Source organism: Phocoena phocoena, chromosome 19 (assembly GCF_963924675.1).
Source record: "Phocoena phocoena chromosome 19, mPhoPho1.1, whole genome shotgun sequence".
Lineage (NCBI taxonomy): Eukaryota > Metazoa > Chordata > Mammalia > Artiodactyla > Phocoenidae > Phocoena > Phocoena phocoena.
This window is the reverse complement of record NC_089237.1, coordinates 31,638,682-31,710,770: the sequence shown is the minus strand read 5'-3', so window position 1 is coordinate 31,710,770 and position 72,089 is coordinate 31,638,682. Positions and strand designations below refer to the sequence as shown.

Below are 72,089 nucleotides of genomic sequence, written 5' to 3'. Positions count from 1 at the left end.
CAGATGTATAGCCTTCAGCTCCCGAGTCTCAGTTTCCTCGTCAGCAAATGGGAATGACAATCCTTACCTCACTGGACTGTTGTGAGGTTCAAACAAAATAATGTTAAGATGCATTACCATTATTTATTATTATAGGAAAGGTACAGATTTGCAGCAGTGGACAGGGTGGGTATCCTGGGGAGGCAGTGGATTGCAAAGTCGTTTTTTCAGCATTTTGATAATAATCGAATGGCCTTCTCCATGCCAGATCCCCCCATCTCTGGTTAAAACGTCAGTCACATCAGACACTAGCCACATGAGCTGCTGGTGTCTCAGCAGCTGTACAGTGATACCTTGTGTTTACATGGTGTGTCAGAGCTTGCAGAGTGTTCTCTGATCTATCATCTCATTGGATTGGATCCTTACAATATCCCTGGGAGGAAAGGGGAGCAGCATTCATATACCCATTTCACAGGCAAGGAAGTTGAGGGTCAGCATGATGAAAATTTGGCGAAGATCACAGGACCAAGGTCTAGTAGAACTGGGACCAAATGTCAGCCTTCTGAGAAAGGGAGATTTCGCTGCCCTGTACTGTGATACCCAGGAAGGACACCTCACTGTGGTGAAACAATTTAGGGAAGCTTCATGAAGCAGAAACCTATGCGTGTGCAAAGCTTACTAAGAACAGGTGAGTACACTCATGGTCCCTTTCCTGCACTTGGAATGTCTTGATCTCGAGTGGGTAGCTGGAGACCCTCTGGTGAGTTTTGTTTGTCAGCTCACTGTTTTTAAAGGTTCTCTACCAATCACCATTCAAACACACCTAAACACAGCCTATGTCATCTCTCCTCCTCTGTGCTGTTGTCACTCATGCAAGACTCCAGGTCCTGGGAAGGAGCATCTAATCGGCTGAGCCTAGGAAGGGCACCTGTGCCTGGGCTGCCAGGGGCAGGAAAAAACGAGGGGTTCCGCAATGGGAAATGGATCCACCATCGCACACCACCCTGTATGATCAAACACTATGCAAAGGGAGGCTGAAGTGGGGAGAGGGGGCCGAAGTCCAGCCCACCTCTACTCCCCAAGCCATGTGTCCTGGCCAGGGCTTGTTAAGCAGAGCTTGGATTGTATTCCAGTCTCCAGTTGCCCTATCACCTGAGCACCTTGTGCCGTCTACAACCCACACTAGCGTACATGGCAGCTCTGCTTCTCAGGAAAACACAGAAGACTTGGCCACAACAGGCTCCATTCCCCCATGACAGCGACTGGCGGGAGCCAGGTCATAGAAGCTGCCCTCCCTGGATGGCACGCACTCTCCATATCCCCACAGCCCCTAGCTGGCCTGCTTCACTTGTTTGTGTCACCTGCGTGGCCTCCAAGGTATTTGAGTCTATGACCCCCGTCTTAAACAATACATTTTTTACATCGGTTTATCTAGGTAATTAGTTTCACAGTCTATTTCTGAATGGCATTTTTTTCTCTCCCACCCAACCCCCTTTCCCAGCACTCCTGGTTAATCTATTTATTTTTACTCTACTTCCTCCTAAAAATACATACAATACAAGGTTTTTTTTTAAAAAAAAGTCAGACTCCTGGTAATCTCTGGAATGTGGGAGAAGCACTTTTACCACAAAGTTATATTAAGAAGTTTAATTATCATAAAATTACTGTGTAACAAATATATCAAACATTAAGTATGTACACTGTATATATACACTGAGAATTCCTGGGCAGCCTCAGTCTATAAACCCATTTGCCTCACCTACAATCTCAACAGACTCTTTTTTCCTTTTCTTTGACCAGCATGGGAGACCCATGCTTCTGGACAGCCTCCCACCTTCCCAGGGCCCACCACTCATGCTGAGTTCTCAAGGTAGCTGGGAGAACTTTCTCAGCTCATTCCAAGGATGCTATCATTTCTTTTTTCTGCCGACAAAGCCCTACTCTCAATTTGTTAGGCACTTATTTGTTCACTTCCCATATTTCAGGAAGCCATGGGGCTCCAGGTTGATATTGTGGGTTGTCTCAGTCAGCTACTGCTGTATAACAAACACACATATCACAGTGGCATACAACAGGAAGTATTTCTCACCCTATGCCTGAGGGTCAGTGGGGGGTGGCTTTGCTTCAGGCTACAGGTCTTCGGGTCACCCACGGCAGCTCTGCATAACTGTTATCCTCCTGGGTCCGTGTCACGTTTTTCTCGTGGCCACTGCAGAAGCAAGGCAGCAAGCTCAACAGCACAAGCACCTTTCAAGCCCCTGCTCATGTCATATCCAGTAATCCTCATTTGCCAAAACAAATAAAATGATGAAGCCCGAAGCAAAGGCAGAAAAGTATACTTGCCCCACGGAGATGGACAGAAAGGGGAGAGAGCAAATATTTACAGACAATGCCCTCCTTGTGCCCTTTTGGTCACAAATATTCATTCCTTTCCCACATGCAAAATACACTCACTCCATCCCGAAGACACTCAAAAATCTTATCCAATTCTGACACTGAGCTGGAAATCAAGAAACTCATGATCTACATCAGATCTCACTGAGGCTCTTCTTGATCCACAGACCCGAAAATCAAAAAGACAAGTTGTTTTTCCCATATACACCTAACATACAACGGCAAAACAGGGTCAGAATCACTGCAAAAACATTCCCATTTGAACAGGGAGTAACCTGGGAGCAAGGAATGTCCCCTGATTTGACCCCTGTCCTATGCCCTCAGACTAGCGCCCCAGACCTCTCTTCCCCGAGGCCCCTGGCTCTGCCCTTGGGAGGTCCTCCCTGTCCATCAGCCTGGGCCACTGATGAAGTGTTCGTTGGGGAAGATTTCCTTCTTAGTGGTGAGCAGCTCTCCAGATGGCATCCTGCCTGAAGAAAGGTAGGGACCGAGAAATGTACTCACATCTCCAGCTGCCTCATTTTCTTTCAGATCAGTCTGGTAGCAGTTTTGACAATAAGCTTTCTCAAAAACTTTTACGTTTTCTGTGAATTTTATTCTAGTCAACTCTAAGCACCGAAAGCTATATCCATAATTCTTTTGGACTCTCTCTCTCTCTCTCTCTCTCTCTCTCTCTCTCTCTCTCTCTCTCTCTCTCTCTATCTCTCTCTCTCTCTCTCTCTCTCTCTCTCTCTCTCTCTCTCTATATATATATATATATATATATATATATATATATATATCTTCACACACACACTTTTAATTTTTCCAGGAGTCATTTTGTCTAGCTGAAAGGCTGCACCCAACACTCCACTCACGCAGAAAAGCTGCAGCTTAGTGGAGGAGCAGGTGGAGAGCAAGTTTCGCTTGTGTGCAAGTTCACACACGTGCTTAAGGGAGGTGTAGAAATCTCTTTATAATATCTGTTATCTCTGTAGCATCCCTTCTACTTCTAGAAGGTACTGACTGGACCACGTCAACTCTTGTGGTTCATGCCTGATACCATGTAAATGGGCTTCCCTGTCATATATCTTCCATTCATTTCAATGCCCCCCTTTTTCCCAGGCCACCCTACATAAAGTTGTAACCCTTCCACTCCTGTCTTATTTGTCTCCCCATGATATATTTCATGTATTTTTTGCTACTGTTTATTGTCTGTCCACCTTCAACAGAATGTAAGTTCCATAAGGACAGAGATCATTTTCAGAGTTATTCACTGTGTTTCCAGTGCCTGGAAAAATCTCTAGAATGGAATACGTTCTTAATAAATGGAATGATAAGTGGATTGATGGATGGATGGAAGAAGGAATAAATGAATGAATGTATAAGCAAGTCCTGAATCTTCCACTTGAAAGGGACCTCATACTTTGGGCCACACCCAGGCTCCAGCCCTGCTGAAAGACAAAACATTGCCTTATCTTTCTGGTTCTGACTTGTCTTCTCTCCTTTATGATTCTTCCCAATGCTGCAGGAATTCTTCAAATTCCCTCAGTGAACAACTTATTAAGAAGCCTCCCAGATACACACCCCCAAGTTGTCTGAACGTCTCCTGGATTCCCGTGGACTTGAAGGCAAATTTTCAACAAATAGTAGAGAATGGTTAAAACTGAGGCAGATGAACCAAAATCAGAGTCAGAGTCAAAAAGCTTAAACTAAGGAATTGAGCAAAATGTTTCACTGAGCTTCCTGGTGGCCAAGGCATAAAGGAAAAGATGATGAGGTGCACCATTGAAAGACGTATGCTAGTTTGTTAGTCAAGACCACCTTTTTTCCTGGGCACCATCAAGTATGGTAAGCAGGGTAAAATTCAGATAGAGAAAACTTCCCACAGTGAAGGCAACTTCCTGCAGACCTGCGAACTCAACAATGACCTTGAAATTAAAAAGGAGACGCTCATGTGAACTTCAAGAAAGGGCATCACAGCCTAAGGGCAGCATCCTGTTTCTTGGAAGAGAGAGGAAGTCAGAGTAGGGAAAAAAGAAGGAGTTTAAAGCACCTTCCAAGAGAGAGAAACTCAAGATTTATCCAACTGTATTTTATTTTGTTTTTCAAGCTGCAAAAAGCTTAGGAGAACCACAAATTAATTAGCTCCCATAACTGGAGAGCAGGTAGAAGATGTACCATTTCACTAGCTCCCTGACTTGCTAACTCGCTGGCTCACTATCTGTACTGTGGTGACCTTGGGGGTGTTATTTGGTCTGAGAGCTGAGGGCTGATGTGGACGTTTATTTTTTGAGGATGTTGGAGAGCCCAGATCCCTGGGGCTCCCACTTGAGGCTTAGGGGAGAGCATGCCCGAGAGGCTGTAGTGTCCCCTCTGATTTGGAGAGTCAGGGTGTGTGACGAAGAGGGAGAGTTATTATGTTAATAATAGAAAGTATTAAAGAGACAAGCTACTTTTTGTTGAAATTCCCTTTTACCATATGGAGTGGGATTCTGTTCCCGGGACAACCAGTGACCAAACTCATTGCTTACTCATGGCTTTGTAAAACAGTGTTGACCCCTCCGGTCCCACAGTTTCCATGATTACGCTTCATTCTAGAAGCCAGGCTTCCCAGCTCCAGGGCCTGCTTTGTCGGGAGAAGACAGGGAGATGCAGACAACGTATTTATAGAATAGCCCTCCTTAGGAATTCCAGGAGAGTGAGCTGACCTTTCAATTCAGAGGACCTTGACCTCCACACTACCCTCCTCAGTTTGGCTGTGTTGGGCTTGAGGCAGAGGAGGGGGCTCAGAGAATCATGGACAGAAGAGTTTACTGGATCCCAAAACACCTTGGAACGGATGCCACCAATACAAGAGGCTGTTTTGTCTCCTCTGCCTGGGTCCTGCCTGGTTCACGGCTGAGTGCCGAAGCCAAAATTTGGTCAAACTCTTTCCCGGATTCCCACCTGGGGCTCCCCTGTCCTGGGTTTCTGGCATCTTCTCTACTTACTAAATGTGCTTCGTGATCTCAGATAGAGTGGGAGAGAGAGAACCCACTGCTAAACAGAGAAGCAACTGAAAACCCCAAATGCTAACATGTCCAGTCGGGTACACGGTCAGGCACCATCCCACTCATTCATTAATATCTCCATTCACAAATATCTATCGCCGGTCGGCTACCTGCAGTGGCAATGCAAAGCTGCAGGTCTAGAAGCTTCATGTAAAACTGGGAAGGAGAACCGTTGGTGGTCAGAGTGGTTAGAGAAAGGGAAAGGGCCTTCAGTCTGCGAGGGTGCCATGGAGCATAGCCTGAGGGCAGCTGGGGTATCCGAAAGAGGGGCGTGAAGAATGAGATGGAGCCAGTAGGTTAGTAAAGCAATTAAAGAACGAAATTAAGAACACTCTCAGCACTGGCCCCCGAGGAGGGTTAAGGATTAGCATATAGCAGAGCGAGCCTCATCTAAACCTCACCTCAGAGACCATCCCCAGGACGCTGCGGAACTCGGGCAGCCTCCCTGCTGCGAGGCAGGCATCCTTGGCGAGCAAGGAAATCATCAAAGGCTCCAGCAGCAGGAGCGTTCCAGCCATTAGACAGTGGAAGACAGATTTCCTCTAAAATGTGCCTTTAAAGACAGCTCATTTACCTTCACGGGCCCCAGGAAAGCCCAAAAGAGGTGCCATCCGGGAAACCCAGACTCTTTCAGATCAACACGGTCTAATGCAGCATAAGAACCGTACGTCAGACCAAGAAACGACTTCCTGACTGTAAGGGCCTATTGAACCATGAAAGAGGACTCCTAGAGAGACTGTGAAATCGCCTTCTCTCAAAGTCTTTAGATTCTTGTTTCTTTGGGGCAGTGGATTGCGGGCCAACCCCAGGGGCAGGCAGAGAGATGTGATGAATTCTCAAGTCCCTTCGTCTCATCCCAGGGAGCACTTTCCAATCTAAGAACTGAGGTTTCTCCTGCCTTTCTGGGTGGACAGTTGAGTCCAGAAAGCAGATCGGGACAGCAACTGTTGTATTCTGCCTAAATTGCTCTTAAGGAGTTGGGGGTGACAGGTTTAGGATGGAGCCTTTACATTTTACTTTTTTATCTTATTTTTCAGAGGTAGGTCAACTGGGTAGCAGGCTCCAGATTTTCAAATCCTGAATAAGAAATACTCTTAGCCTGAAAGCCATTTTACTATTTTAAATATGTGGGGTTTCTCCAGCACAGCTGTAGGATGTAAAATAAAATCCATCTCTCTCCAGTCCCTGGGCAACTCTAAAGTATCAAATGGTACACCAGGACGGTGGTGGGTGGGGAGTGGAGGGTGGGAAGCGGGGGGAAGGGATAGGAAGTGGGGGGCGGGGAGTGGCGGGGGGGCGAAAAGTGGGGCAGGGAGTACATTTGCTCTATCTTGTGGAAGAGTTTCAAAAACAGTAGATGTGAACCCTCAGAGCCCATGGAGAGCTACAGATTTTTTATCAGCATCTGAGAGCTTTGGAAATGCCCCCAAAATTTGAATACAAGCTCCCCAAGTGACATGGTCAGACTCAGACAGCTCTCCTGGCAACTGGACACTGACATTCTCCGGTTGAAGAAAGAGAAGGAGGGGCGGGGTTAGGAGGTCATCCTTCCATCTGGGCCGTTTTGGATTTGTGATGTTTCTCCAGGATAATCCGTACTGGATTTGCAAGCACTACAATTGCCACGCCAGGGCAGATGCCACAACCAATCTGGTTAAATGAATTCTTGTATGTAATGACTATGTACTGGGCACGTTACTCCATGAGATCTGGGGTTAGTGCTGCTTCTGATGATGGCACCAAGTGGCCCCGATCTTACCTGACCTTCTCTCCCTGCTGTATCCTGATCCTTGGTGCTTTAGAGAGCACAGAACTATTCACTCATTCATTCGTTCAACTGATTGTTCAACGCACTCAGTAAATATTCACTGTGCTCCTCTCAAGAACTAAAAATGTAGCCATGAATGAGACAACCCACCACCCTGCTCCCATGGGCCTCACATCCTAGTGATGGGAGACTCACAAGCAAAGAAAAAACCATAGCTAGCTAGATAGAGAGACAGACAGTCAGATAGAGAGATACATAGTTACATACATAGATAGGTAGATATAGAAAGAGAGAGAACTTTTATGTTTATTTTAAATAGATTAAAATGTATATATGTGTGTGTATGTGCATATAGATAGATAGATAGATGATAGATAGATGATAGATAGATACAATTTCAAATGGTGACAAGTGCTATGCAGCCAACCAGGCAATGGAGTGACTGGCATGGGGCCCCAACATTAGCTCAGGTGGGTGGGAAAGTCCTCTCTGTGACACTTAACCTGAGACTTTTGTGCCAAGGAGTCAGCCAGCCCCATGAAGATCAGAGAAGGATGCTCCAGGCAGAGGGCCTGGCAGGTACCAAAGCTGTGGGGGTAGGAAGGAGCTTGATGTGTTCAAGGAGCAGGAAGAAGGGCAGCATGGCTGGGGCATGGGGAGGGGCAGAGCTAGAAAGAACCACGTAGATCCAGAATTAGCACCGGGAAGAAACACGGAGCTCACGCGTCCAATTCCCAGCTTTACAGCTGGAAAATCCAAGGCTCACAGAGCAAACCTGACTTACTCAAGGTGACACAGCGATTAAGAATAGATCGGAGGGCTTCCCTGGTGGCGCAGTGGTTGAGAGTCCGCCTGCCGATGCAGGGGACGTGGGTTTGTGCCCCAGTCCGGGAAGATCCCACATGCCACGGATCAGTCGGGTCCACGAACCATGGCCGCTGAGCCTGCGCGTCCGGAGCCTGTGCTCCGCAAAGGGAGAGGCCACAGCAGTGAGAGGCCCGCATACCGCAAAAAGAAAAAAAAAAAAAAAAAAGAATAGAGCGGAGACTGGTCCCTGCGCCTGTGACAGTCTTCTCTGTGTTCGTTCCGTGTGTCACGTGTCACAGCTCACATGTGGGCAGCACAGGCCTACAGGACACTTCGTTGGGGAGAGGCAAGTTGGGGAAAAAGCAAGAGCTATTGGAGGTGGTAAAAGAGAGCCCAGACGTCTGTGTTAGCCAGCACTGGCCTCAGGTTCAGACTGTCCCTTACAAGATTTGTGACCTTGGGAATGTCATTTAACCTTCCTGAGCCTCAATCTCTTCATCTATGAAGTGGATATACTGTGGGGATAGTGTGAGATGGTACATCTGGAGGGCCTAGCATAGCATCTGGTGTATAGAAGGGGCCCCATTGCACATTCATTGTTCTATGCTTATCATATAGCTCGGGCCTGTTGTGCTGGAGAGAACACCCAGGCACAAACCTCGCAAACACTTCATGCTTGTTCACACACTCACCAAACATTTACTGAGCACCTACTCTGTGACAGGCACTGCGCCAATCACTGGGAACACCGCAGGGGACAAAGCCACGTGTGGTTGGACTCAGCACACCAGATGGGCCACTATGGCCATAACCACACTGAGAAGTCCACGGTTGTGACTGCAGAAATCACAGGGCAGGTCACAGTGTTTTGAGACACCATCAGGAAGATGGAGGTCTGGTTGGTGAGGTCAGCGCAGGCCTCGCAGAGAAAGTCAAGCTTGGGAAGCAATGTGAACCATGAGCTGGGGGTAACCAGGCAATTGCCAAGAGCAAAGACGTGTTCCAGCAGAAGGAACAGCAGGTGCCAATGTCCTGGGACGGCAGAGCATGGTGGGTGTGAGTGACTAAAATGAAGCTGAAGTGGCCACAGCGGGGAGGGGCCCATCAGTACAGGAGGATGGAGATGGAGGTAGGGGCCGGACCACAGAGGGCCAAGTGCAAAGATAAGGGGTCTGGGTTTTATCCTGAAAATAATAGGACATTTAAGCAGGGATGCTTGGAACATAAACATGTCATTCTCTCAAATATATTAATTTATTCAACAAACATTTACCAGGTAACTTGTATGTATATAACACTGTTCCAGGCACCATGAGAATAGGAAAGATGCCCTGGGCACTAAGGCTCTAATAGAACAGTGGAGCAAATGGGTATGTTAGCAACGGTTTATTGTAGATGAGCCCTGGACTGTGTATCATAGACAGGGGTTCAAGTCCCAGCTCTGCTGTTTACTGAATAACCCAGAGTCCCTTGAAGACAGTGACTAGGTTTGATTATCTTTGGGTCCCCAGCATCTGGCACACAGGAGGATGGGTAAACTTAGAATAATCACATCACTGTGGATAATATCAATAAGGCTTTACGTTTGTTTAGTGCTTTATTGTCTTTAAAGCAATTTCACATACTGGATCTTATTTTATTCTCACACCATCCTCGTGAGGTAGATTCAGGACCAACTACATAATTTGTGAGGCCAAGTGCAAATGAAAATATGGGCCTCTTTGTTCAAAAATTAATAAGAGGGCTTCCCTGGTGGTGCAGTGGTTGGGAGTCCTCCTGCCGATGCAGGGGACACGGGTTCGTGCCCCGGTCCGGGAGGATCCCACATGCCATGTAGCGGCTGGGCCCGTAAGCCATGGCCGCTGGGCCTGCGCGTCCGGAGCCTGTGCTCTGCCACGGGAGAGGCTACAGCGGTGAGAGGCACGCGTACCACAAAGAAAAAAAAAAAAATTAATAAGAATGTCATGACAGTGGTAGCAGAGCGTTAAACCAAGGTCAGTATCACTATAAGGATGGGGTCCTGTGTTACCGCACAAGCTGCATGTCCATGAAGCCAGTTCTGGGTAAATTCTATTTTATTCATTTTAACAGGTGAGGAAACTGAGGTACAAGGGAAAGTGACTCTGTCAATGTCACTCAGCTGGTACCCAAAAGAGTAAGCCTCAAAAGAAACCCAGGCCTTCTGCTTCCAGGTCCAGGATGCTTCCTGGTAAAACAGGGCTGACTCACTTCTGCTCTGGGTTGCAGCTCTGCTCTGGGCTGTGCTCCTGGCAGGGTAGTTGTAAGCATTGTTTGAAAAGTGATGTAGACAACAAAGTGGATTGCAATTGTTCATGATGTTGCATGAAACCCTTCAACAGGTCCCGTTGCTCTCAGGAGAAAGGCCAAAGGTGGAGTCCCTTTGCAGTCTGATCCCTGATGAAAATTCTCCAGCCGCACCACCCACCCCTGCTGCCTCATTCAAAATGTGCTTCCCAACCACACACACCTTCCTGCAATTTCCCAACTGGACCTTGCTCCCTCTGACTTCCAGGCCTTTGCTTGTACTACTCCCTGTGCCCCAGATGCTGTGCTATGAAGGGTGAGTTCAAGGTGGCCAACTAATGGAGGGAGCAGGGCAGGATAAGAAAAGGCATCTAAGGCAGATGACTAGTCTGTCTGCATCCTTGGAAAAACTATCCATCCATCCATCCAACAAATATTCACTGAGCCCTGTGTGCTATACACCAGGTATTAAGTAAGGCACTGGGCATCCAGAGATGAATAAGCCATACCTCCCACCCTCAAGAAGCTCACAGTCCAATGGAAAGACAAACAAGTGTTACCCATAGTGCAAAACCAATTTCATAACCTATGTGAATCCAGACTCCTTCCCATAATTTATGCAAATTCTTTCTTTCTTCTTCCTGATCCTGTCTCCATTCTTGTTCATAAGTGTCATCCCAGTATGGCCTTGAGACAGCTGGGACAAAGCCCTAAACCCCTTTACTACTTTTCCATAAGAAATACAATTCCAGTGATGATCTTATGGATTTGATGACATTATTATATAGGGACCTGAAGAGTTATGGTACAGGATTATGTCTCACACTCTACAGCCTTCCACCATCTTGCTGGTTTGCCATCCCTAATCCTTCACTTCCCCAAAGCCCAGCGATTAGCATGGACCCCTCCCCGCAGCACAGCCCCCTGGGAGTATCATCTAGTCCTCGCTCCCTACCCTGACACACCCCCCAAGGACAGCTGGCTCCCCAGAACCTGGTGAAGATAATGTGCTCAAAGTCACAGAATGGGACCACGACAATACAGAAAGTGGTGAGCGCTACAATGGGGCAAGTTCAGGGTGACCGTACAAGGCGTTACAGAAGACGGCTGGGTCCTGGGAAAGACTCCTGGATGAAGAGGCAGATCGGAAGAGAGAGAATATTCCAAACAGAACCAAAGACAAGGACAAGGAGGCCAAAGAGGGCCTGGCGATTTAGGGTCAACAAAAGCGGTTCAGCAGGGCGAGAGGATCAGGTGTGAGGGGCAAGGTGACACTGGAGAGGCAGGCAGGCCATGAGGCGTCGGAGGGCAGAGCTGAGGACCATGGACTTGAAGCTCTAGCTGCAGAGCCGCTGCTGAGAGCTCTAAAGCTGAGAAGTGATAAAATGATAAGAGAATTCAGAAAAATTATAGGGGCTGAGATATATGGGGTCACTCCATCCCAACCTGGAGGCTATGGGAGCCTCAAGCGCAGGGCCAACGTCATTACAAGGCAGCAATCTGCCCACCCACCCCACCGGGGAGTAGGTATGAGACCAGACAGAGCCACTCCTGGGGACAAGGTCTTGTGATAAAGACAGGCAGCAGAACCCCAGGGTGGCTGTCCTTGTGTCCCTGGCGGGGGTGGGGCGAAGGTAGTGGCCTCACACCCACTCTGTTCTGCAACAAGTCCTCTTGGGGATCTGTTATCAGAGCAAAAACAAAGTCTGCGAGATTCATGGACTGTCAGGACCTGACAGAAGGATTCAAACTAATTTTCAAATGTCTTCAGGTCAGCAAAACCTCAAATGCACTTTTTCCAGAGCTCTTTCCTACCTCTACACGCCCACCACCACCCCATCACTGCTTCATTCTAGAAGCCGCACGGATTTCAAGGGAAATGGAATCAGCGTGGTCCTGCTTCTTTCACACTTGAATCCTCAAACAGGCTATTTTGTAAGAGACCGAGCGCTTCCAAGACAACTTTGCAGACTCCCTGAGCATCTTGTTTTGAATCAGGAGACTGGATTTTGCCAGAACTTCATGTTCAAGTTCAATATTAATGTCAGAACCCATGAAATGTGAGTGGGTTCTAAATTCGGAGAAACATATTCTTCAATCTCTCCCCAAATCATTCCTTCAGCTACTGGCTTCGGAGGCAAGTTCTGTATTCTGTGTGGCTGTCCAATGCTGTGAGTCTTGTTTCTGTGCAGGACATCTGCCCTGACTTGAACTTTGACTCCCTACCAGTGTCCTTCCTGAATTATTTACACTGAGAACATAGCACCTAAAAAGATTTATTTAAAAAAAAAAAAAAGAAAAAAGAAAGAGCCGAGTGTCATTTTTAGAAAGGCGAGACACCCAACACATCCTACTCTGAGTAGATTTCTTTGACGGCTTATGATGTTGCCTGAATGGTAAATATACCCTCAGACTCCGAGTAAATAGTCCATGGCATGTAACTCGGGATAAAAGAGGAAATTTTACACAACGTGGCCACAGACGCCTTGTCATTTCCCGGAAAATTAGAGGGTCTTCCAGTGACCCTGTAAATTTATCACACAAGTATTCTTCCACGACTTCAGGAACAGATGGGGTCTGTTTTGATAATGTTTTCCAATCCCCATAGATAACACGGAGCGGGGCAGGGAGGGGAAGGGGGAGGGAAGGGGAGGGGGAGGGGGAGGGGGAGGGCGGGACGGCCTGCCATTGCCCCCAGAACGGGAAACCAGCGCTCAGGCAGGCAGCCGGGCGTTCTGTGCCTCTGGTCACTTGAAAGACACTTTGTTAGCACCGAGCATTTCGTTTTTGAAGGGAAGCAGCAAGGGATCTCGGGGAACACTCATTCCTGTACCTGGTAGCCCTTCACTAAAGCACTGAGGTGGGAAAGGATTGGCCGAAAGAGAGACTCAGATGCAGAGGAGGAGCTAGGATCAAAGACAGGCTGCAGGGCTTCCCTGGTGGCGCAGTGGTTGAGAATCCACCTGCCGATGCAGGGGACACGGGTTCGTGCCCCACCCGGGAAGATCCCACATGCCGCGGAACGGCTGGGCCCGTGAGCCATGGCCACTGAGCCTGCGCGTCCGGAGCCTGTGCTCCGCAACTGGAGAGGCCACAACAGTGAGAGGCCCGCGTACCGCAAAAAAAAAAAAAAAAAAAAAGACAGGCTGCAAGGGGTCTTGAAAGACACCCGTCTGCCTCCAGAGAGGATCACAGGGGTTCTGAAATCAGAGGGAGATTTCATGACTCCTAACCAACCAATTCCAGAATCTCAGTGGAGATGGAGAAATACAATCAATATCTTCCTGGTAGCAATTGTGCATTCAGTTTAAAAAGCAGATTCCAGCACTAATAATAATAGCTGATATTGACTGAGGGATTCCCAGGTGCCAGGCACCGGGCTGATCACTCCACCAGGTAAATGCATCTAATCCTCGCCACCCTGAATGTGAAAGGAGGAAAATGAGGTGCAAAGAGGTCACAGATCTGCCCGGAGTCTGCGGCTGGTCAGGGCAGGGCTGGGAGGAGTCCCCGGGAGATGCAGGGTGATGCTATGCAAGTCTCTGGTCTCTCCACAACCTGGATTCCTCACCTGTAAAGTGGAGCTGACCTCAGCAATATGACACAAGACTTTTCCTTTCTTTTTTTATCTTTTCTCTCTCTCTTTTTTTTTTTTTTTTTTTTTTTTTCTACCAGGCCCGTATGCTTTTAAACCACAGTTTCTTTCAGGGTTCTCATTTCCAACTTTCATCACTCATTTGTCCATTCAGCACATGTGATTGAGCAATCACTAGTTATGTTACCGTCATCCAGACTTCCAATCGGGACCTTTGTAATTAGCCCACCCACTGCCTTTTCACGGTGGGCTTTCCCATCATCATCGTGCCTTTGACAAGCATCTCTTTATGCCATTGTCTGTTTTAAAAAAACTAACTATATCTGTCTTGTGCTTTACTGTTCACAAAATCCTGTCCCATAGACTTACTTACTTGTATGCGATCTTTATGACAACCTAGCAGAGAAAAGAGAAACAGATATGATATTTATTATTACTGTCATTTTCCTATTTTACACACAGTGAAAGCACAGCCCAAGCATTCCAAGTGAATGCTGGAGCCAGGATTCAAACTCAGATCTCAGTATGCCTACACTGAACCCTTTCTGCATAAACATGGCCCACCATCTGGGGGCTCACCCTCCTTCCCCGCAGTGGGCCACGTTGGTAAAGGACAGCCACACAGAGCACTGCGGAGCTTGGCGGTTACACACATGGACTCTTGAGCCAGATAGCCTGGGTTCTAAATCCTGCCCCTGCCCCGTACTAGTTGATGACCTTGGGCAAATGCCTCCATCTCCTCACGTGTTAAAAAGGATTGTTGTGAAGATCAATATATATTAATTATGATTGATATATATCATATACAATATTAATGTTTATTATGTTACAAATTAATTATAATCTAGAATACTGATCAATTTAGTATATTAATAGAAAGCTCCTAGGACAGTGTCTCACGCTTAAATGCCATCTAATCGTTCATTCTTTTAACATAATTATGGAGGCATCTGAAAGCAAACAGAGACTGGGAAGGAAAGGGCAGAACAGAGCAAAGAGCTCTAGCTGGGGATCCAGGAGGAGGAAAACTAACTGGAACTGACAGTCAGGAGATGTGGTTCTACTCTCCACTCTGCCGCAGTTACAATCTGTGCAACTGGGGACAAATCCGTCACTCTCCACCTCTTCGGTTTCCTCATCTGTCTGATGGGAGGGAGTTAAACCACTTTGGGTAGGGGAGACTTGACAAAGACTCACCGACTCCCTCATCTGACCCAAAGCCTCTGGCGACCAGACTACTGAGCACGCCAGCCACCCCACTTTGATTAAGACCAGTGAGTGAAGACAATCAGTTAGTTTCACTTAGAATCAGTCTGACAAACTCATCTCAGTTTGCCTGGGACTTTCTCGGTTCTCAAACTGAGAGTCCCACATCCCAGACACACAATCCCAGGAAAACCAGGACAACCAATCACACTAATTAGGTCAGCCCCTTAAAAAATTCTGTAATCTCATCCATCATTCTCGAAGCTCTGCCACGCATGTTATCACCTTCAGATATTGTGCCATAACCGGGTTCCAACTGTGAACTTACTCAAATACACTCATTTCAAAAGAAGGTTTTACATCATTACTGCAGCAATCAGGATGGGCCAGGTTAGCTGAGGTGACAAAGCAGAGAGCTGGAAATATGCGGGAATAGCACTACAACTGTGAAAGCAAACCTGCATCGTGGGCCATGAAGAGAAGGGAGAATAAAAATCAATGAAAATAAAGTGAATGACACTAGCTAGTAGAGCTGACTAAAGCTTCTGTCTGGTCCCAGGTACCTACTCACTCTTTGCTAAAAGGAAAGATTAGTAAGAATTTAAAACATCCTGGGATTTTTCTCCTTTCCACAAACAGGATTGAAAATAAAGTAAATTTATCACTCTGTGATTTTATCTTATTTAATGTCATGTCCATCTACCATCTAAAATCATCTCCCACGCCACCAGTGGAGGACATCAAAGACACTGGGAAAGACAGAATCAGAGAGAGCAGAAAGGTGAGAGGGCAAGGGCTGGGTCATGCATTTAAATGTTCAGATCTTCGAGAGGCACCCTTCCCTCCAAAGCAACTTTTACCACTAGCTAATAGCAAGTCAGACAGGCCACAAGCTGAGAGGGGACCCCTCTCCAGCCCTTCTTTTATCAGGAATCCCACCTTGCCTAGGGCAAGTACTGCAAGAGACAGAGAACTCAAGAGAGGTCCTTGTTGCAACAAGATCAGATGGGAAGAATTTCAACAAAGCAAAGCAGCCGCAAAGGACCCATGACTTTTAAATCCCAACAAGGTTTAGGCAAGTCCCCAAAACAGATTAAGAAATGACTGTAAATTCTCATCATGTGGTTGAAAGGGCCTACGTCACTGCTACTTCTTCCAAAGCCATAATAGTACCAAAAATAGTTTGCCACCTGAGATTGGTTACCGAGACAAATGCCAGATGGTGCTGCAGGAGAGCCCAGCCCTGCTCTCTGTAGTCTCCCCTTCTCCACTCCTCCAATTCCATGAGTGCCATTCACTTTCTCCATTCCAGCACTGACATGCTTACTTGGCTGGGCCACCTCATCCACTTTATGGCTTTAAATGCCACCTACAATGGCCAATGACTCCCAATCTTTAACACCAGCCCATCCCATCTGCTGCACTTCAGACTACAGACCCTACCCAATAGCCCCCACTTCAACGTCTCACCAGGGTCTCAGACGCAACGTGTCCAAGCTGAACCTACAGTCTGCTCTGCCCCAAGCCCACTTCTCCTCCACCATCCACTCCTTTGCTCAAAGGCAAAACCTGGGAGTCTTCTGTGATTCCTCTTTCTCCTTTGTCACCCCAAATCCAGTCCTATTAATTTTACCACCTAAATGTTTATAGAATTGATCTTCTCCGTCCCACCCCTCCCACCCCACTGCAGGCCACCCACCCACATCTCTCCCCCAGCCAATTATGGAATCTCCTAATTCGTCTCCCAAGATCACCTTTGCTTCTCTCTAATCCTTGCCAATCCACAACACAGCTATAAGCAACTTTTTAAATGTAAATCTTATCTTCTTTTTAAATCCTTCAACTGTACCCTATTACCCTTGTAATAGAAACCGTGGCCTGAAATCCATTTCACCTGCCTTCACTAATCAAGGTCGTTTTAAGGCTTGCAAAGTCCTCCAAGCATCACATAGCCTAAACAGTAAGATGTTTGCCAGAGTTGTTTTCTAGGAACTTGGAGTCAGCTGCTCTAGTTGGAGCTGAGCTGGTTAAGACTGGATAGGACCACCGACCCTTCACCTGGGCATGCACGAGTATCTACATTGAGTGACCTTTTGACATCAGATGCCTGAAAACTCCACCCTCGGAACATGCAGATAGGGAAAATCACCTTTCCCCATGCTCCCCATGTCTTAGAGCACCCTGATTCTTTATTCATTAACCCAGAAATGCCGTGGGCCTCTTGCCTTCAGGGAGGTGGATTTGAGATTTGCTCTATCATCTCCTCGCTTGGCTGCCTGGCAAATAAACCCTCCCTTTGCTGCAAACCTCAGAGTCACAGCATTTGGCAAGCCAGCCAGGAGGTAAGACAAGACAGACATTTTGTCTGTGGCTTGTCAGCCTCTTGCTGGTATTGAACCTGTGGATGAGTCCAAGCAGCTGCCTGGTCCATCTGTTCCAGGGACCATCCCTTGGATGGTGAGATGCCATCCTGTGGTGAAAAGGGTCCTGGTGAGATGCCACCAACCTTTGGTGCTTAGTTTTGTTTTGCAGCAAAGAGACGGTTTTGGGGTTTCAGGGTTTTGAGGTTCAGAAGACTTTTTTGGGGGAGTAATTTTGTTAAAGAAATCACCTATTCCTAGATTGTCTTTGCAATCCTGACCAAATGGCAGGTTGGAGGCCCACCTGGCAGGATTTTGGCAGGCAACATGAAAAGTTACCACTACTGCGGCACTCCATACCTGAGTTAAAGGCCCAGGGCTCTAGTTCTGGTTTTGTTTGTGTTGGTCTCTTTTGTCTGTGTCTGATTGTCTTAATTGTAAAGAATTGGCTATTGGGGATTGAGCTTCTTGGTGACTATAAGCAAGGACCCTTAGAAAGATTTCATTGCTGCTACCACCTGGAAGTAAAACCCCTTCAATATGGGATATGTTAATCCAATTCCCTCTTGCAGCCCTCTAGGCTGTATTCTTTTAATTGGATGACTTTCAAGTTATGAATCCATGGTAAAGAAAAAGATGATTTTTTTTTTGTAACACTGTGTGATCACAATATCCTTTAGACTCAGGAGCAAGATGACCTGAAAATGGGTCCTTAAATTACCATATAATTCTGCAACTAGATTTATTTTATAAACGGAAAGAAAAATGGGATGTAATATCCTATGTACAGTCTTACGTTACTATATCAAAATAAACCTGTGCAAAGAAGATGTAACCTTGGACTTCCATGGTGGTGCAGTGGTTAGGAATCTGCCTGCCATGCAGGGGACACAGGTTTGAGCCCTGGCCTGGGAAGATCCCACATGCTGCGGAGCAACTAAGCCCCTGAACCACAACTACTGAGTCTGCGCTCTAGAGCCCACAAGCCACAACTACTGAAGCCCACTCTCCTAGAGCCCATGCTCTGCAACAAGAGAAGCCACCGCAGTGAGAAGCCCATGCACCACAATGAAGAGTAGCCCCTGCTCACCACAACTAGAGAAAGGCCGCGTGGAGCAGCAAAGACCAAATGCAGCCAAAAATTAATTAATTTTTAAAAAAGGAAGATGTAGCCGTATAGTCCAACAGAAAAGGAAGGCAAAGAAATTTGTTTTGCTTGACTCTAATGAAAAGGAGGACAACTTTCTCAACTTGCTGTTGATTCAGCTGAACACTCTGACTGCTCCTCCTCCACCCACATACAATGGTGTTGCTGCTCTTTCGTTGCCAGCACCTGAGCCAGAGCCTCAGGCCTGGCCACCTCAGTCTCTGAGGGTCAAGAAATAAGAATGGTCTCCCCCTCTCATACCCACTAGGGCACTCCATTTGGCCAGGGAGCTACCCTACTCTAGTTGGAGCTGAGCTGGTTAAGACTGGATAGGACCACCAACACTTCACCTGGGCATGTACAAGTATCTACACTGAGTGACCTTTTGACATCAGAGGCCTGAAAACTCCACCCTCGGAACATGCAGATGCCAGTAACCTAGTTATGCAGGGGGGCAAGATTCATTAAGGCAAGTCCCCATTAGGGTTGTAAATGCTGAGACTGGGCAGTTGATGGGGTTGAGAAAAAGGAGTGGACTCAGATCAACTTCCAATTAATTTAACTGGAAGAGCAACATGCCATCTTATAGAGATGATCCAAAGAGAATGGAAAATCTTTTCATCGATTTTTTTTTGCAACCCACACCCCAACCTCGACAGATGTTCAAAATTTACTAAATATCCTCTTCACTTCAGAATAACATACAACAGTGCTGGATAAAGCTACGGAAGAGGTAGATCAGCTTCACACAGTACCTGGCAAGCTGGTACGGGAGGCAGCAAGGGTAGCTGTACCAGCAGTGGATCCTAACTGGGATGTGAATGCTAGGGATAGGCTAAAAGTTGAACACTACTAAGAGTGCATTCTTACAGGATTGTGAAGAGGGGCACCAAAACAAAGAAGCCTTAATAGAGTACAGGAGGTAAAACAGAAACCAAATGAGGATCCTTTGGAATTTCTAGAAAGGGTCTTTACAGCCCATAGGCAGTATACAGGTATAGACCTATGTCCCTGGAGAATTTAAAGATAGTTGATATGACTTACTAGTCAGAGTGCCCCCAATATACAGAAGAAACTGTAAAAGGTAGAAATGTTACTGAATTAAGTGGTATGGACCCTGCTTGGGCCCTAGTCCCGCCAAGGCCCTCTGCCTTGGCTGGGAAGGTTCTTTTTCCATTCGTGTTCATGCAACCAAAAACAAAACTGAAGCTGAGATGGAAGCAGCACAAGCTTTATGCAATGGCCAGAGAATGGTGACATAGGAACTTAGTTCACAAATCAACTTCTCCCCTTAAGTGAGAGGGATTTGCTTTTAAAGAGTAAGAACAGTGGGAGGAGGAGTGAGGCTAATGATGGGGAGGCATAAGCATTAGTTTTCTGGGAGAGAGACAGGGCTTTCCTGGAAGTGGGGTGTCACCCCTTTATGGTCTGTGACTTCCAGTCCTGGCCACTAGTAGGTGTGTCATTCATTATGCTAATGTAGTAAAATCAGCGTAGAATGAGACTCAGGGTCTGTTGGAGATCAGATTCGTTGCCATCTTGGTTTCAGCTGGTTCTATCTGGTTTTTGCTTTTCTCTTCCTATAGCTTCCTTTCTTTGTGTCTAGACTTTGTACCTTAAAGATATAAGTTAGGGGGGCTTCCCTGGTGGTGCAGTGGTTGGGAGTCCACCTGCCGATGCAGGGGACACGGGTTCGTGCCCTGGTCCGGGAGGATCCCACGTGCTGCGGAGCGGCTGGGCCCGTGGGCCATGGCCGCTGGGCCTGCGCGTCCGGAGCCTGTGCTCCACGGTGGGAGAGGTCACAGCGGTGAGAGGCCCATGTACCGCAAAAAAAAAAGAAGAAGATATAAGTTAGTTCCTGTTCAAGGGAGGGGGTTGATGGGTTTTGAGCAAGGGTCTGGTGGCAACCCTGGTAACAGAAAGTTTAGCGATGCCTATGTCTCAAGTTGTTGAAATTGCCTTTAAAGTTTTTGATGGCAGAGACCAGGTTCAGGAGAAAAGGGAACAACAGAGAATGAAGCAGGCCACTCTGCTGGCTGCTGCCCTAACACAGGGAAGAGAAGGGCCAAACTGAGGACCTCAACAAGGGACTCAGCAAAAGGGTTACCTCTGCACCTGGACAAATGGACACAAAGTACCACCAGAACAGGCTTGTGCATTACAGACTCTATTGTTCCAATCCTGAAAAGAATAGCCTGCAATCATTCCAGAAGAATACACCAAAGAAGGAAACTCTTAAAGGAGGAAACAATGAACCTCTAGGCTGACATCTTGGAAGATTAAACAACCACAGGCCAGATCCATCCTCGCTGGACTGGACCTTACGAGGAACGCAGTGAGATATGGAAACCATGCTGCAGAAGAAAAACTGCAACCAAGATCATCCAAACCTTGGCTCATTGGACCCCCGACATTGACTTCTCTGAGTGGGCAGGGGAATGCCTAACAGATCTCAAGATCCTTTTCAGAAAGAAGCTGTGAGGAAGAAATTAAGGTGATCGTCTTTGTCTGCAATACAGCAGTGGTGACTTTAGTAAGGTTAAACTCTTCAGAAGGCAATTTAGATCACTTGTTGCATTACCAGAATGACTGTTCTCTGCTAGTTATGCCTTCTCAGTCCTCAAGCCCTTGTTAGGTCTACGCCCCTTATCAGCAGGAAGTAGCCAGAGCAATTGTTGCCTCTCTTCCTCAAGGGTGAGGAATAATCAAGGGGGGCTGAAACCGTGGCTTAAATCCATTTCACCTGCCTTCACTAATCAAGGTCATTTTAAGACTTGTATGTCCTCCAAAACTCACATAACCTAAACAATAAGATGTTTGCCAAAGTTGCTTTCCAGGAACTTGGAGTCAGCTGCATCTAGTTTGAGCTGAGCTGGTTAAGGCTGGATAGGACCACCGGCCATTCAACTGGGCATGCGTGAGTATCCACTCAGTGATTTTGGACATCAGAGGCCTGAAAACTCCACCCTCAGAACATGCAGAACCCTGTAGCCTAGATATACCTGCACAGAACCACATTATTACACCGTCTTCCAATCACCTTTCCCCACGCTCCCCATGCCTTAGAGCACCCTGCTTCTTTATTTGTTATCCCATAAATACCCTGAGCCCCTGGCCTTTACGGTGGTGGGTTTGAGATTTGTTCTCTCATCTCCTCACTTGGCTGCCGTGCAAATAAACCCTCTTTGCTGCAAGCCTCGGTGTCTCAGCTTGCTGTCCGTTGGGCAAAAAGAACCTGGCTGGATAGCAATGAATCCCCAAGTCCTTAAGGTGGCTATTAAGGCGCCATGTGCTCTGCCCTCCTATATGTGCAGGCTTACCTCCACCCATGCTCCCTGCCCTGGGAGCCTCTTCACTCCTGCCCCACACACTTCCTCCACCTTCTCCTCAATGCCAGGGTGTTGAACAAGCTAGGAACAGGCCCTCTCTCTGCCTAGCACATTCCTCACAACTCAGTTTAGCACTCCTCTGGGAAAGCGTCCTGATCCCCAGGCCAAAGTAGGGCCCCCTCACCCCCATATAAACCCCAGAACACCCTGGCCTCCTCCTTCCCAATGCTCAACATAACAGCATTTCCTGTCCATTAGCTGTTGTCCATCAGGCTGCCTGTTCCTTGGAGACAGGGACCCACTGGTATCCCCACACCTAGTACTGTGCCCAAGGGTATAGCAAGTGCTCCATAGATATTTGGAGACTGAGTGATAACGATGAGAGTCACTCCCCAGTGGTCTGGGTCCCCACCCGCATGCCTCTCTGTGACCTTTCTGAAGAAGACTTAATAACATGCATTCTAGTCTTAGAGAACATGGGATCTGGTGACACCACTGGGAACACTGACAAAAATGTGTCTGTGGTGGGTTCACCCAGCCCTCAGGAAGGACTAAGGATGGACTCATGCTGCATCACGCACAGGAAGAGCCTGAGCTAGTGCTGCCGGCACGGGGTGTCCTAAGCCTTTGGTCTTGGCTTTCTCTTCCTAGAGTATTTATATCCATCCGGAGAAGCCGGCTGGCTTCATTAATTGTGAACGTATGTCCACCCAAAGCAGCCATAAGCTGAATGTATTGAATACCAGACCTTATAGGGGCATCCCCTGTTGATTTATATGTTAATATGTGACATGAAGGGGAGGGCTAAGGCGGAGGACCAAATGTTCGCCTTCCCCTGTGATCTCAAAGGCGCGAGTCTGTTGGTGCATTGTTTGTTTTTAGTGGAGTGACTACCTTTCCTATGAAAACAGGGCATTGTAAGGCCCACAGACATTTGACGGCCAGCATAGGGACAAGCATACAGTTGAGAAGTGACAGCAAAAAGTGCACATTCTGTGTCCGTGTCTCCAATGAGAACCGCTAACATGCAGTAGATGTTAGTGCCCGGCACCCTCAACACAAATGCACCCACTCATTCAATCCCCACAATAGCTCTATGCGGCGGGAACTGCTGTTACGCGCTTTTTGCGAATGGGGAAAGCAAGGCCCAGAGAGGTTAAGGGATGGGCCCCGTTAGTAAGTGGCAGAGCTGGAATCTGAATCCAGGCAGTGTGGCTCCAGAGTCCTGAGTAGTCAGGACCCATGGGGATCCATTCAGTCTAAACCAAAGCCAAACCCAGGGACCCGCTTCCAGAGGACTCCAGCCCCTGCCCTGATTGGTCTTTTCTCTCTTGAGGGCTACAGAGAAGCTGCAAGCATAGCCCTGGCTTCAAGGAGTGCACGCGTCTATAATAGAACAAGTTAGCTAGTGTGAAGTGCCATGCCAGGGATCCAGGGGCCAGGGAGTGGGTCATCCAAGGAGGCAGAGGTCTTGAAGCACCGATCACCAGGTACATCCCTACTCTGCGGTTACCAGGTTCCATGGCAGCGGGCAAGTCGGCGGTTTCCTCTTGCGAGGCTCAACTTCCAAATCTGTAAAATGGAAATGCTGACGATAACATCATGCTAGTTCCTGTCTCCCAGGGATGGTGTAAGGATTGTGTGAGAGAAAACGTGCAAAGCATTTAGGACAGGGAATGTCTTCAATAAACATTTGTCCTATTATTTCTAGCCAGGGGGGTTCAGGACATCACCAGTTATTCATTCACAAACATATATCAAGCACCTACTAACAATGTACCAGGCACCACGCCAGGTGCTAGGCACACAAAGAAGGAGATGGCAGCCAGGCCTTCAAAGAGCACATTGTTCAGAGAGGCTGTGATATGGTTCTACACAAGGGACAGCGGGGGAGGGGGACACAAGGCTGGTGGGAGCCTTGGGTTCTTTCAGGGGAATCAAGAAGGTGCCACGGAGGAGGGCGACAAGGATGCAGGAAATGGGGCGAGGTTGTTTCCTACATTTGCAAGAGCACCAGTAAGGGGCCAGCTTCACAGCATCCAACAGTGGGGTCAGTGGGCTTGAGGAGGGGGGTCACCATCACACAGGGACTGGGTTCCAGGCAGGCAGCTCTGATGTGGTGAAGTCTACATCCACGTCCTCAAGTCTTCTTTATCTCCAGACTCAGCCCGAGACAAAGAAATAACTAAACATTGAAGCAGGAATCTAAGTTTGGGTTTTTTTTGTTGTTTGTTTTGGTGCCCAGTTATTTGCCTGTTAGCCAGCCCCGGGATAAGACAGAATTTATGTCTCACCAAAGAGGCACCAAAAAGGGAAGGAGAGAGAGACAGAGAGAGAGGAGATTATGCAGAGTTTTGTGTTTTTTTTTTTTTTTTTTTTCCTTCAGAGTGTCTCCTCACTAGAATCCTGCCGCTCTGTCTCCGGGGAGCGGTTCGCCCTCCAGAAAATATGACACTTTATTTCCTGCCCTTGTTTGTTAACACACCCCATTACCATCCATCTCAGTTTCAAATAACTGCCAGCCGGCATTAACGCCCTCCTCCTCGCCGAGGCAGAAAATAGAAAGGGAAGAATTCAGCAGATTTTCCCCCATGGCACCCTCGGAGGCACCAAGATAACCAGAGCAGAAACCACAATTGGATTCTTATTCCTTCAGCCCAGGAATGCGAAGGACGGGACGGTTTAACCACCTCCTGCATTTTCCTGCAAAGAGAGGCTTGTTATTTCGGTTGTCTGGGCTCCCTTCTCTGCTACGGAGAAAGATACATTAATTAATTAATTTTTTTTTTTTTTTTAACGTTAGGCAGGAGATGTTACAAACTGTCAGGAACTGTCAGTGGGCGCCTGCCCCAGTCAGGTAAGCGACCTGCGGCGGAGACACACTGACCCCTAGTGGCCGGCCCGGCCCTCGCAGCCCCGGCGCCCCGCCCTTACCCTGGGCTGGATAAAACCGCTCTTTCCTCCCTGCAGCATTGTGTGGGCTGCGGGGTGGCCAGTGTTGTGTGCCCACCGCCTGCCCCAGCGCAGGCACAGACAGGCACAGACAGACACATACACACACCATGTCCAATTTCTTCTCTCCTTTTCCAGTTCCATAGAGCATACGTTTCCTAAGAACCTTCACAGTGCCGGCTCTGGGTTACAGATAAGGCCTGTTTCTGTTTCTCTGGTCCTGAGCAGTTGCTGGAAAGGCAGACAGGGCCCCAGCAGGACACAGGGCTGGGAGGGAGGAAGGGAGCCGGCTTTGTGGAGGAGCTGCCTTGTGCCAGGCACTGTGCATATATTATCCCACTGGAGCCCCACAGTGGCCCCAATGGACAGATTTGGAAACTGCGGCTCTGGCTGTCCAGTGGCTTGCCCATGTCACAATGCTAATGTTTTACTGATTTTATTTATTTTAATAAGCAAATATTTACATAACACTTACCTGCCAGGCATTCATCTAGTGCTTTATCTATATTACAATTAACTAGATTGAATCTTTATCATGATCCTATGAAGTAAGTACTATTATCTCCATTTCACAGATGAGGAAACTGAGGCACAGAGAGGTTAAGTTACTAATGAGTGGTGGATCTGGATTCAGCCCCACAGTCCAGCTTCAGAGCGCTCTCGACCGTGGCGGGGCTCCGTGTACCCTGGATACTGGTAAGGAGGAGACCAGGACTCCAAATCCAAGCTCTTCCCCTGACCTCCTTTATCCCCTGAGGATAAAGTGCTGCAGCCGTGCAGGAGAGCGTGCGGTGCTTCTAACCGCTGCAACAGGAAGAAGCCTGGTAGAGGAGGTGGCATGGAAGCTCCTGCAGAGGAGCTCCTGCATGGTCACAGACCATGCCATTGACCTGCAGAGCCCCAGGCCTGGCACATGGTGGGGCGGGGTGCTCAATAAAAGCTCAGCTGGACTGGACCTTGAAAGAAGGTTCAAAGACCTTGAAGGACGTTTCAAGGAAGGTAGGAGAGAGGCTACGAGGGCTGCACGTACCACAATGCTGAGGTAGAAAAGTACAGGTCATGTTTCCATTACCAACCCCACAAAAAGGTATTTTCAAAACCGCCCCTGCTCTTTTGGGCCAATACAAGGGGATTAGCTAGACTGCAATTGAGCGCCCCCTGCCGCACACACCTGTGATTAATATCATCTAAAGTGTGTGTGCCCCTCCCCGCTCTGAATTTTATCTCATTTGAGCTTCACAGCAGGCCCATGAGATAAATATAACCAGCCTCACATTTAACATGAGAAAACGGAGGGCTTTTCCAAATGGGCTAAGTAACTTGTCCCCAGTGTCCCAGCTAATACATAGAGACCTGGACACCTAGGCTTCCTGACTCCAAAACTCATGCCCCCTCATGCTGTCACCATCAGCCAGGACCCCCATGCAGGGAAAGCCCAGCACCCACCCTGGCAGCCCCGTCCTTCTCTCATGCAGTGTTTAGAACTGGCCAACTTGTTCCCGTCCTGCCCCAGCCGTTCCCTCAGCCTGAAATGCTCTTCCTGTACATGGATCTTCCCGCAGTTGGCTTCTTCCTGTCATTCCGGTGTCAGCTCAAGTGTCACCTCCTCTGAAAAGCCTTCCTTGTCCACCCAACCGAAAATAGCCTTCCAGTCACTCTCTATTTGCATCACTGTTTTGTCTTCTTCCCAGCAGTTATTCATCCCTGATAATTTCGTGTTCAGTTACTATCGTTAGTCTCATCTCATGTATAATACGGGCTATCAATTACATGGCACAAACCTACCGTGTGCCAGAAAGGTTTCAAGAACTCTGCACACAGTAGGTCATTTACTCTTCACACTATCCTTTACTGTAGATTCTATTATTATCCCCATTTTACAGAAGAGGAAACTGAAGCAGGGGAAGTTCAGTAACTTGTCCAAGATTCCACCTCTAGTAAACACTGCTCTTAGCCACTACAAAGACATCAGCCCTTCAATAACAAAAAGACAAGGGAATTCCCTGGTGGTTCAGTGGTTAGGACTTGGCACTTTCATGCTTTCACTGCTGTGGCCCAGGGTTCAGTCTCTGGTCGGGGAACTAAGATCCTGCAATCCCCGTGGCACAGCCAGAAACAACAACGACAAAAACAAAAAGACAAACAATTGAATTTTTTAAATGAGTAAAGGACTTAAATAGATATTTCTCCAAAGAAAATACACAAATGGCCAATAAGCATATGAACAGATGCTTCATTAGTCATTAGGGAAATTCAAATCAAAACCATAGTAAGATACCTCTGCACACCTACTAGGAAGACTATAATAAAACAGAAGATAACAAGTGTTGGCAAGGATGTGGAGAAACTGGAACCTCCATACATTGCTAGTGGGAATGTAAAGTGGTGCAGCCACTATAGAAAACAGTTTGGTGGTTCCTCAAAAAGGTAATCATAGAATTACCATATCACCCCGCAATTCTACTTTTAAGTATACACCACAACACTGTGAATGTACTAAATGCCATTAAATTGTATACTTTATAATGGTTAAAATGGTGGTTTATATTAATATATGTATGAATTTTAAAATTTTTTTAAAAAATTCAACCTTGTCTGTCTTGTTCATTTCTGGGTCCCCAGGGCTTAGAAGGGTGCACGACACACAGTAGGTACTCAGAACATATTTGTTGGAGAAATGAATAAAGAGGACCAGGGCCCAGGCCTCCCAGCTCTCAGTCTTGGGTTCTTCCCATAGCATCAGGAAGCTCTAACTCAGTGGTTCTCAACCTCTTGAGAGGGCTCACTAAATCACCTCAATCACTTGGAGGGCTCACTAAAACCAGACTGCAGGGCCTCAAGCCCTCGGGGTCTGAGAGTTTGCATATCTGACAAGTTCCCCACTGGCCTCAATGTAATAAAGGCCATATATGACAAATCTACAGCTAACATCACACTCAATGGCGAAAAGCTGAAAGCATTTCCTCTAAGATCAGGAACAAGATAAGAAGGTCCACTCTCAACACTTTTATTCAACATAGTTTTGGAAGTCCTAGCTACAGCAGTCGGAGAAGAAAAAGAAATAAAAGGAATCCAAACTGGAAAAGAAGTTAAACTGTCACTGTTTGCAGATGACATGATACTATACATAGAAAATCCTAAAGATGTTACCAGAAAACTACTAGAGCTAATCAATGAATTTGGTAAGGTTGCAGGTTACAAAATTAATACACAGAAATCTGTTGCATTTAGGGCCACACTTTGAGAACAACTTCTCTCTGTGGCCCATTAAACCACCAAAGAGAAGAGAAGAGGAACCTTGACATGACCAAGAGAGAGGAAAGGCAGGGCCAACATCTAATTAAAAGAGAAACAGAGAGATTTAAACTACCTAAACTGAACCACACAAAAAATGTTGTCAGTTTTTTTTTTTTTTTTAATTTATCATTTTTGGCTGTGTTGGGTCTTCACTGCTGCGCACAGGCTTTCTCTAGTTGCGGCGAGTGGGGGCTACTCTTCGTTGCGGTGCACGGGCTTCTCATTGGTGGCTTCTTTTGTTGCAGAGCACGGGCTCTAGAGCACGGGGACTTCAGTAGATGCGGCACGTGGGCTCAGTAGTTGTGGCTCGTGGGCTCTAGAGCACAGGCTCAGTAGTTGTGGCGCACGGGCTTAGTTGCCCCACAGCACGTGGGATCTTCCCGGACCAGGGCTCGAGCCCGTGTGCCCTGCATTGGCAGGCAGATTCTTAACCATTGCGCCACCAGGGAAGCCCTGTTGTCAGTGTTAATCAGTTGAAAAATCTCTGAGGCAGAGACTTGTTTTCTATCAGGTGAGTTTACAGGTTTGGTGCAGAGGGTAACGGTACCAGAGGAGACTTACTACCTACCACCTCGTCTCAGACACTCTCCGCTCACTCCTCAGATGTGAGGCCACACTGGCTTTCAGGGAGCTCCTACAACAAAGTGGCTCCTTCCCCACCTGAGGGCCTTTGCACCTGCTGCTGCCCCTGCCTGCAACAACTCTGGCCCTTACCCTTCCCTCCCTTTCTTCCCCACCTCCATCTCCTTTGTCCAGCTAATTACTTCACAATCATTGAAGGCTCTCCCTCTAGGAAATCTTCCCTGACAAGCTGTACTAGCTCAGGAATTTAAGGATGGTTTAACATTAGAAAAATCTATTATTATCACATTAATATTGTTACAAATAATATGGCCTTTTCTTTGGCCATGCCACTTGGCTTGCAGCATCTCAGTTCCCTGCACAAGGGATTGAACCCAGGCCACAGCAGTAAAAGCCTGGAACCCCAAACACTAGGCCACGCAGGAACTCGCAGTATATTTATTTCAATTAATGCAAAAGAGCATTCAAAAAATTAAATACCCCTTTATAATTTTTTTTTCAAACTAAGAACGGACAGGAACTTCCCTAGCCCCAAAATAGCTTTCTACCAAAAGGCTACAGGAATCATATTTATTCCCTTTAAAGTTAGGTATGAGGCAAGAAGACACTATTATGACCTCTGTTCAACACTGTTCTAGAAGTCCTAGGTACAGTGATAAGACAAGAAAAACTAATAAGGGTTATACCTCTTGTAAAAGAAGAAACAGTATTGTCATGGACAATAAGATTTTCTACATAGAAAATGTGATGGAACTTACAATATGTGAGGGACATTTGTTTTCCTGTTTCTTCATGGTGGTAGCTCCATTAGAATAACACCATTGGCCTCTATTTGCTCCCTCACCCACCCTAAAAGAGTAATTTATCAAGTCTGGAGAAGGAGCTGAGCCTGCACAGCCCAGTACCCTCCTTTCTACTCACTTGGGGAACCAGCCTGCCCGTAGGAACCTCTCATCCTCTGCTCCTCTACTCCATGGGTTTTACAACGGCAGGGCCTGCAGTTTTCCAGCTCTATGTGCAACTGGGTACATTTAATTATGGAATTGAAACTGTGTAACTCAGATTGGGACTTGAACCCCCGTTCTTTTAACTGAAATCACACACCTGGTCTCAGGACTTAATGAAGCTCAGGTTCTTTTTTTTTCTTTTTTTTTTTTTGCGGTACGCGGGCCTCTCACTGTCGTGGCCTCTGCCGTTGCAGAGAACAGGCTCCAGACGCACAGGCCCAGCCACTCTGCGGCACATGGGATCCTCCCGGACCGGGGCACAAACACCGCGTCCCCTGCATCGGCAGGCAGACTCTCAACCACTGCGCCACCAGGGAAGCCAGAAGCTCAGGTTCTTGATGTCTCATGGCAGAAAGGGTTCAGTGAGAGACAAAGAGATAGGTAAGAAGTGGATTTATTTAGAGAGAAACACACTTCCCAGACAGAGTGTGGGCCATCTCAGAAGCTGAGAGCAGCCCCAGGGTTTGGGGTTCTCAGTTTTTATAGGGGTGGGTAATTTCATAGGCTAATGAGTGGGAGGAGTATTCCAGCTATTTTGGGGAAGGGACCGAGGTGTCCAGGAATTGGACCAACGCCCACTTTTGATCTCTGATGGTTGGCCTCAGAACTGTCATGGCGCTGGTCGGTGTGTCACTTAGCGTACGCTAATGTATTACGTATAATGAGGCTTGAGCGTATAATGAGGCTCAAGGTCTTCTGGAAGTCAAATCTTCCACCATCTTGGACCTATTTGGTTCTAATCAGTTTATGTCATGTCCTCGGGCTATGTCATTCTTTTAAATGTTGTGCCCTGCCTCCTTCCCTCCTGTTTCAGAATGGGGTATTAAAGAGTCTGTTGTAGCCACAGATTTAACCCATATTTTGCAAAGAACCTTATGAGTAATAAAGGTGATAGCTTGTACCTCTGTCCATCTGACTCCTGCATTTACTTCTCAGTTTGTTCTAAACTTGGGAGAGGAGCAAATGTCATACATAGTAACCCTCTCAAAACCCCAAAGTATTAGAATTAATAAGAGATATCAGAAAGGTAGCTGGACACAATCAATATATAAAAATCAATATGATTCCTATACACAGCGGAATAACCAACTAGAATATGTAATTTTTTTTTTTTTTTTTTTGGCTGCAATGCATGGCAGCTTGCAAGGTCTTAGTTCCCCTACCAGGGATTGAACCTGCACCCTCACCAGTGAAAGTGCAGAGTCTTAACCACTGGACTGCCAGGGAATTCCTTAGAAAATGTAATTTTAAGAAAATTCCAGGACTTCCCTGGTGGCGCAGTGGTTAAGAATCCGCCTGCCGATGCAGGGGACATGGGTTCGATCCCTGGTCCTGGAAGATCCCACATGTCGCGGAGCAACTAAGCCTGTGCCCTACAACTACTGAAGCTCACACACTCTAAGGTCCACGTGCTGCAACTACTGAAGCCCACACACCTAAAGCCCACTCTCCGCAACAAGAGAAGCCACTGCAATGAGAAGCCCGTGCACCGCAACTAAGAGTAGCCCCTGCTCGCCGCAACTAGAGAAAGCCCGTACGCAGCAATGAAGACACAACGCAGCCAAAAATAAATAAAAAAATAGAAAATTCCAATTATAATTTTAAGAGTTCTGCAAGGTCTCCAGGAATAATGCTCACAGAACACAATCTTTAGAAAGAAAATCATAAAATTGTAACGATGGACGCTAAAAAATGGCCTAAATAAATGGAGAGATAGACCTTGTTCAGAGATAGGAAGTTTCAATAATGTAAAGATGGCAACTCTTTCTCAAGTAGGGAGACAGCCCTTCTGTATTCTGGATTCCCCCAACCACTCTCTACCACTTCTCTAAATAAGAAGTTTTAAAATATAAATAGAGAGTGAGAATTTATCTTGATTGATAAAATAATGCCCAAGAATTTTTTTTAAGTAGTAATGGCTACTTTTATGGAGTGCTACGCAGTAAAGGAATAATCACAACATTTTGAACTAAGTATTATTATTATTATTCCCACTTTACAGACAAGGGAGTTGAGGCCCAGAGAGGTTAATCAATTTGCCCAAGGGCACACAGCTAGTCAGTTGGTGGAGCCAGGATTGGAATGCAGTCTGGCTCCAAGCCTGTTTTCTGCTGCTGTCAAGTTTGTCCTGAGGTGCCCTCACTCTCACTCACCTTCCATCTGAGAAGCTGCTGTGAGGGGGGGAGGTGACATTGGAGTGAGCTCACTGTGAACACAGAGCTCTAGCCCCTTTGTCTGTGGTCTCTGGGAAGTGTGCACCAGGTAAAGTAAGCACAGCCGGCCTGTGTGTCCAGAGGAGGAGGCTGAAAATCAGGGTCTATGTGATAGAAGAAGAATGCCCTCTGATCGTAAAAGGAGTGTTTGCCCCTGAGATGTGAGCTGTGTCCAAGTTTCCTAGAAACTCAAGGAGGCCCCTCCTTCTCTGCTGGGATGTGAGACCCTGGCTCCCTGTGGGTCTGCTTTATTTTTAATTCTGCTTCATTCCTGCTCTTCTTTGGAACCTATCAATGTCATTACCTTGCATCCTGTCACCCACACACATGTGCAGCTCCTACTTCTTGGAAAACACTCTGAGACACAGGTGGTGTGGTGGCCTGAGCAGGATGGTTCTGTCTGCCACTACGCCCCATACAAGTCCCTGTATTAAATTTCAGAATCCATGGAATGGGTCTGGCACTCAAACAATGCCCCTGCTAGATGGGAGGTGCAATAGTGTCCCATTAAGGTCCCATTCTGAGCACTCAAGGAGCTCAGGTGAGAAAACGACTTAACCACTTAAGGCAGATGGATTTCAGGTTTAAGGGCAGAGGTGCAGAATGGTTGGGGGACCAGAGTAGTGAGGGGTTTCCTAGGGTCAGATTCCAGCTCTGGTAGCCTGCGGTAGGCAGAATAACACCTCCCCTCAAGATGTCCACATCTCCATCCCTGGAACCTGTAAATATGTTACCTTGAGTGGCAATGGGGAATCAAGGTTACTAATCAACTAACCGTAAGAATGGAAGATTGTCCTGGGTTATCCGAATGGACCCAATGTAATCACAAAGGTCCTTAAAAGCGGAAGAGGAAGGCAGGAGAGCTGGTCAGAATGATATGGTCTGAGAAGAACTCAACTCATTATTACTGGCCTTGGAGACAGAGGAAAGAAGACACAAGATGAGAGAGGCAGGCAGCCTCTAGAAGCTGGAAGAGGCAAAGAAACAGATTCACCCCGAGAGCCTGCAGAGAGGCTGACACTCCGACTTTAGCCCCATGAGACTCAGGTTGGACTTCTGACCTCCAGAATGTAAGATAATAAACGTGTGTTGTTTTAAGTTTCTGGTCATTCGTTACAGCCAAGGTAGAAAACTAATACACTACCTAAATTCCGTAAACCTCAGTTTCCTCACCTATCAAGTGGGAATAATAACCACAGCTACCGCACAGAGTAGGCGTTGTCGACTGAAGAAAAACGCACTGCCTAAATATTTTAAGTTTTATTCGGGGACCTTACTGAGGACTCTCGCCTGGGAGACAGCCTCGCAGATAGCTCTGAGAACTGCTCTGCAGAGGTGAGGGAGGAGCCTTATACACAGGAGTTTTTGCTGGGAAAAAAAAAAGCAAACACACAGGTAGCTGAACATTGAAAGATTACTGCTAATCACAAAAAACCAGACATCTCAAGTTAATGATTGTAGTGCTTTTCGATGTTTAGGAAGTTGCAAGTCTGGGCTCATTGAAAGTATTCCTTAGATATGCATCTTCACTAACTAGGGTCAGTATCCTGTTTTTCTCCATCGTGAGTTCCCCTCAGGACGCACCCACGGTCCAAGGGCAGTTCAGTGGCTGATGGCTTGATGGCCAGCAACATTCACTGTTTACTGAAACGGCAGGCAACATTTTTTTGTCCACAGTGTGATGAACAAATGAGGCGCTGTATGTAAAAATCTTAGTGCAGGATTCAGCCCATAATAGAGATAAAATAAATGTTAGTATCATCATCGTTGAGAAGCTCAGTAACTTTCTCGTGGACAAGCCCTCCCGGCTCCCCTGGCACAGACCCTCCTCTGTAGCCCAGGGTGGACGAGCATCTCTCCTTATCCTTCTTGAGGATGTCATCACATTCTCCCTAGGACCACCTGGTCCACTTTCCCTTGCCCTCCCAATTTCTGCTTTTGTTGGTCTTTGATAGTCCAATCTCTGATTCTGGGGTTTGTGGGCAGGTGAGGGGCACTAGGATATGGAAGCTGCAACCCACTTTCCACAAGAAATGTCCCCTTGGCTAGAAGACCAGGGTGTGGAGCTGGTACTAAGTTACGGCTCTATTTCCAGAGCTGGCCTTAGGTAAATAATCGCTTTACCAAAAGAGATGGCTCTTGTGAAAAATTGCTGGGTGTTTGTATTTTTATCCATTCATCTATTCAAAGAACAGTAAATTTTCTGATCCAGGAGTCACAAAGATAAACAAGGAAGAAAAACCTCTGCTTCTCTTCTTGTAGGAAAGGAAAGGAGACAACCATGGAAAGCAGGCTTAACACCAGTGTTTATTAGAGCAGAAAAGGAGAGGGGAAAAAAAAAAAAAAGCAATGACCAAAACCCCAGCCGCCCCAAGTGGTGTGCTTCACTTAGCAGAACAAGGCTTGCTCGCTAAGCCCTCTCCTGTTCTGGAGGCCCCAGCTCCACCGGCCCCAGGAAGGATTCTCCCTCTGCTCACCCTGCCACAGTGGCAGGAAGGCCATTGCGGGGCAGGGAGGGGGGCCTGGAGTTTAAGCGATTGGTTTTAATGAGCTGTGCGCGTTAGTCAAATGAAGCAGCACAAATATCTACCATCCATCCCCAAGGCAACCTCTGCTGTGCCCACAGTTCACAAAGCCTGAAGACGCCCATTCCACAGCCAAAAAAAGAAACGAAAGGAGCTGCATCTTGTTTCAATAGTATCCGGGCCGCTGTTTATCAAAATGCTTGCTGGAAAAGAACAAGAAAAGAATGTTAATGTGATGATGATGTTGATAAAAAAGAAGAAGCGGGGGGCGGGGGGGGGGAAGAGAGGAGGGAGAGGAGGGGAAGGGGGGAGGGGGAGGAGGAGGAAACAGCTATCAAGCTGCCATTTCCCGAGCACTTCCTAGCATGCGCCAGGGCAGCGCTGTTTTCCCTGCACTGACTTTTTTGATGCCCAGAACAGCTTTATGAGGGAGGAACTCTTCCGTGTTACAGGTGAGGACACCGAGACAGAAGTTAGGAATCTTTTCTGAAATGGAGTCACAGTCTGAATGCTGCCTGACTCCAAGTTCCAAGTGGCCCCATCCCTCCAGCCACTACGGCCTGGTTTTCCTGGTTGAAATGGCTGTTGCCTGGAGCAGGGCCTCCGTGGGATCCTCTGTTTGGCAGGAGTGACCCCCGCCCCGCCACCACCAGCATCCCGGGAGCCTCTCCCCTCCCCTGGCCTGCACCACGGTTGACAAGTGCCCCTGCTCATGGAGCCAGTCACTATGCTCCAGGCTCTACCCCAGTTTACAGATATAGAAATGGAGACTCAGAGAGGGTAGGTGACTTGTCCAAAGTCACAGAGCAGGAACACAGAGCACCAAACCCAAGTCCGCCCAACTCCAGAGTCTGAGCTCTTAAGTACTCCGCAGTGCTGTGTTCTGAAAAAAGCCAAGAGCAGGCTTCTGGTGCTGGAGGAAAAAGGTCCCTGGTGCCAGGGGTGGGAGAAGCTCTGACCTAGAACAGGGATCCAGAGGCAGGGGGGACCAGAGCAGGATGTCAACCCAGCCCCTAGCCCTCAAAAGCAGAACTCCTATTCCATTCCTAGCAGATGCTCCTCTCACTGTCTGTTAAAGCCCCTCACAAGGACCGTGCCCGCCCCCATCCCCAACACACACACACACACACACACACACACACACACACACCCAGGTTCCAGCAGTACCGCCCGTGGAAAGCTTGCAGGATTTGGAGTTGTCAGAAGACAGACATACCAACTACTGCCCAGCATGACTTAGTAGCTTAATCACGCTCAGTTAGGTCCCCTATAAAACAGAGTTAAAACACACGCCCTGCGGGCTTCCCTGGTGGCGCAGTGGTTGAGAGTCGTGCCCCAGTCTGGGAAGATCCCACATGTCACGGAGCAGCTGGGCCCGTGAGCCATGGCCGCTGAGCCTGCGCGTCTGGAGCCTGTGCTCCGCAACGAGAGAGGCCACAACAGTGAGAGGCCCGCGTACCGCAAAAAACAAACACGCCCTGCAATGATCAGGAGTGTTAAGAGGATCAAATGAGAGATTTTGTGCGATAGCGCTCTGAAAATTATAAAGAGCAATCCTCTAACGGGAGTGTTCCTGTGTCCATTCACAGCAGCACAAAATAAACAACAAGGAAACAAGATTTCTCTTAACAACAAATGATTGAGTACCCAGTTATATCCTGTCCTGCTTAATACATACAAATTACAGAGGAGAAATGAAACGCACTAGGCTTAACCTCTGAAGGGATTTTGCTATGTAATCTAGCAAGAATTGGAAAGGGGACGAGGAGATGGACACAGACACACTGTGAGTGAAGCATCAAACAGCCTCTCGCAGGAACAGAGGTACAGAGGTGGGCTGTGCTGGGAATGCTGAACCATGCAGGTCAGGGGGACTGAAAGGGCAAAGCCAGAAGAAGAGGGAAGATGGGACACAGGCTGGGCAGAGTCCCAGTCTGGAAGGCTGTGGGGAGGCAGTAAAGAAGTTGCTGATCCTGGTGACAATGTGATGGATGTCACAGTCAAGCCCATGGATGCTGACCCCACCTGGAGAGACCCAAGTTTCAGCAAGCCACGTCTCTCCAGATTTGTATCCCAGAGGGACCCTTTCTGGATGGCAAATAGGGTCACATCCTTCCCGTACTTGGGATCTTTTGGTGACTCAGCAGGAGTCAGGCCCCCATGCGCGTCCCCAGTGGTCCTCTCAACCTGGCTCCCACCGACCTCTCCTGCCTTGCACTTCCCGTTCTCCAACCCGTAACCAGCTCACCCGCTGGTTCCCCTAACACCATGCTCTCGAAGACCCCCGAGCCATGCCTGCACTGCCCACCGCCGTCTCCCTGAAACAGAAGGCCAGGGAGAAGGAACGTACCGGGGGCTGGTCCCGAGCTGCTTACACAGGATGGACCATGTTCCTGTCGCAGTGGGGCTTGCAGTGGGGGTTCAGCCAGTGCTCCAGGAACTGCTCCTCAGCACGGCGTTCCAGGCGGAGCAGATGGTGCATGTACTCCTGGCAAAACAAACCCACATCGAAGAGAAGCTTTTATTCACGGTTGATGGTCGAGCTGCCCATGTGCGGGGTACAGCTGTGGTTCTGAGACAGGGCAGCACAGCCAGGCAGGAGAAACCGCCACCAACCCTAAGTGCGGAGAGGGTGTGTATCCATGGGAACGCATAGACACTGCTGATGGAGAGTTACATGGAACAACCACTTTGGAAAACAATCGGTTGCCTGCAATCCAGAAATTTCACTCTTGTTTATAACCTCAAGCAATGATTCTCAAATTTCATCAGGCATCAGAATCACCCAGAAGACTTGTTAAAACCTACAGACTGCTGGGGCCCCACCTTCAGAGCTTCTGATTCAGTGAGTCTGGGTTAGGGCTCCAGAATCTGCATTTCTAACAAGTTCCCAGCTGAGAATGCTGCTGGTCACTTTGAGAACAAGAGCAGATACGAATGTTCATAGCAGCAACAAATCTGTAGTAGCAAAATTCTGGAAACATCTGGAAACATGTTAAATATCCATTGACAGGAGGATGGATAAATAAATTATGGTAGGGTCACAACGTGGAATATTATACAGCAATGAAAAGGTGAATTATAGCTACATACAACAACACAGATGAGTCTTAGAAATAGCATAATGAGTGGAAACAGCAAGTCCAGGAAGACAGTGTTTATAGTGTGACACCATTTTAATAAAGCTCAAAACACGCATAACTAAATAATATATATATTTATTTATTTATGGCAACGCACATTCGCGATAAAATCATCTTTTTTAAAAGGCAAGGGATAACTGTGAGAAAGCTGGAGTTGCTATACTATTATCAAACAGAATAAACCCTAAAGCCAAAATAAAGTTGCTAGGGATAAGGGGCATTTTATAAAAACAGCCTGGTAGTTCCTTAAGATGCTAAACAGAGTAAACATTTGACCCCACAATTGTGTATACAAGAGAAGCGAAAGCATATGTTCGCACAGAAACGTGTACACAGCTGTTCACAGCAGCACTGTTCATCATAGCCAAAAAGTGGAAACGACCCAAATGTCCATCAGCAGATGAATGGATAAAGAATGTAATGTATCCCCATACAAGGGGAATACTATATGGCCATTACGAGGAATGATGCATGCTACAACCCGGATGAACCTCGAAAACATTGTTACGTGAAAAAGGCCAGTCACAAAGGACCATGTGTTGTATGATTCCATGTCTATGAAATGTAACTGGCTCTACGTGTTGGTGTGTCCACAACAGAGAGCGGCTGATTGTCCGGTGCTGCCCATCTCCGTGACCAGCCTCTCCATCGACTCAGGAACCCGAGCCAGACGTGGACCAGCGTGTCTCCCTCAGACTCATCCTGAGACTGAGTGTGAGGACTCTGAGCCTATCTCCAGAAGAGTTCTCAGGTGACGCCCTCCATCTCTGCCACTTCTGCAGGTCGGGTCTCCACCGTTGCCACCCAGGCTGTCCCAGCTTCCTCACCCCTCCATCCGTCACTCTACCTCCCGTTCCGCCCACACCACGTCCCACACCCCCCACCATTTCTGCTCCAACCTAACAGACTGATCTGCCCAAATGCAGCCCTGAAAGGGCCACAGCTCTTCAGAGGCCTTCGGCAGCACCGCCTTCCTGCAAGGAGGGAAAAGGTGTTGACCAACTACCCCTTGGGCTTGGTCTGTGGCTCTGGATAATGTCACTGTAACCAGCAAGTGAGGACACCTCCTCGTGGGATCTACCACCTCCTGCCACTCTTCACAACAGCAGAGAGGGCCCCCTCCTGCCCTGGTCCATTGTTGTCACTGACAACAAAGCTTTGTTGGTCTCTGAGCCTCTCTAGAACCACAATTTCTCCTTCAGATGGTTCACCTAAAGGAACTTTAATGAAGGAACCATTCACAGGCGTGTAAACAGGGTTAAGGGAACCACTGAAGCACATTCCAGTACCCAGGGACTAGCAATAGAGAAAAGCCCCATGGCCATGCCTAGACCTGCAGGGCCCAGGGCAAGGGCTCAGCCTCTGTAAAGCAGGGGAAGAGCAGGAGACAAATACCCAGTCCTCTCTCTCCTCTTGCCCTCCATCTCCTGCCAACCCCACGCAGAAGCCAGCCGGCCAGGGATCCAGGCGATGCAGTTTCTAGGGGTCCACTTCCGGAGCCGGGCTGAGCCAGGTGGAGGACGGATGGGGGACAGGATGGAGAAAACCAGCAGCTGTACCAGGATGATGGCGTATGAGGGGTGTGCTGTCGCCCTCAGAAGCAAGTAAAGAGCGTAAATGATAGCTGTTACTGATGTTTGTTGCAAAGGAGCCGGCTTCTTGGGCTGTGCATCCGTCGATCAGCGACCTCTGAACACACTGATCCAGCTGGAGGAGGGGCGATTGTTCCTTTGCATGAAGTTATCGTCTCTCCGCCTCCTCTCCCTCAGTTTGCTCTTGCTCTGCCCTCGATCAACAGGAGTGTCACTTCCAGGTTCAGGGTAAGCCTCCTCTTCCCAAAGTGGCTTGATCTTCAACAAAGCCAGTTCAGGCTGTGAGTTTTCTGTGTATTGTTTCTCGTTGCATTATCCCATATAAATGATACACCAGGAAAATGATAAATCAATAGGATGCTTCTTAAATAAGAGTGAAGTGTTACTTCTCTTGTCTTAATCACTTACAGATTCTCTTCTCTCCCTCCATACCTTGCCTCTCCATGCCCTGATGCAAACAGAGAAGTGGTCCATGGGCATTGCCCAGACCACCAGCAGTAGTTCTCCACGCGTCTGGCCGTGACCCCACATGGCTGGTAAAGCAGAGTTCCAGCCTGTTCCCAGGCTCCCACCTCTTCCCCACTCTCCACCCCCACCAGCCAAGCAACCCCTAAATCCCGCGGATGCTCTTGGATCCCATCTCCCCATCCCCACTTCCCCTGCCCAATCTCAGTCCCCACCCTCCTGCTAGATCCCTGCCACTGCATCTGGAGGGTTCTCCCTGTCTCTCGTCTTACCTCCTTCCTCTACATTCCACCCCACAGCCAGGGTGGGTTTTTTTTTCCTTTTTTCTTTTTAATAGACTTTATTTTTCAGAGCACTTTTAGGTTCACAGCAAAATGGAGCAGAAAGTACAGCAATTTCCCATATACCCCCTGTCCCCACAAACACACAATCTCCCCCATTATCAACATCTTGCCCCAGAGTGGTGCGTTTGTTACAAGAGATGAACCTATGTTGACACAGCGTCATCACCCAAAGTCTATAGTTTACATTGGGGTCGCTCTTGGTGTTGCATATTCTATGCGTTTGGACAAATGTATAATGTATCCATCATTATAGTATCATACAGAGTATTTTCACTGCCTTACAATCCTCTGTGCTCTGCCTATTCATCCCTTCCTCCCCTCTAACCCTTGCAATGACTGATCTTTTTACTGTCTCCATAGGTTAGCCTTTTCCAGAATATCATATCATTGGAATTATACTGTATATAGCCTTTTCAGATTAGTTTCTTTCACTTAGTAATATGCATTTAAGTTTCTTCCACGTCTTTTCATGGCTTGATAGCTCATTTCTTTTTAGTGCTAAATAATATTCCACTGTCTGGATGCACCACAGTTTATCTATCCATTTACCTACTGAAGGGCATCTTGGTTGCTTCCAAGTTTTGGCAATAATGGATAAAGCTGCTATAAACGTCTGTGTGCAGGTTGTTGTGTTGAACATAAGTTTTCAACTCATTTGGGTAAATACTAAGGAGCATGATTGCTGGGTCATATGGTAAGAGGACGCTTACTTTTGTAAGAAATTGTCAGGCTCTCTTTGAAAGTGGCTGTACCGTTTTGCATTCCCACCAGCAGTGAAGGAGAGTTCCTGTTGCTCCACATCCTCGCCAGTATTTGATCATGTCAGTGTTCCGGATTTGGGCCATTCCAATAGGTGTGTAGTGGTATCTCATTGCTGTTTTAATTTGCATTTCCCTGATGACATATGATATGGAGCACCTTTTCTTGTGCTTGTTTGTGATCTGTGTTCTTCTTTGGTGAAGTATCTGTTCAAGTCTTTTGCCAGGGTAGGTTTTTTGATTGTTTGTTTGTTTGTTTTGTTTGTTTGTTGCAGTACGCGGGCCTCTCACTGTTGTGGCCTCTCCCGTTGCAGAGCACAGGCTCCGGACGCACGGGCTCAGCGGCCATGGCTCACAGGCCCAGCTGCTCTCTGGCATGTGGGATCTTCCCGGACCGGGGCACGAACCCGTGTCCCCTGCATCTGCAGGCGGACTCTCAACCACTGCGCCAGGAGGGAAGCCCCAGGGTAGGTTTTTAAAACATGAAAAATGAAAATGGTTTTATTGTTTTTTTTATCACAACAGTGATACATATTACTGTTTTGAAATTATGTAACAATAAAAAGTTATAAAGAAGAGAGTGGAAAATCCTTGTTGTTTGTTTTGTTTGTCTATCTCTTTATCCTGTTGCAAAGTGACATTTTTAAAAATCTACCCATGTTGTTTCCTCACTTAAAATACTTGAATGGCTTCCACTGGGCTCAGGAGAAATTCCAGTTCCTTAAATGTTTTGTGGGGCTCCCGATGATCCAGCCTCACCCATTTCCTCTTCTCCCACCATCAACCCTTTGCACTCCATCTTTCCCTGGATTGGCTACACTTGCTCTGCTCTCTAATCTCATGCTATTTTCTCTGCCTGGAACACCCCTGTGCCTTCTCTTTTTCCTGTCTCACTCCTATCTGACTTTTCAGCCCTCAGCTTAGATGCTTCTTCCTCCAGGCAGCCTTCTCAGGTTCCCTGTGACCCCATAGCTCTCTGGACTTCTCCTGGCATAGCCCTGGTTACTCTGCTTAGCAGTGACCACATTCTGACAATAGGGACTTAATTGGGCCACGTCAGATTTTTTAGTGGAGGTGCCATGTGTCTTGGCTCACATATTGGCACGTGAACTTTATGTTTCCCCCCAGAAGAGATAAAAATGACTTTTAATTTGTGGGATGTATGTTGTCGATATTGCCCTGAAATAAGCCTTGGTGCTGAGATTATGGGATGGGAATCATTGCAAAGTGTGCATGGAACAGTCCACATAAACACATACGGGTAACCCAAAGCTGCAGGCCATTAATCAGAGAAGTGGCATTTCACCTTGGGCGAGAGTAGTCATATGTGGTAATATAAGATTATTTTGGCATGTATAGATATAAAAATCCTAAATCATGAAAACCCTCCTATGGCATTAATGAAGCTTTAACAGACGGTCCAGTCTATAACTTTGAGTTTTTAAGTTTCAAGAAAAACCCCTAGGAAGTCTACATCCTATTTTAAATATAACATTTTTTTTCAATTTAATGACTGTGCAAAGGATTGAATTAGGAGGTGTCCAATTTTCCTGAAATGTTTTTTCTTTCCCCCAGGACTCATGCAGTTTAAAATTGTTTTGATTATCGTTGTTTTCATTTAACTCTTCAAAATGCACCCTGTGTCCTGGGCGTGGAGTCTCCGGGGCAGCTGGGGAAGGGGTGGATGCTGGGAGGGCTCCTTATGGGATCCAACAAGGATTCCCCAGCAGCTTGCTGGACACGTTTGTGAGTCTGGGGCTGAACCCTGCCCTGTCTTCCCTGTCTGAGGAATCTTTGGCCAGAAGAATAGTCATTGGGAGGAACAGGAAGGCAGTGTGGAGGCTGGTAAATAAGGAACAAAGACTTCTCAGCATACAGCTTTGCTTTTTCAACTGTTCCGTGTAAGGAGCTCACTGAAGGAAACCCACGTTGCCATCTTCTTGCCTGCCTGTTTGCCAGAGCGGTGTGGTGGAGAGGCTAAGAGGTTTGGGTCTGGGTCCGGATCAGTGTCTGGTTCCAATCAAAACCCTGCCAATACTATTGCTTTACCTCTCCAGCCTCAGTTTGTCCATCTGCAATATGGGGATGGCCCTCGCACTTATCTCACTGGGTTGCCAGGATTAAATGAAATGGTACAAATAAAGCTCTGTGCCAAATATGTAGTCTCCATTTTCACTTCTAAACCCATTCTCTCCCCTCCTTCACCTGGCCTTTTGCACTAAGAGACTGACCTAGATGAACTGCAACCACAGAGCCTTGTGTCCTGGGGTTTCCGGTTGGGTTTGGCGTATAGGAGGCGCCAGCAGCAGCCTAGAGGTAGGGAGGGAGAGGTGAGGGTATGTACTCCCCTGCAACCTCTCCGAGGAGTCTCGGCAGGTTGGCTGCATCCCTCCCCTGAAGACCCAGCTCCTAGACGGCTGCCATTCTGGGTCTGGGAACCATACTCTTTCCTTCCGCCCTCATGCCTCAGGAGTCTTAGCCCTGCATCCTTTATCATTTCTTGTTAGTTCACCTTCCTCTTGCCACACCTTTGTAAAAAGTCTCTTTATTAAGCCCTCCTCAGTTAATTTTGGTTACTATTATATATGGAAGATGTGAACATGCCTTGAGGTTGTAGATGGAGCATCTCTCCCAGGAATTGGTCCACAGGAAACTTTCAATAAATGTTTGTTGAATGAAATATAACTGTGGTCCTCAAAGCATGGTCTGTGCTCCCCTCGGGGAGTCCATGATGTCAAAACTATTTTTCGAGTAATACTAAGACATTTGCCTTCTCACTGTGTGCATTGGTGGGTAAAACTGACGCCTCGGCAGGAGTCAAGGCAGTAGCACCCAACTGTCCTAGTGGTCGACATATCCTTCATCACACAGTCGCAGTTAAAATAAATACAAATAAAACATTCTCAAGATGCCAGTTTCACTGAAGCATGCCCTGGTGAAGCCGAAGAAAATGACCAACAGGAAGCATGCAGGCAGCACTTCTGCTGCATGACAAAGTACAATGATTTTCTCAAGGAAAAGCACCTGGGGGACTGTTGGCGTCAACAGTTGAACTAGGTGTGTTTTATGCGTGTGTTTGGCAGACATCTTCCCAAAAGTGAATGAAGTGAGCTTATCATTTCCAGGAAAACTGACAGTGCTTGTTACAAAATGATAAAATTTGAGCTTTCAAGGGGAAATTAGAACTCTGGAAAACTTATATTTGTGAGCATGAACCTGACAGCTTCCCAATAGTTAAAGCCTTTTCCAATGAGATTGGTGGTGATAAGAAAAATGTCACCACTGATACACAGCATTTATACACCACTTATAATTATATGCTCACTGGCATCCTTATTCATTTAATCCCTGTCCGTCTCAGCCAAATACCCAACTGGCTTTTTGACGAGAGTGTCCAAGGAATACCTAGTATACGGTTTAGTGCTTGGCACATAGTAGGGCCTCAATAAAACTCACAGGAGAAACGTATAAACAAGTGATGAATAAATGAAATGACTCTTCTTTCCCCATAATCCTACTAAATCCTCCTTGGGAGTCTCCTGGGCATCTGTGTCAATCTGCTCATTATAATGGCCCAGGCCAAACGTACATAAAAAGCATCAAAGAGTAATATGTATTTCACACCCCTAAATAGAGGCTGAAATCACTGTTGAAGAGAAACAACCAAAACAGACACACACATAGAGAGAGAGAAAGAAACAAGCCCTGGTTTCCATGACATTTCACTATTTATTTAAAATGTTAGGGAAATGAATAAGCCACAAAGGCCTAAAAGCAATCATTAGTCAAAGATGAAAAGCCAAACTGCAAATCTGCTGAAAACCACAAATTCAACAATTGTGTTGGCTAAGTTAGAAATGACCCAGCATTAATGGTACTCTCAAATGTTCCTGGATCAAGAAAGAAGGGGTAGATGAAAAATAAGTTTTCTTTTTTTTTTAGATTCCTTTTTTCAAGGGGAAAAAAATTAAAGCAAAACAAAAATTAATATCTGCATTTCGTGTCCAATGCCAACTGGAATGATTTAAGTAAATAATTTCTCAAGATTTAGAGCAGAAATTGGAGGGGGTCCTTTATGATGGCACAGGAAAGGTGTGATAATGAAATTAAATACCCACTGGAACCTGATCCAAGCTGAGAATCATAAAGTAGACAGTTAATCGATCGAGGTGGGATCTTTTTCCAAGAAGGCAAAATCCTTCCCGTGACATTTGCATGAAATTAAAGGTCCATCGACATTTGGATGAATTATTTTGCTCGTTAGTAAAAGCAAGATAATCATATAGGCAGAAGGGTGGCTCAGAACTTAACTGCTCTGGGCCACTTAGAAGGCTTAGCCCTGAAAGAAGGCAAATCAGTGATGTGCACAATTTGTATCTCAGTCGCTCTGAACTGGTCTTGGAGATCACAGGGAACAAAAGGGTAACGGAGTTACTACATACATTTGTCAAGGGGCTAAAAATGAAAGCATATTTCACAAAGCCTATTTACAATAAAGCTAATATGATTTATACTTGCCCCGCAAGAACATTCCTTAAAGGAACACAGGCCAAAATGGAAAGCATATTCCCAGGGCACACAAGTGCTTACGAATACAATCACAAAGGACATAATTTTAGCTCGGATGTCATCTTTTTTAGAGAATTTCCATGGTTCACCCCAGCAGTTGGCAATAATTTTTTCCCTAAAATTTGGGACGACTAAGAGAAATTTAATGAATTTAAGCGAGGCAATAGAAGATTTCTTTGAAATAACCTCCAGGTTCTATGGTAGAGTAATGTCCTACAAAATTTCTCCCCTGGAGAGAAGCAAAGAAAGGAATAGAAACAAGTATAAGGAGCATTTAGTAAATGTCAAATTCTGTGCTTGGTGCTGGGGACCCAGAAGTGAAACAAACAGTCCATCTGCTCAAGCAGTTTAGAGCAGTCTAGTAGGAGAGATAGATTTTTTTTTTTTAAGTCAGAAATAGCAATTTTGTGCTGTGAGTGCTAGGCCACAGGGATGCTCTAATCCATGGTGGGAGGGTAGGGGCATCAGGAGGGCCTCTCAAAACAGGCATCATTTCAGGTGAATCTCTACAAATGAGTAAGAGTTAACCAGGTAGACAAGAGCAGAAGAAACAAGTACAAAGGCAGGGGCTGTCAGAGAAGAACTTCAAACACACCATCATTCCAGACAACCTGCTTCTTCTTAGGTTTCTAATGCCAATGAGTGGCACCAAGGTGTCCACACAGACACCCACACGTCCCTAATCCTCCCTCACTGCATCCACTCTGCCCCAGAAATGGCCAACTCATATCCAATTTAAGATATTATATCATGCTCCCATTATCTTTACCTTAAAACCTCTACTGAAACATTCTCTTGGATGACAAGACATAAATTATTTTTTAAAGCTTTTAGAAAGCAATGTGGTAATATATACTAAAAGGTTCAAAAATACCGTATTCATATCCTTGGATCCAATAATTTATTTTCTGGGAACATATCCTTAGCAAATAATTCAAAATATTAAAAGCACTTTAAGAACAAAATTTTAGAGTGCTGTTTATAATAGAAAAAATAGTGGGAAAGGGAACTTTCCTACATCGTAAGTTGGAATGTAAATTGGTACAACCACTATGGAGAACAGTATGGAGGTTCCTTAAAAAACTAAAAATAGAGCTACCATATGACCCAGCAATCCCACTCCTGGGCATATTTCTGGTGAAAACCATCATTCGAAAAGACACATGCACCCCAATGTTCATAGCAGCACTAGTTACAATAGCCAAGACATGGAAGCAACCTAAATGTCCATCGACAGAGGAATGGATAAAGATGTGGTACATATATAGAATGGAATATTACTCAGCCATAAAAAAGAATGAAATAATGTCATTTGCAGCAACATGGATGGACCTAGAGATTATCATACTAAGTGAAGTAAGTCAAAGACAAATATTATATGATATCACTCACATGTGGAAATCTCATAAGATGATACAAATGAATTTATTTACAAAACAGAAACAGACTCCCAGACTTTGAAAACAAACTTATGGTTACCAAAGGGGAAAGGTGGGGGGAAGGATAAATTAGGAGTTTGGAATTAACATATACACACTACTATATATAAAATAGATAACCGGGCTTCCATGGTGGCGCAGTGGTTGAGGGTCCGCCTGCTGATGCAGGGGACACGGGTTCATGGCCCAGTCTGGGAAGATCCCAGACGCCGCGGAGCGGCTGGGCCCCGTGAGCCATGGCTGCTGAGCCTGCGCGTCCGGAGCCTGTGCTCCGCAACAGGAGAGGCCACAACAGTGAGAGGCCCGCGTACCGAAAAAAAAAAAAAAAAAAGATAACCAACAAGGACCTACTGTATAGCACAGGGAACTCTACTCTTCTGTAATAACCTATATGGGAAAAGAATCTGAAAAAGAATGGATATATGTATAACTGAATCACTTTGCTATACACCTGAAACTAACACAACACTGTAAATCAAATATACCCCAACATAAAATAAAAATTAAATTTAAAAAAAATAGTGGAAATGATCTAACTAACAAAAGAGGGTAATTCACTATCATTATGGTTATAAAGAGTTTCTAATAATATGAGGAAATGTGTATGTTATAATATTAAGAGAAAAACCAAGATACAAAATTGTAGAGTGTGATTATACTTTTTAAAAATACACACAAAAAGACTAAAAAGAAATACATCAAAAATGGCAATGCTGTCTTTGGGGAGAGGGAGTAAGACTACACCAGATTTTTTTTTTCTTCTTTTGACCCTTTCTTGGTTTCCAAGTTTTGTATAATAAATATGAATGGCTTAAATTTTTATTTGTAATTACACAAGTAACACATGAACGTATTGTTACTGTTTAAAGTTTAAACATCAAATATAAAGTTCCCTAGATCAGTACCTGCAATCTTAACCTCCTGAATGAGATGACATAATTAAGAGTCAACTGATCATATTTCTAGACCTTTTTCTAGAAATTTACATACATATAGATGTACCTATATATAGTATTGTTTTGTGAGTGAGTACTAGGAGGGCAGGACCAACTCAGGGGAGATAGAAAAAGTGACATTGAGAATGAAGAAGAGGTTACCAGGCATAAATAATGGAGAATAGCTCTGCAGGCAAAGGGAATCATTGGTGAAAGGATGCTGAGACCAGGGAGAGGATGGTTTATTTTTAAAAACAGTGAGAAGTTCCAGGTGGTTGGAGCATAAATGGCCTTGGACGAGTGGCAGGAAATGGGACACAATGGTGGCTTAGGGCTGGTCTGTCTCCCAGGCCAAGATACTTGGCCCTTATCTTATAAGCAGTGAGGAGCCAAAGAGGTTTTTGTTTTGTTATATTTTAAAAAGTATTTATTCAGCTGCTGCTTTGTAAAAAACAAGAAGAATGAGAGCCAAAGTCATCACTCAGGCACTGTGCTTTGCATGCTTCCTCTCACAATAAGTCTCTGAGGTAGGTTTGATTATCATATCCCATTTTATAGATAAGAAAACTGAGACTTACAGAGTTTAAGCAACCTGGCCAGGATGTGATAGCCAGTAAGTGGTGAGCTGGGATTCAGACTGAGCGCTCTGCTGCCCCACTCTTAAACCCTCTCCTGTGTTGTTTTCGGTGAAAACTACACATACATTTATTAAAAATAAAAAACTGAATGTCCTGAATTGAATAATGTCCCCCCAAATTTCATGTCCACCTGAATCCTGTGAATGTGGTCTTATTTGGAAACAAGGTCATACTGGAGTAGGGTAGGCCCTAAATCCAAAGACTAGCATCCTTAGAAGAAGGAAATTTGGACACAGGGACACACAGGGAAGAAGGCCATGTAAATACAGATGTAGAGATTGGAGTAATGTAGCTACAAGTGAAGAAATGCCAAAGATTGCCAGCAACCACCAGAAGCTAGGAGAGAAGCATGGGACAGATTCTCCCTCCAAGCTCCCAGAAGGAATCAACCTTGCCAGCTCCTTGATTTCAAACTTCTAGCCTCCCAAACTGTGAGAGAATAAATTTCTATTGTTGGACCTCCTTGGTGATCCAGTAGTTAAGACTCTGCACTTCCACTGAAGCGGGTGCAGGTTCGATCCCTGGTGGGGAAACTAAGATCCCACACACTGCCAGCACGACCATTAAAAATTAATTAAGTAATTAATTAATAGATAGATAAGTAAATAGATTTCTATTGTTTCAAGCAATCCAGTTTGTGGTACTTTGTCATGGCAGCCTTAAGAAACTAATATACTAAGTAATAGCAAAAAGCATGAAAATAAAAAGTATAAATTTGTCCCAAATTTTATCATGGTGAAAATAATGTCATTATTGTTTGGCAACATGTCTCCATATACATATGCAGATAGAAGAGCAGATAGGATTTCTTTCCATTTTGAAAGTTGTACACACAAAACTTTCATAATATCAAGTGTTGACAAGAGTACAGGGATCTAGGTATTCTTATACACACTACTGGTGGGGATCTAGGTATTCTTATACACACTACTGGTGGGGATCTAGGTATTCTTATACACACTACTGGTGGGGAGCTGGTAAGTCAGTTTGGCAATTTGGCAGTACCCACTTCACCTGGAAGTACATAAACCCTCTGACTCAGAAATTTCATTTCTTATCGCTGAACTCGGCAAAACACACATGTGTACAAGGATCTTCATCATTGGAAATAAGTAAAATGGCCATTGTTCCAGGCAGGGCTAAATAAATAAGTTGTAATATGTCTCAGTCCATTCGGGCTGCTATAACCTGAAATACCACAAACCAGGCAGCTTATAAACAGCAGAAATTTATTTCTCACAGCTCAGGAGGTGGAAATCCAAGATCAGGGTACCAGTATGGGTGGGTGAGGGCTCTCCTTCAGGTCACAGACTTCTCGTTATATCTTCACGTGGCTGGTGGGACTAGGGAGCTTTGGGAGCCTCTTTTATAAGGGTGTTAATCCCATTTACAATCCACGAGAGCAGAGCCCTCATGACCTAAGTACCTCCCAAAGGCCCCATCCCTTAATACCATCACTTGCGAGTTAAGATTTCAACATATGAATTTGGGGTCTGGGGGGACACAGACATTCAGACCATAGCATCATACATTTACCCTATGCTTCAATTTAAAATGAGCTAGAACAAGATGTATTATTGAGTGAATAAAAGCAAGTTACAGAATAAACGCAACACTGCTTTCCACATAGCCTGAACTACATCAATGAAGGGACAAGCAAGCCTGACACATTCAAGGCGCAATGAGGAGGCCAGCATGGCTGGAACAGCGGCAGGGGTAGGAGGCAGGGATGAGATGCAGGTAGAGGCCAAGGAGGGAGCAGAGGGAGCGGACAGACCTCTAGGGCCTAGTAGGCGACTATAGGACCATGGATTTGTCTGGAGTAAGGCAGGAGGTCATTGGAAGGTTTTGAGCAGGAGAAAGATGGGATCCGGTTTACGTTTTTAAGAACTGACTACTGCTTCTCTGCTGAGAACAGATGCAGAGGGATCTAGAGAGGAAGAGGGAGGCAGGGTAACAGAGTATTGCTCAGTCCACTCTAGGGACTCGGGTGGTGGCAGGGGAGGGTGAGAAGTGGTCAGATTCTGGATTTGGGACCCATGCAACTAGGAGGAGGTGGCCCACCTTACCCCACCGTGGAAGGCAAGGGCAGGGCTGGTGGAAGGCAACATTCTGGAATTCCTCTTGAGGCTGTTAAGTCCGAGATGCTGGTTAAATGTTCCACTGCAAACAGCCAAGTGGACAGTCGCGTGAGGGAGCTCACAGACAGAGTCCAGGCTAGAGATAGGAACGTGTGGCCATCAGCATAGAGGTGATATTTAAGCTCGGGGACTAGAAAAGGCAGAGAGCAGAGCCCTGGGATGCTCTGACATTTAAAGGACCGTCAAGGGCTAAGAACCCAGCAAAGGAAACTGAGCAGCAAAAACCACAAAGCAGGAGGAGAAACCAGGAGCCAGGGGTCCTGGAAAACAGGAATCCACATGAGCAGAGCGCCCAGAGGAAGGAAGAGGGATCCTTGTGTCAAAACAAAACAAGCGCAGGCTGGTTCCCAGTCCCCAGGATGCCCGGAGCAGAGGCTAAGAGCCACTTCTCTAGGACAGCACTTCTTAAACTTAAATGTGCACCTCGGTCACCCAGCCTTGTGGCCCAGATCCGCCTTCAGGTATGGGGAGGAGCCTGAGGCTCTGGGCTCCCAAGTGAAGCCCAGCGGCCTGGCTGGGGACCACTTTTTGAGTTGCAAGCGTTCAGCCCTAATCCCTGAAAATCCACAGAAGCACAGTCATGACTGAGGACACATTCCAGGGAAAGTTCAGGATTCTTCTTTCTAGCTTCTTCCCTCTAACCACAAGTCCAGCCCTTCTTTTCACACAGCCCTGTCCTCATCAGATTCTCAAATTGTTTTTCCTCCATTAGGACCTTGAGGCTTTGTTACAAGCTCTTCTAACATGATGTCTTCACAAACTGAAGTCCTAAGTCCTAGAGTAGCAAATGAATTCAGCTGAAACCCAGATGTCTCCAGATGGGGTGTCCCCACGTGAATCCCAGGCTTCCTGGAGTGCCCATCCCACTCCTGTGACATCTAGAACCCAATTCCCCAAAATCTCTGAAGATCTGGGACTCGTGCTTCTCCACCACTGCAGCGTCCAGATCTGAGCGACTACCTCCCTCTTTCGTCAGCCCCCCTTCAGCACACACCTGCCATCTGTCATTCCCCCAAAGAGCCACTAACACAAGGTTGCTATGCACAGCAGACTTTTCCTACGGTTTGGAGGCTTCACAGGGTAATCACAGCACAGAGCTGAGAACAAGTTCTAACCCAATGTCAAGGCGTTGCCATAAAATAGATGTGTTAGCTATTTCCTGCCACAGGGAATCTGTCAGGTCTGGGCCCTCTCTACCTCCCCACCCGTCCCCTCTCTCTGACCCGTGTTCACATCCCCCAGCTCAGGGCCTTTCATCCTCTTCCTCCCCAGCTGCCTCCATGCACTCAGAACCCCTCCTGCTTTCTTCCCCGGAGCCGGGTCTCCTCTTCCTCTCTCCCCCCATCCTCACTGAGGCCCTACCTTTCTCCACCAAGGGTGCCAGCAAGGTGTTCCCACTCCTCTGGGGTGGAAGCCAGCCCTCCCCACAATGCAGGGCACACCAGTGATCTTTTCAATGCATTATCCACCACACAGGCAAAAAAGAACAGTTGTTGCCATGAATAGGCAGGATACAAGCTGTCAAAAGGGTCCAGTCCCTTGCATGTGTGGGCATAGCTTGCCTGAACCTGTTTCTGAAACACCTATCATCCCACAGAAGCCAACATCTGCCAATATTAAAGCCAAGTGTCAAGAATATAACATTGTTTTATAGATACTCCCGAGGAGAGACTACTGCAAATCTTCATATGTGCTTTCACTTTGAATTCTTACTACCTTTGAATTCTTACTACCTTCCCAAAGCTTACTACTTCCCAAATTACTTACTACCTTTGAATTCTTACTACCTTCCCAAAGCTTACTACCTTCCCAAATTACTTACTACCTTCCCAAAGCACCATCCATCTCGTCAATGGCCTCTCCCCTCTCTGAAAGGGTTTTCTTCCGCTCAGTCCCTCAGAGGGGAGAAGCGAAATGAAATAACGCACCCGGTCATCTCTCGGTAATTTTGAGTTAGTGGTGAGCACACGAGTCTCAGAGCTCAGCTCCCGAGGGCACACGCATTCCCAGAGATCACTACCTCTGCTCATCCATCCCAGCCCACCTGTCTGTCTCCAGGCTGCCATGGGAAGGAGGTACGATAACATGTCCAACAATGTAATCTCCCATGTCCCACGTATAATGGTAACTGAAGGCCAGCGTCCGAGAGGCTGTGTCCTGAGCCTCTAAACGGCTCCTGCACGCCAGCCCCAATCCCATCATCCCCCCACTTCAAATCCCTTGGTGGCTCCCACTGGGTACAGAACGGAAGTCCACTCCACTATGACAGCCAGGTCCTTCCAACCTGGCCCCGAGAGGACCTTCTGTGCCCACCACCCATCATCCCATAAATCCCAGACACTCAAGTGAAGGTCAAAAGGCAGGAAACTGGAATCCAGAGCTTCTGAAAAAATTATCCTGCAAGGCCTGTTCCAAAACACACATGCACACACAGAATCATACACACACCCATACACAGACGCTCACATACACACGCACACACCCCCTCACACATGTACAGTCATACACACATACATATCCTCACACACACACCCTCACATACATATATATCCTCATACATGCACGGTCATACACAAACGTTCACACACACTCACACGCAATCCACACATACACGCAATATGTACCATCCTGAACACACAGGACAGTGTGTCCATCTCTAGCAAAGGGATATGTAAGCAGATGGTTTGCACAAAGAAAGAAGGAGAATAGAAGGTGGTCTCGGCAAGAGGTAAAGAGCAGGGAAGGGTGGTTCCCTTGGCCAGAGGTCCCACCTCATGGCCTCCTGGTGACCTGCTGACAAACGTGGGGTCACTGCATCCAACGCTTCATTCAGCAGTGATGCAGGCTGGGATGGCTGTGACATCTGTCAGCCGCTCAGATAAAAGGGGTGAATTGAAACAGGGTCCTACTGTACAGCACAGGGAACTACATTCAATATCCTGTGATAAACCATAATGGAAAAGAATATGAAAAAGAATATATATATATATAAATGTGTTATATATATATAAATGCGTTATATATATGTAAATGCGTCATATATATATAAATGAGTCACTTTGCTGTATAGCAGCAACTAACACAACACTGTAAATCAACTGTACTTCAATACAAAATACTGTCATCTTTTTAAAAGGGGGTGAATTGTTTCTTTTCATATAACAGGTGGTTCGTATTATTCATCTTGCTCTCAATAAATCCCTTAATAGGAAAAGTCAACAACAAGCCACAAGGGGGAACCAGGTCAGACAGCAAGTGCAGGAGGCCGGGAGGCCCTGGTGTTTGAGAAAAATGCCTACATAAGCCCCTCCAGGGCCTCCAGATAAACCCCTCTGGCCCTCACCAAGTCCACAGCCGGCTGCCAGGGCTCTTCCTACCAGTTGCTGACTGGCACCAAGAACCTATCATCCTGAAGCTCTATCCAGACCCTCACATTCTATATGAGACCTGGGATGAAATTTCTAGTCAGACTCTGGGCCAAACTCTGCATTTTACAGAGAAAACTGGGTTTTCTCTGTAAGGAAAAAAAAGGAAAGGACTCATCCTCATTCTAAAGCCCAAAGTCCACAACCACTTTGTGCAGAACACCGCCTGGAATCACACTGAGGGGGAACTCTCTTCCCACCTCACCCACCGCTGCACTGCCTGTAAACTCCACATCCTTCAAGCCTCAGCTCGGTGGTGTCTCCTCCAAGAAGCCTGACCAGCCTCTCTCCTCCTTCCGGTTGGAGCTTGAAGGCCCTCTCCTCAGACCCCGTGTGCCAGATGACCTTGTTAGAGAGCTGGAAACAGGCTGGATGCTCTGGCTCATCCGTCACCATGCAGTGGACACAAGCATCTCAAACGAACGAAGAATGTCTAGTCTATGTCCTCAGTGCCTGGTGCTCGGCAGGGCACAGTCGAGGTAAAGTATAATTAAGTGCCCATCTTGGTCAGCAAGGAGTGCTCTCTGATCGACCACCTGACCCTCTCACTCTGTCTCTCTGACCTGCATTTGAACAAGTATCCCATCTACTCTCCAGACCCTCATTTCAACACTCAGCTAAATGCATTCCCAACCGGACCACGGGAGCTGCTGTTACCCATGGCGGGTCTCCCCCAGAAGGCTTGGCCCACTGGTTCTCAGCTTCAGTTGCACATTGATGCCACCTAGGGGGCTCTCACCCCCCTCCCCAATGCCTAGGACACACCGCAGGGCACCCCTCTGTGCGGGGAACCCAGGCATCAGATTCTTAACCTCCCCATTTGGTTCCAGCATGTGGCCACGGTTAAGAAACATGCTCCTAAGAAAAATGTGATTCCAGAAACTATGTGTTGGTTCAGCCAGTACTGCGTGTGGGTGGATGTATGACAGTGCGAGAGACACACAGAGTGACACACGCAGTAAAAGAGAAAGAGACTGTCCATCATCATAGCCAGTGTTCCTCACCCCCGGCACTATTACATTTCAGGCCAGATCATTTTTGTTGTGGGAGCTGCCCTGTGCATTGTAGGATGTTTAGCAGCATCCCTGGCCCTAACCCATTAGATGCCAATAGCAAACCCTCCTCCCACCGGTTGTGACAACCAAAAATGTCTCCAGATATTGCCAGATGTCCCTGGGGTGGGGGAGCAAAATCACCCCCGGATGAGAACTACAGGTATAGGCTAGCCGCCAAATAACTTATTGCATTTTTTTTTTTTTTTTGCGGTACGCGGGCCTCTCACTGCTGTGGTCTCTCCCGTTGCGGAGCACAGGCTCCGGACGCACAAGCTCAGCGGCCATGGCTCACGGGCCCAGCCGCTCCGCGGCATGTGGGATCTTCCCAGACCAGGGCACGAACCCGTGTCCCCTGCATCGGCAGGCGGACTCTCAACCACTGCGCCACCAGGGAAGCCCAACTTATTGCATATTTATGTTCACATTTCAACTGTAGGTCACACAGGCATTTTTCCAAACTTGAATGAGTGGCTGAGGATTCTGGACACAGGTCAGTGTCTTTGTGACAGACATACAGGACTGTACCATACACGGGATGGGTAGGAAATGGTGGGTGAGTCTAGAGAGAATCACAGAAACTAGATCAGGCAGGTTCAAGGCAGCTAAGATGAGTCAGTGGTGGTCAAGCCTATAAAAGATGACCAAAACCAACAAAACCCAAAAAGCCAGATATTCAGTAAAGTAGTAACGCCAGAGGCAAGCAGAGAGTTGTCACAGGTGAAGGCAGGTGATGACCAGGAGCCAGGATGAGGGAAATGAGAGAGAAGGAGCTCTTGGAAGTTCTGGGCAGGGAAGGACCACCCCAAGCAGCGTTTGGGGATAAAGTGTAGCACGGTGTGCAGCTGGCATGGGGGGAGGAAGGAAGCTGGGGGCGGAAGCAGAGCCGTAATACCCACACCCACGTGCTGCCTGATGCCTAAACCAACTCCAGTCCCTGCCCAGGCCGCCCTTCCACAACCAGAGCTCAGGGCAGCCAGGGCCAGATGCCGGCAGAGAAAACACCCAGCCAACGCTGGGGCTGAGCAGAGCCTGTCTACTGAGCACCTGGAGGGGGCCTGCTGCCTCAGAGCCCCTTGAACCAGCCTCCCACAGCCTCCAGGGCCCCCAGGGAAGAGCCTCTGGAACGGCCCCTCCAGACATCACCCCAAAAGAGCAAAGAGCCAGTTAGAGTTCCCCAGGGACCCTCGGGCCAGGCATCCTGCTCCTCACTGGCTCCCTCACCATCCACGCCACCCCTTCCCAACCCTCATCCCCCGTGCTGGAGGCTTGGTTTCCCCCAATATCCCCTCACATTCCTTCTCATCCCCTCGGGATCCTCTGTCTCTGCCCACCTCTGAGCCCCGGTGTGCTCAGACTTCAATGCTGAGCCTCTTCTAAATGCATCTCAAACCATCTGTCTAAAACCCGACTGTGCACTCGCCCATTCGAGACACGCTTTGATTGTCCTCTACTGAACCCAAGGAAAAGCCCAACGTACCCGAAGCCCTGCTGCTCTTGCTCCGGCCCACCTCCCAGACCCCTTCCACCTGCGTGTGGAGATTCCAGCCGCCTCTGACTTCTCCCACCCAAGAGAACAAAGCCACGCCCACCCCTAACAGCCTGAATCGCTTGCTCGTTTCTAAGCCGTTCTGTGAAACAGTGATTTGCTGATTCTTCTGTGTCTGCCACCAACTCTGAGCAGAAACCCAGGCGGCAGTCTGCAGCCTCGGCCCCACCCCGTCCCCGGTACTTAATACTCAAAGGAGTTGTTACTGCTTGCTGAGTACCATTTTAAGCGCCTTACTATGAATTACTTTATTTTATTCTCATAAAGTAGTTGTTTCATGCTCTTATAATAATAATATTATAGAAATATAAGTAATAATATTGTTTACCCCCTTTTCGTAGTCGAGAGTACTGAGGTACAGAAAAGTGAGGAGACTTCTTCAAAGTTATATAGTTTGAAAATGGGGAGATTCAAACCGGGACAGTCTGCCCACAGCCAGTGCTCTTCACCGCTGTGCGACCTGGCATCACACTGCGAGACTTTTAAGTGAACTAATCCAACTACCCCCACGATTCCGCAGGGAGCAAAGGCCAGCGCTGCCGCAGATCCTCTGGGCCTCGACACAGAGATGCAATGAACAGAGGGTGAGCGTGCGGCCCGGCTGATGTGGGCGCAGGTGGGAGACCAGCCTTGACCACAGACACGGCTTCACAGACACGCTGACTCTGCCTGGGTCCCTGCCACTTACCCTCACCTGAGTTGGGTAAAAATACCAGGAATGTCAGCACTTCCGTCGTGGGAGGGAGAGACAAGCCAGGCCCGAATTGGCCCGAGGCCAGGGTGGCAGGGTCTAGTAGCACCCACCACAAGTCACAGAATGAAGGCAGTGGAGGGTACTCCGGTTCAGAAAGACTAGGTGGATGCCACAAACCTACAGGGCAGAGCTGAGGCCAAAGACCAAAATCGGAGGCACAAGGCGAGGGTGGAACCTGGTGGCAGCAGGGGCAGAGGTTCTGCCTACCCAGACAGAGCATCACTAGCCGGGGATGCTGGTCCAGCTTGCCCGGCACCCAAGGGAAGAGGGAGCAGATGGGGTTGGCACCAGCCTCAGGGCACAGCTCCCTATCATCCCATTCAGGGGAGCCACCCAGCCGCCCAAGCGGGATTCTGGACTCCCACCATCGGCCCCACTGTTTCCACTTTAAATACTTTTCGAACAGTAGGGGAGCAGAGCTGGCACCTCCGGAGAAGAAAAGGCGTGAATAAGAAGGTGAGATCACCTTACACCTGGGACTCCACAGAACCTCCATCTAGCACCCATGCTGGGCTGGGACCAGCACCTCATTTGGGTTCATAACGAACAAGCATTCAAATGATCTCCCTCTCCCTTCCAACAGCCAGAGCCCGGAACTCACCCTCATGGGCTCATCGGGGAACCCGGGTTTGCTCGGCCTGTCCTGGCGCCGGGATCTCAGGACCTGTTTGGCCTGCTTTTCCGTCAGAATCGGGGAGGCCCCTGAAAAAGTCAGAAAGGGACCTTGGGGACTCTCAGACACACGCATCCATGCTCCGTCTCACCGTCCAAGGCGAAGCATTTGCAAGTCCAATTTGGGTCAACGCACAAAAGTTCTTTCAAAGGGACCTGTCCCAAAGGACGTGGCGTTCCCGAGGGCTCAGAGGGGAATTTTTAATTGTTTCTAATATGGTTAACTCAGAGTAAAAGCTGCACATTTACCTGCTGCCGCCACGGCTCATTCCTCTAAAGGTGGCTGTTAATTTAATGAACATGTTTCTTTAAACATATTTTCTTCAGTTCACTGGTCAGTGTGTTTATTGTCCCTCAGGGTTGCTTCGGTGGGATTCTTTTAAATCCTCAATACACTAAATCAAGTTTAAGTTGTTATTAGAAAATTCCCCCATGACAATAAGGTTATATTAAACTTGATAAGCACCCACGATCCCTCAAAGAAAATATTATAACTAAAGTAAGTCAAGTTTTGATAATCACACACAAATTCTAATTTTTATTTTATTTTATTTTTTTTTTGTGGTACGTGGGCCTCTCACTGTTGTGGCCTCTCCTGTTGCGGAGCACAGGCTCCGGACACACAGGCTCAGCGGCCATGGCTCATGGGCCCAGCCGCTCCGCGGCATGTGGGATCTTCCCGGACCGGGGCACGAACCCGTGTCCCCTGCATCGGCAGGCGGACTCTCAACCACTGCGCCACCAGGGAAGCCCACAAATTCTAAAAGATACTATTATAATAAAAGTATATCAAGGGAATTCTCTGGTGGTCCAGTGATTAGGGTTCCTGTTTTCACTGCAGTGGGCCTGAGTTCAATCCCTGGTCGGGGAACTAAAATCCCACAAGCCATACGGCATAGCCAAAAAAAAAAGGAAAAACGAAAGTATATCAAATTCTGATGATCTCAGATAAACTCTAAAAGACGGTATCCTTGAAGATTTATCAGCATTTTTGAGAATTAGTGTTCAATATGTTTAAAGATTAAAAAAAATAATTTATCCCTAATTATACCAATTCCGGGAGCCTGCTCTTAGGAAGACAAGAAAAGAAGCACTGAATTATTATACATTACATATTACTTGAAATTTTGAAAAAATATGTTAAAAATATAAGATAGACTTATTTCAGTTTATCTTGTCAGCACAGAAATAGGTTTCGGGAGTTAATGCTCACCTGAGAAGAAAATCAGTAAGGTGAGAGACAGCACGAGCACAAACAACCTCTTCATCCTGCCTTGATCCCTCTCTGCGCCTGTTGCAGAATGAATCCCCCCGGTCAAAGAGCCAGCCTACTTGAAGAAAGCCACATCCGGCCCAAAGGCTGTTTATGCTCTGACTAACGGCACTCACAGCAGGATGCTAAACGCATCTGACGCTACATTTTCAGTATGATCACGAAAATATTTTCCTCTGAATTCCTATAAATTTTCATCCTGAGGAAGGAAATTATCCCTCTGTCATCAAACTTTTGGAGCTTGAATTTGACAAAGCAACACATGACAACCATTTCATTTAAATAGATATGTCTATATATACATCATGCAGTAGTTTGTGTTTATCTGTAGCTTCAGTTTATGCTCCTACTGTTTCATTGAGAATTAATCACCTCTCACATTTACATATTTTATGACATTTTTCCAAAACCCATTCACTGATCCATTTTGACCTTCCCAGTAATTTCAGAAATTAGCAGGGAAATTAGCAAGGAGCCTAATGAGGGGAAAAATTTTTTTTTCAGCTGACCTTGAAGCCAGATAGACCAGGGTTCATGCCCAGGCTTCCCCTCTTTCTAGCAACATAAACTTCGGTCAATCACTTATCCTTTCTGAACTTCAGTTTCCTCTCCTGTACAAAGGAAATAACAGTACCTACCACGTGGATGATTAAGGATGAGGGATAAGGGATGAGATGCATGGCTCATCTTCATTTTACAAGTAAGGAATTGGGGTTCAGACAGGTGAAATGATGTCCAAGTTCATATATTTTGCTGAAGTCGAGCCAAATTCTTCTGTTTTTAAAGCCTGGAGCTCTTCGCATTATACCCCAAAGGGGCCTTGTACAATAAGTCAGTAATACTGTAAGTAGCCTTACTCCACACTTAAGTTTATTTTTATAAAGATAATAAAATCTCAATAAGCTGAAGTCTTTTTAAATTCAAATCACCAATATATATCACATAAATTATTAAATATATTATAAAAATATGTGTGGAAGGTATGTGGCATTTATTGGGATAAAATTCTCAGTTCAGAGAAATGATCTGATGTTTCTGTAGTTACTTTGCCAGCTCGAAAGAAAACAACCCCCTATCGGTGGTTGCCCAAGTTTATGCTAATGTTGTGTAACTGATATTAAACTTAAATGTTCTGCCCATTCTGCTGGTATAAAAATAGTCTGAACCGACTGTTATCAAGGAAAAGAAATCATGCACTGTTAGCAAAGTTGCCTCATATGTTAATTTGCTCAAAATTAGATGTTTGGTTTTATGTACTCTGCTGCTATTGACATCCTTCTGTTCTCATACAGTTTTCAATAACTGAGAAATTTTAGGAGCACTATTTTAGCAATATACATTTGTCACACGAAGCAGGTTTTTTATGTGCATTGTCCAGTTTTTTATTCTTTTTGTTCTTTGTGGTTGGAACAAACACTAACTGCATTGTTTTGTTATATCAAATAAACATCTTCTATGGACCAGAAAAAAAATGTATACCTAGCTAGAAATTTCTAATGTATCCAATGTAAATTCAGTACAAAAGTATTTTTTAATTTGGTAACTGCTGTCTGTATCAGTACTGTCCAATAAAATCATAATTAAGTTATGGATGCAAGCCACATAAGTTAAATTTTTCTAGTAGCCACATTTTTTAATAGTAAAAAAACAGGTAAAATTGTTTAAATTATATTTTATTTAACATGAAATACGCAAAATATTGTTTCAACATGTAATCAAGATAAAGTACTAATCAGATATTTTACATTCTTTTTTTTTGTACCAAGTCTTTAAAACCTGGTGTGTATTTTATACTTGCACATTTCAAGTGCTCAGTAACCACATGTGGCTAGTGGCTACCACACTGAAGAGTGTAGGTCCAGATTCTTCCATCTCTCATGCCACTACCAGAGTCTAGGCTACTGCTACTTCTCACCCAGCCTCCTGCACCAGGCTCCCAACTGGTCTCCCAGCTTCCCTCCCTGTTTGCTTCAATCCATTCTCCATGCAGCAGTAATGATGGTCTTCTTAAAACAGAATTACAAAATATAAATTGGACCTCATCACTTCCCTGCTTACGAGTCTTTCTTTATCTTCCCACTGGGTTCAGAACAGAATCAGAAACCCTACCATGCACTACAGGACGCTGCGTTACCTGGGACTGTGGGTTTTTCCAACCCCACTCCAAGCGCACCCCTCCAGCTCATGCCAATCCAGCTACACTTCGTTACTTTCAATTTAACAAGCTCTTTCCCACCCAGGATCTTTGCAAATGCTCTTCCTCCCTCTTTTAATGACTGGATTCTTCTCAGTCTTCAGGTTTCAATTTGTAATTTCTCTTGCTCAAGCAAGCCTGTCTTTACCAGCATACTTAATGAAGGTTCCCTGCCACCCCACAACCACCATGACTCTCTACCTCACAGCACTCCCCGTAATGGGTAAATGTTGTCTTTGTTTACTTTTTAAAATCTGTCTCCTCCACTGGACCGTAAGCTCTAGGTAAGCTTATGTTACTTTTTTTTTAATATTGTTTCTAATATTCTCCATTTATTTATTTGTTTGTTTGTTTGTTTTCGGCTGTGTTGGGTGTTTGTTGCTGCGCGCAGGCTTTCTCTAGTTGTGGCGAGCTGGGGCTACTCTTCGTTGCGGTGCGCGGGCTTCTCATTGTGGTGGCTTCTCTTGTTGTGGAGCACAGGCTCTAGCCACGGAGGCTTCAGTAGTTGTGGCTCGCGGGCCCTTAGAGCGCAGGCTCAGTAGGTGTGGCACACGGGCTTAGTTGCTCCATGGCATGTAGGATCTTCCCAGACCAGGGATTGAATCCGTGTCCCCTGCATTGGCAGGCGGATTCTTAACCACTGCACCACCAAGGAAGTCCCTCTTCCCAGACCAGGGAATGAATCCATGTCCCCTGCATTGGCAGGCGGATTCTTAACCACTGCACCACCAAGGAAGTCTCGTGTTACTTTTCTAATTTTAAAAAAAAAGAGAGAGAGAGAGAGAGAGAGAAAAGGGAACCTTGGGTGGACAGGAGAAGTGAGACTGGAGAAAGCCTGTATCCCACCCTGGGATGCTGGTTCAAGGTCTCAGGTGGAGAGGGCCCCTCAGGTGTGATACTCACAGGGTCATTCAAATGCCTTTCAGGTGGGCTCTGGAGATATCATCTCAAAAGGGGGAACTATAGAAAAACTGAAAGAGCAAGGTAACCTGATTGTGAGTGTCACTCTGGTGGGGAGAATTCTCTTCTACCTGCCTATGCTCCTTTCTAGGGAAAGTGTCAGCCAGATCAATTAGGTGAGTCAACAGGGCTCACCGTAGAAGACACAATTCCCAAAAAATCCACAAGGTGGCAGAGTAGAGAGAAGAACCTGGGACAACAAAGGTCAGGGGAAAGACACTTCAGGCCACCAACATTCACCATTCCGGAAGTTGCCAAGAATACCAGGGAATCCATTGGAGGTGGAGAGAGGTGGCATTGCAGTGCCTCAGACTATTTTCCTAGGATTTTAATTGATCTGAAGGTCCCCATCAGATACTGAGACATGGGACAGCTACATTACCAATTTGACAACATTTAAGAATATATAAAGGAAGAGTGCTACTACCCATATCACAGTACCCTGACATAACTGATATTTTCATTCATGTGGGTTTCCCATCTCTTTTAAAAAGAAATCCTTAAGTGTTTAAACATCAGTGATAAAGCTGACACCATCAAGTTCTCAACACCATCACACTGCATACTCTTTCAATAGGATAAGACAGTGATTTCAAATCCTGTGAGCTAAAGAAACTTCAGAAACAAGGGAACATCTTTTTTTTTTTTCCTATAGAAAGCTGCTGAATCTGTCTCAAGAGAATTATAACGTGTCCACATTCTTTAGGCCCAGAGCCAATAAAATAAATTCTAACATTCCTTTTTGCAGTTGTTTTCTTTTTTATTATTAGTTTTTTTGGCTCCCTTTCCCACTAGACTATAAACTCTACATTTTTATCATGTACATATAATTGTTGTATACTATTCATAACAGTACCTCCATAAATCTCATGTGTACCTACCCACACATTAATTTATAGGCACACTGTGTGGGCAGATGTTAGGTTTGGGTTAGGCAGATCGAATTATTAGCACCAGTTCTTCACCATCACCAGTGCACATCTATGCTCTTCACCATATGACTTTGCAGTCCTGCCCCTTAACTTTGGGCCCAACCACGTGACTTGCTCTGGACAATGGGATGGTAGCAGACATGACACAAACAGAGGCAGGAAATGTGTTTGCAGAGTTAGGGGTACCCTCTTGCATTTTGCAGCCATTGCTACAAAAAGAGCTTCCCCCAGACAGCTGCCATCCTTCAAGCTAGGTCTCAGAATTAACTCCCATGAAAAGTGTCTGCACAGATGTACAGCCTCCAGCAGACCCACCCAGCCCAGTCCAGCCTCACTCAGCTGACCTCCAGCTACCACCACCTGTAGCAGAGCCTCCCATTAACCTGCAGACCCTTAAGAGGAAATGATTATTTCAAGCCACTGAGCTAGGAGCACTTTGTTACACAGCACTACTCTGACAACAGATAACTGATACAGGGGGTATAATGGGATGGTCAGCGTGTCCAAATCTGGCTGCTTTGGGGTCTAAGTTAATAATAGGGTCCTGCCAGATACTTCATTCAAAAGTGAAAGAATATCTGCTGTGTGGACTGAGTGATATAATGGTCCAGATTGTGGGCTGCAGAGTTATCAATAGAGCTGGGCTTGAATCCTGGCTCTGAAACTTATTATCTGTGTCACACTGAAGCTGTGTGACATTGGGCACATTTCTTTACTATCCAAGTCACTGTTTACTCACTATTAAAAAATAATAATTATTATAATAAAACTTACATCTTAAGGTGTTTTGAGACTTAAAAGAGAAAGTGTATGTAAAGTACTTGACAGATATAGTAACTAATACCTGGAAACTATTACTGTTTTATTATTCCTCCTTCTCTGTGAAATCACTCTTCTTTATATTTGCACACCCTCCCCATTCTCAGACACATGATAGAAAGCCTGTAAAAAAATTTTTAATGACCAAATGATATCGAGATTAACCAAACACATCTTAAGATAATTTTATATACTGTTGAAATAAAAATACATCTTTATTAGAAAATAAAATATGGCCCCTTTTAAGTGTGAGTTGCTTTCCCCTGCTCTGTCTCTACACCCCACGCCCTGAGTTTCCTTTCATGTGTCCTCAGTCCTGCTACACAAACACACACCTTCCTCTCTGGAGCAGCAATACAATGGTAAGACGGTTTAGCCTTGGACAGGGCCCTTTCTGGCCTGCTGCATGCTTCCCCGAGCAGGCTATAATTTCTGCTCTGGGCCAGGACGTTGGCCTCAACTTACATCTGCCCAGCAGGTAAGGATGGCCAAGGTCTCACCAGGTCCCTGACAGCTATTGCAAGGCTTCTCTCCAGCCTAAACAGGAATGACCACGGCACTGGCAAAGGTGTAGGAATGTAAGATGGTACAAATAAACACATGAGGGATGGAGCATGGACTGAATAACTCGTGAAACCACCTCTAAGGCTACTGTTATATTTCATTGAGGAAAATGGCTAAGGCTGTAACTGGAAGAGAAAAGCTCCAATTCTTCTGGAGAAAAAAATACTGAAATATGTGTTGTTTTTCTCTGTGGGATTTCAGTTGGGATGACAAGCTTGAGGGATTAAGAGATACTCTAGCAGCGGTTCTCAAATCTTAAGGTGCCTAAGAGTCACCGGGAGGATCATCAGACATCTGAGAAAGCCTCTGACACGGAAGATGAAGACAAAAGAAACTACGGGAAAAAGCAACTTGAGGCAATCACGGATCAGGCAAGGAGAGGAAGGAAAGAAATATCTAACAGTATCCTCCGAGAGACGAGAGAAAAATTTTGCTCCCATGAAGCATGAATAGGATGCTGTAAAAAAAGTAAGACTCAGAAAACAAATCAACAAAAAAGCTCTTAGAAATTAAAAACTCAATAAAAAGATTCAAAAATAAAGCTATGAGAATCTTTTAGAATATTAGAGCAAAAATGAGAGATTAAAAAAAAACTGAGAAAAAAATGTTTACACAGAGGACATTTATCCAAAGGATTTGTAAACTTATGTCCACACAAAAACCTGTACACAGATGTGTCTAGGAGCTTTACTCATATTTGCCAAAACTTGGAAGCTACCAAGATGTCCTTCAGAGGTAAATGGATAAATAAACTGTGGTCCATCCAGACAATGGAATATTATTCAGCACTAAAAAGAAATGAGCTATCAAACCATAAAAAGACATGGAGGAAACTTAAACGCACGTTCCTAAGTGAAAGAAGCCAATCTGAAAAGGCTACACACAGTATGAGTCCAATGATATGACATTCTAGAAAAGGTAAACCTATGGAGACAGTAAAAGGATCAGTGGTTACCAGGGGTGAGGGTCTGGGGAGAAAGGAATAAGCAGAACCCAGATGATTTGTGGGCACTGTAATATCCTGTATGACACTATAATAGTGGATATATGTCATTATACATTTGTCCAAACCCACAGAATGTGCACCACCAAGAGTGAACTCTAATGCAAACTATGGACTTTGGGTGATGATGCTGTGTCAATGTAGGTTTATGGATTGTAGCAAACACGCCACTCTGGTTCAGGATGTGGATAATTTTTCTGTGCTTTCTGCTCCATTTTGCTGTGAATCTAAAACTGCTCTAAAAAATAAAGTCTATTTTAAAAAGAGAGAGAAGAGGGAGGGGGTATGGGGATATATGTATGCATATAGCTGATTCACTTTGTTATACAGCAGAAACTAACACAATATTGTAAAGCAATTATACTCCAATAAAAATGTTAAACAAATAAGTTAATTAAATAAAAATAAAAAGAGAGAGAATGGTCTAGGAGGTCCAACATCCAGATAACAGAAGTTTCAAAAAGAACACAGAAAATAGAGAGGAGGAAATCAACAAAGTAATTCCAGAACTGAAGGACATGAGCTTCTAGACTGAAAGGGTCCAGAAAACCTGGCAAAATACATGAAAACAGACTCTCACCAAGGCACATCTTTGTGAAATTTCAGAACACTGGAGAAAAAGCGAAGATTCTACAAGTTTCAGGAAAGCAAAAACAACTTGCATTCTTGGGATCAGGAATAAGAGTAATGTCAGACATCTCTACAGCAACACTAAAAGCAAGCAGAAATGGAGAACTGTCTTTAATGGTGTGAAGGAAAATTATCTCCAACTTGGAATTCTACATGCAGATAAATAATCAGGTATGGAGGGTGGAACAGAGACATTTGTAGACACCATGCAAGGACTCAAAAATAAGCTCAAAATGGAATAAAGACCTAAATGTAAGGCCAGAAACTATCAAACTCTTAGAGGAAAACATAGGCAGAACACTACATGACATAAATCACAGCAAGATCCTTTTTGACCCACCTCCTAGAGAAATGGAAGTAAAAACAAAAATAAACAAATGGGACCTAATGAAAATTCAAAGCTTTTGCACAGCAAAGGAAACCATAAACAAGACCAAAAGACAACCCTCAGAATGGGAGAAAATATTTGCAAATGAAGCAACTGACAAAGGATTATTCTCCAAAATTTATAAGCAGCTCATGCAGCTCAATAACAAAAAAACAAACAACCCAATCCAAAAATGGGCAGAAGACCTAAATAGACATTTCTCCAAAGAAGATATACAGACTGCCAACAAACACATGAAAGAATGCTCAACATCATTAATCATTAGAGAAATGCAAATCAAAAGTACAATGAGATATCATCTCACACCAGTCAGAATGGCCATCATCAAAAAATCTAGAAACAATAAATGCTGAAGAGGGTGTGGAGAAAAGGGAACACTCTTGCACTGCTGGTGGGAATGTGAATTGGTACAGCCACTATGGAGAACAGTATGGAGGTTCCTTAAAAAACTACAAATAGAACTACCAAATGACCCAGCAATCCCACTACTGGGCATATACCCTGAGAAAACCATAATTCAAAAAGAGTCATGTACCAAAATGTTCATTGCAGCTCTATTTACAATAGCCCGGAGATGGAAACAACCTAAGTGTCCATCATCGGATGAATGGATAAAGAAGATGTGGCACATATATACAATGGAATATTACTCAGCCATAGAAAGAAATGAAATTGAGCTATTTGTAATGAGGTGGATAGACCTAGAGTCTGTCATACAGAGTGAAGTAAGTCAGAAAGAGAAAGACAAATACCGTATGCTAACACATATATATGGAATTTAAGAAAAAAAGATGTCATGAAGAACCTAGGGGTAAGACAGGAATAAAGACACAGACCCACTAGAGAATGGACTTGACGATATGGGGAGGGGGAAGGGTGAGCTGTGACAAAGTGAGAGAGAGGCATGGACATATATACGCTACCAAATGTAAGGTAGATAGCTAGTGGGAAGCAGCCCCATAGCACAGGGAGATCAGCTCGGTGCTTTGTGACCGCCTGGAGGGGTGGGATAGGGAGGGTGGGAGGGAGGGAAATGCAAGAGGGAAGAGATATGGGAACATATGTATAACTGATTCACTTTGTTATAAAGCAGAAACTAACACACCATTGTAAAGCAATTATACTCCAATAAAGATGTAAAAATGTATATATATATGCTTCACATGTACCCTTGCTCTAAAAGCTACTGAAGGATGTGCTCCACAAAAACTAGAGAATTCACCAAGAAAGGGGAAATCACAGGACCTAGGAAACAGAAGGTGCAAACAGGAGCGCGGTGAAGGGGATCCCGGATGACCTCTGTGTTCTAACATTGGGGGCAGGCGGTCCAGTTGCTTCTAATATTTTAGAAACAACTTAAATAGCCAACAACGGAGTTAAGGTTACATAAACTGTGAACTGTATTCATAGAATGGAATATTATGCAACCATTAAATATAAATTTATAAAAACATGTAAAGGATATTTTGTCATGTTAAATGAAAAATGAGCTAGATAGAGAATATATCTACCATATGATCAAAATTATGTGTACAAAAAAGTTATCCATTGTTTCCATAGAAAATAATGGAAGAAAATAGGCCAAAATGTTCAAACATAGAGTGTCTTTGAGGTGAGAGATGGATGATTCTTTTTCTTCCTTTATATTTTTCTGTATTTCCCAAATGTTCTATAATGGGAATGGGGAGGGGGAATCCTCACTTTTTAAAAGTATATTCTTTTGTTACCTTTCCAAATCTAAATTAATTTAAGGGCTCTGCCTCAACTAGGATTCATAAAAGACAACGATATTTCCATACACATGAAGGCTATCAGAGGGGAAGGGAAGCTTTAGAGATCTCATCCAACCGTCCCATGTGGCAGATGAGGAACGTGAGGCCCAGAGAGATGAACAGACAAGCACAGGAAGATACAATTAGATGTGTGAGGGCAGGAATCTGATCCCAGGCCTCATAATGCCATCTAACTGCTCTTCCCATTTCACCACATGCCCTCCCTCAATCTTCACAATCCAGGTTATTAAATGTTTCAGCATTGCCACTCCAAGTGTGGCCTGGGAACCATCAACATTAGACCAGTTATTAGAAATGAAGACTCTCAGTCCTCATCCCTGAAAAAGGAAATAAGAATCTGCTTTTTAACAAGACAGTCCAGGGCACAGTTTCTCAGAGAAGTAACAAAATAAGAGAAATTCTCTCTTTGATGGTTTAGATTGAAGCAACTTCGATGACGAAGTTAAAACAAAGTGATCTCAGCCCCAACACTGGGTTTGTGACAACAATCATGTACCTCTGTTTTCCTCATCTGTAAAATGGGGATGATAAATTTAGCATGGCGCGTGGTAAGTGCAGAGATTGAAGCTGGGGTGCAGTAAGCCATTACAAACAGGGCTAATAAATCCTTCTTGTTAGGCATGTTTCAACAGTCCTGGCACTCTGGGAGAGCTGGGGCTCTTCGCACAGTGCTTGGCACATAGTAAGCCCTCAGCTTTCTGTTTAATAAGTAACTAGCGGGAGCGCAGGTGACAGCTACCAATTTTTTACTTGGATGGTCCTGTTCTATCGGAACATAACACTCTCAAAACTGCCAGTTTTCTCCCTTACAACTTTCAAAACTGCGCCAGCTCCCACCTCCACCAGTGAGGCTGGAAGTCACAGAAAAGGTTAATTTATACTGTGTAAATCATTCATGCTAGAACTCTCGCTGATTACAGACTCAGAAGACTCAACCATCCATCCTCTCTAACGCCCCCACCTAATTGTTACTCCGCCCACTGTTCTCCCTAAGCCACGCCCACGGGGGGGCCGACCTTCCCATCAAGCTCCTCCTCCTCCTCCTCCCCGTCCCCAAGGCCCTGCCGCCGCAGGCCTCTCGGCCTTCCGGTCGCACATTACACTCAGTACAGCTACCGAGCTCTAGCCGCAGGCCCCGCCCTCGCCCGCGGCTCCAGTGGACCTGGGCAGCTCCAGTGGCGTCCGCACGCCCCCGCAGGCCTCCTGGTGGCGTCAGGGTGCGAGGAAGGCCCGAAACCTGGCCCCGGGAGCCGCGCCACCGCCCCAGGCTAGGTAGGGCCGGAGGGGCGGGTGGGGTCGGGCCCTGGCCCTGGCCCCCGAGGCCTCGCGAGAGGGGCGGGGCCGCGCGGTGGGCGGGGGCGGGCCTGGGAGGCCGCGCGGGCCCAGGAGCTGCAGTACGCGTATGTTTGCTGGGTGTGGGCTAGTGGTTACGGGCGCTAGCAGGCTCCGTGCGGCCCACGCGCGCCGTCGCGCCCAAAGAGTAGGCGCCGCACCGGCCTTCCCGTGGGGGCGGCCTGTACATTGTGATTGCGCCTTTCCCCGTGCCGGACGAGGTGAGAAGGCGGTGGCCGGGCCCAAGGAGGAGGGAGGGGACGGAGCGTGACAGCCCGGGGCGCCGCCCCCTCGGCGCCGCAGGTCCGCGGCGCGGCGACCCGGAGGCACTGGGGTCGGGCCGCGGGGAAGACGGCGCGCGTGCCCCTCTTTGGAGAGAGCGGAGCCACCTGGGCCGACGGCGCTTTTGGGATCCCCTGAAAGGCAGGAAGGAGGGCGGGACGGGGACAGCGAGCCCGAGGTGGACCCGCCCGTGTCTCTCCTAGTTAGAAATAGACCTTGGGGAAGATGGAAGGGGAGAAGCAGCCGGCGCCTTACGAGGGCCTGTTTGCGGACGGGCACCTGGTCCTGTGGACGCTGTGCTCGGTGCTGCTGCCCGTGTTCATCACCTTCTGGTGCAGCCTCCAGCGGTCGCGCCGGCAGCTGCACCGCAGGGACATCTTCCGCAAGAGCAAGCATGGGTGGCGCGACACGGACCTGTTCAGCCATCCCACCTACTGCTGCGTGTGCGCGCAGCACATCCTGCAGGGCGCCTTCTGCGACTGCTGCGGGCTGCGCGTGGACGAGGGCTGCCTCAAGAAGGCCGACAAGCGCTTTCACTGCAAGGAGATCATGCTCAAGAATGACAGCAAGGCCCTGGACGCCATGCACCACCACTGGATCCGGGGCAACGTGCCCCTGTGCAGTTACTGTGTGGTTTGCAAGCAGCAATGCGGCAGTCAACCCAAGCTCTGCGATTACAGGTACGGCCTTTGTGGGTATTGATTGTCCCACAATGCTTGGAGGGAGTCAGGATTTCAAAGAGTGGGCGTAGCAGCCTGCTTTGATCTCCACAGATGGCCTCAACTGCCCACTTAGAGGACACAAGCTAATAAATAGCCCTGGTATTATACACAATGAGGCAGCTTTGCAATAGTCATTTGCCTCGTTGATTCATCTAGCCTACACTCCTTAGCCAACTTGCCCTTTTGGGTAATAAAACTTAGCTCTTAACTTTCATCCAGAGGTCTCTAAGTGCCACATACTTTATGGCCATTGTATGTTATATTTTAGCTTTTGTTTCTATTGTTTAGCTCCATTTTGCATGAGAAAAAATGAAGTATGAACAAATTTAACTTTTCCCTGGAGTCTCAAAACTGATTCATCCTGGGTGTTGTGTTATGAATGTACAATGAAAACAAGTGTCATTCCAGAGGAGCACTTTAAGTATCTTTTCTAATCTATATTCGGTGCTATAGTGAAATACACTCCAAAAGAACACTCCTTTTGCCAGATGGTATTTCAGGACCTGTAGCATCTTAGACAAGTGACTTTGATTAATCCAAGAATATTTTAATCGCTTTTAAATACACACTGGACAACACATTTGTGTTCTTAAATATTGTCTGAAAATAGGTGAAGATGTCCTTTCCTCATGTTAGAGGTTGGTAATAAAAGGGGATGCTGCTTTGCAGATTATCTGTTCTAACTCATTTTACATTTGAGAGAATTTGATAGTTCAGAGAAATTTACTCAGTGGTAAAGTAGAACTGGCATCCCGGATTTCTAACCCCCAGTACAGGGTTAGGAATACTAACCCCTAGCCTCTTCTCTGCCTTAAGTCTGGACATCTTCATTGTGATGGGTTTTGTTTCTGACAAGTTGAAAAGTCCCTAAACATATTTAAGAACAGAAATAGAAAGCTGGCATGAGATAGCAAGTTACTTTTTTGATTATATTTTGTTTATTTTATTTAAAAATCCTTTTTTTAATTAGCATGAGCATTGTTATATCAACAATTATTTTTAAATCTTATTTTAAATAATTTTATACTTAAGATTTAGACTTTAAAAGTTACCAAAATATATGCTTTAAACAACTACAGAGATTTATAACCATTTTTACTTGATATCTTTCAAATTTAGATGTCTTTTTGGCATCAGTGAGAGCTAGAGCTTTTAAAAAATTTCATAATTGTCTCCCTAGTTAAGCTTCAGTCTTGGAGAATTGGGATTAGTTGGAAAGAAGGCATGAATTGAATATTGTTTTATTTCCTTCCCTTCTTTGTG

The 72,089-nt window shown here is 46.2% G+C and overlaps 2 protein-coding genes across 2 annotated transcripts in view; one reads left to right on the top strand and one right to left on the bottom strand.

Moving 5' to 3' along the window:
• Positions 1-36,829: 36,829 nt before the first annotated feature.
• On the bottom strand, positions 36,830-59,202 carry C19H17orf67 (chromosome 19 C17orf67 homolog). Its single transcript, XM_065898083.1, has 3 exons — positions 59,148-59,202; positions 57,864-57,964; positions 36,830-36,946 (listed from the first exon to the last, which is right to left on the bottom strand). The coding sequence occupies exons 1-3, from the start codon at positions 59,200-59,202 to the stop codon at positions 36,830-36,832; spliced, it is 273 nt and encodes a 90-aa protein (XP_065754155.1).
• Positions 59,203-70,329: 11,127 nt separating this feature from the next.
• Positions 70,330-72,089, top strand: part of DGKE (diacylglycerol kinase epsilon) — a gene marked incomplete at its 3' end in the record, with an annotated part of 18,652 nt that continues 16,892 nt past the window's right edge. The window contains exon 1 of the mRNA XM_065898009.1: positions 70,330-70,784. Coding sequence (XP_065754081.1) covers positions 70,330-70,784 — 455 coding nt within the window. The remainder of the gene's footprint in view (positions 70,785-72,089) is intronic.

What these genes read in the sequence shown, in the direction of transcription:
- C19H17orf67 (XM_065898083.1), bottom strand. Translation starts at nt 59,202, where the DNA reads ATGAAGAGGTTGTTTGTGCTCGTGCTGTCTCTCACCTTACTGATTTTC. An exon ending in CTTACTGATTTTCTTCTCAG is followed by an intron (nt 57,965 to 59,147) that starts GTGAGCATTAAC and finishes TGACTTTTTCAG; the next exon opens with GGGCCTCCCCGATTCTGACG. An exon ending in TCCCCGATGAGCCCATGAGG is followed by an intron (nt 36,947 to 57,863) that starts GTGAGTTCCGGG and finishes TTGTTTTGCCAG; the next exon opens with GAGTACATGCACCATCTGCT.